Here is a 60,526-nt window from a genome sequence, read left to right as displayed (position 1 = left end):
GCTTCTGGCTTCGCTCTCCTGATAAGAGGGGCTTTCCAGAGCATTTTTGCCATGCAGGACTACCAGCAGCAAAGCTTTTGACTGCAAAGGGCACTGAGAAGTCACGAGGCACCCAGCACAGCAGCAGCCTCCCAGCTGGGGACACAAGAAGGAGTGGTGAATTTGAATCCTTCTTGTGTGCTCAAGATCTGGGCAAGAAGCCAAGCCCTGCATGTTGGCACTTCTGGACAGGCAGCTCAAGTTTTCTTGCCATTTTCTCCTTTATTCCATAAGGGGAAGCTCTTGGACCTGCAAATTCCCTGTGCTTCATTCACAAGTGACTCATAAGAACATAACAGCCCTGCTGGATCAGGCCATAGACTCATCTAGTTCAGCTTCCTGTGTCTCACAGTGGCCCAACAAATGCCCAAGGGAGCACACAAGACAGCAAGTGACCTGCATCCTGGTGCCCTCCCTTGCATCTGGCATTCTGATGTAGCCCATTTCTAAAATCCGGAGGTTGCACTTTCACATCATAGCTTGTAACCCATGATGGATTTTTCTTCCAGAAAGTTGTCCAATCCCCTCTTAAAGGCATCTAGGCCAGACACCATCACCACATGGTGTGGCACAGAGTTCCACAGACCAACTACACGCTCTGTAAATAAATATTTTCTTTTGTCTGTCCTAACTCTCCCAACACTCAGTTTTAGTGAATGTCCCTGGTTCTGGTGTTGTGTGTGAGCAGTGCTTTTTTTGTAAATAAAAAGGTGCAGGAACTCACAACTTGTTAATCTTTTATTTATTTATTAATTTATTTATTTATTTTAAAACCATTTTTTATTGGATAAATAAAATATTTTTTATGTGCTTCCCCCCTAAAGATGAACTTACTTCTGAGTAGACATGCATAGGATTGGGCTGTCAATCTCCACATCCCCTTCCCCCTCTTTTTTCTTTTTTCTACAAGGGGAAAAATACTGTACAGGTGCACTTGTAGTGTGTAGTATGTAGCGTGGCACTACTTCGAGGAGAGGAAACAGTGAATGGATTCTGAAAAATGGCTTACATGAGTTCCATGTAGTAAAATTACTCTAAGCAACTGTGGGAGTAAGAACAAAAAAGGAATTCTTACACAAGAGGGGTCCCTTAGGTGAACATAGAAACAACTACGTTTGCAAACAAGCGATTAAATATGGTTTAATTCAGGTATCAGAATACTCTGTGTCTTTGGGAAGGCACTTGGCATGCAATTGTATGTTCTCTGCTGCCCTGAGCAGCTGCTGTGCATTGCTGGAGAGGAGCTGCAAATGCTGGCTGGCGGAGGGCATGCTTGTGGGGGAAGGATGAGGAGGATCTCTGGCAAGGCTGGACAGCACGTTGTACACACGTAGAATCCCTTTTCACCTGCCCTTAGCATGTGAAAACGGGTGCAGATATATATCTCTGCCAGAATTAAGAGCCCAATCCTAGGTATGTCTACTCTGAAGTAAGTCTCGTTCTAGTCAATGGAGCTTACTCCCAGGAAGTGCCTAGGATTGCAGCCTAAGAGCCCAATCCTATGCATGTCTACTCAGAAGTCCACTTTAGTGAATGGGGCTTACTGTGGATAGGATGGCAGCCTCAGGGCCCAATCCTGTGCCTGTCTACTCAGAAGTCAGTCCCACTAGAGGCAGTGGGGCTTCCTCCCAGGAAAGTGTGGAGAGGACTGCAGCCACAGAGCCCCTCCTCTCCCTGTCTACTCAGGCTGCAAGGCTATGACACTTTCCCGGGAGTAAGCCCCATTGAACACAGTGGAACTTACTTCTGAATAGACATGCTTGGGCTCTCAGGCTGCAAGGCTATGCACCCTTTCCCAGGAGCAAGCCCCATTGAGCACAATGAGACATACTTCTGAGTAGACTTGCCTAGGCTCGTGCTGCAGATTGGCACGGGGCTGCACCAGCCAGTTTCCTTCCCCTCCTCCTCCGCCAAGCCAGTTCCTGGGCGTTCCGTGGGTGCTGCAGCCCGTCCCGTCCCCCCCCCCCGCGCCCTCCACCGGCTTGGAAGCTGCGCTGGGAAGCAGAGCGCGGGGGGAGGGGAGGTGGGCTGGGCTCAGGCGAGAGCTTGGAGATGGGGGCAGGAGGGGGTCGTTGTGCGGTCAGGCAGAGGCCACCCACCCTACACCCCCCAGCACCCACCCAGCAAATGCCTCTATTTTGCTCCCCCCTCCTGGAATGCCTCCAAAGGGGAGGGGCCCCTGCAAAAAGGTGCCGGAACTCCGTCCCCCCGCGTTCCATTAGAAAAAAAGCCCTGTGTGTGAGAGAAAAGAGCATCTCTCTATCCACTCTATCCTTCCCGTGCATAATTTTGTATGGCTTAATCATGTCTGTGTCCTGTCCCCCCCCCCCCCCCGCATTTCTTTTCTAGATTGAAGAGCCACAAATGCTGTGGCCTTTCCTCATAACGGAGGTGCCCCAGCCCGGCAATCATTTTAGTCGCTCTCTTCTGCACCTTTTCCATTTCCACTGTGTCTTTTTTGAGATGTGGCAACCAGAACTGGATGCAATACTCAGGTGTGGCCTTACCATCGATTCCTACAACGGCATTACAATATTAGCTATCTTATTCTCAATACCTTTCCTAATGATCCCAAGCATAGAATTGGCCTTCTTCACTGCCCTCGCACATTGGGTCAACACTCTCATCAGGTTGTTCACCACCACCCCAAGATCTCTCTCCTGTTCCGTCACAGACGGAACCATTACAATATGTGAGAAGTTTTAGTTTTTTGCCCAAATGTGCATTACTTTCCACTTACTTACATTGAAATGCATCTGCCAAGAAGAATCTCTTCTTTCCTGGCTCTTAACACAATCAAAGAAACCAACATGATCCTGCTTTATTTTTATCAGTTTTGTTTTGCACTTCTTGCCCCAGCCTCTTGCTTTCTGTAAAGGCTAGAGGTGTTTGAAAACAGTGTTCAAAGGTAACAGTGTTTACCTTATTCAGAAGCAAGCCCATTGTGTTCACTGTGTCTTGGGCTGTAATCTTACCTTACTCACTTGAAACAAACACTTCTAGTAATGGCCAACCAGGTGCCACAATGGAAACACACAAGCAGGGAACTGAGGGCCCAGGGCCCAATCCAATTTTCCAGTGCTGGTGCAGCTGTGCCAATGGGGCATGTGCTGCATCCTGTGGAGGGGAGGCAGTCACATTGTTGTTGGCATCCTTCAGTCTCGGAAGACCATAGTATCGCGCTCCGAATAGTGTTCTCGAACAGAGTGTCCTCTCCAGTGCGCGAAGCCTGGGGAAAGTAGGTATGGAGGACAGACTGTCACCCATGCAGCAAATCCCCCCTCTCCACGTCGCTGAAATGGTCCAATGGAAAGGCAGAGGCCAATACGGTTGGTTCCAGCGGCGTCGCAGGAGTTGCCAGAACATGACTGTGTTCAGTCATGAACTGCCTCAGGGACTCCGGCTCCGGATTTTGCCTCGAGGTTGTCTCCTAAAGCCTTTTCCACAACTGGATGTAGCCACGAGGCAGTGGAGGTTTGGGATCAGTTTTCCTTCTCTCAGATGAGCTGCCTTCCCAGGCTGACCAGTCCCATCTACCCAGTGGCTGTTTAGTCGCCTCTTACGACAAGTACAGCCAAACTGAGGGCCTATTCTTATCCCCAGCCCCCAGGCAGTCACAGAGGCCTCCTCAAGATAAGGGAGCATTTGTTCCCTTACCTTGGGGCTGCACTGTAGCTGCGTCAGCACTGGAAAGTTGGCCTGCCAAGATTTTGGACTGATGATCAGCCTGAAGAAAACACAGGTCATGGTTAAGGATGTGGACTCATCTCCCTGCATCACAATCTTTGCACATGAACTGGAGGTTGTCCATGACTTTGTGTACCTTTGCTCAACGATCTCCAACGCTCTTTCTCTCGATACTGAGCTAAACAAACGCATCGGTAAAGCAGCTACCACGCTTTCCAGACTCACAAAGAGAGTCTGGTCCAACAAGAAGCTGACGGAACATACCAAGATCCAGGTCTACAGAGCTTGCATCCTGAGTACACTTCTGTACTGCAGCGAGTCATGGATTCTTCGCTCACAACACGAGAGGAAATGGAACGCTTTCCACATGTGCTGCCTCCGACGCATTCTCGGCATCACCTGACAGGACAAAGTTCCAAACAACACAGTCCTGGAACGTGCTGGAATCCCTAGCATGTATGCACTGCTGAAACAGAGACGCCTGCGTTGGCTTGGTCATGTCGTGAGAATGGATGATGGCCGGATCCCAAAGGATCTCCTCTATGGAGAACTCGTGCAAGGAAAGCGTCCTACAGGTAGACCACAGCTGCGATACAAGGACATCTGCAAGAGGGATCTGAAGGCCTTAGGAGTGGACCTCAACATGTGGGAAACCCTGGCCTCTGAGCGGCCTGCTTGGAGGCAGGCTGTGCAGCATGGCCTTTCCCAGTTTGAAGAGACACTTTGCCAACAGTCTGAGGCAAAGAGGCAAAGAAGGAAGGCCCATAGCCAGGGAGACAGACCAGGGACAGACTGCACTTGCTCCCAGTGTGGAAGGGATTGTCACTCCCGAATTGGCCTTTTCAGTCACACTAGACTCTGTGCCAGAACCACCATTCAGAGCGCAATACCATAGTCTTTCGAGACTGAAGGTTGCCAACAATCAATCACATCACAGAGGACCTCTCATGGACTATTAACACCAGCACGTTGATAAAAAAGGCACAAAAGCGGTTATATTTTCTGAGGAAGCTTGGGAGGTCAAATTTGTCACAGCAGCTGCCTGTGTCTTACTATCGTTGCACCATTGAGAGTGTCCTAACCGACAATATCTTGGTGTGGTGCAGAAATTGCTCTGCAGGGGACAAAAAAGCTCTGCAGGGAATTCTTAAGATCGCGCAGCACATCATCAACCTTCATCTACCAGCTTTGGAGGACATCTATACATCTCGCTGTCTGCAGAAGTCACATCACATTCTGAGAGAGCCCTGCCATCCGGCTCATAAGTTCTCTGAACTGCTGCCTTCGGGTGGACGATACAGAACTATGAGAGCAGAAGCACAGGACTCCTGAACAGTTTCTATCCCACTGCCATAATTGCATTGAATAAGGCGATATAGCTGTTACCAGGCTCCTGGGCACTATGGTCTGTTATATGGTTTTATATTATGATGCATGTTGTATAGAATATGTGGGTAAGTGTGTAGAGTGTGATTGTTGGAATTGTAGTACATATTTATGCTTGCATCTCAAAGGTGCATAAATTTCGTTGTGCTCTGGCACAATGACAATAAAGTTACTACTACTACTACTAAAGTTACTACTAAACCACCACCAGAACCACCATCCAGAGCGCGATACCATAGTCTTCCGAGACTGAAGGTTGCCAACAACTACTACTACATGTGCCCGCCCAGTGACCAAGTTCCACAGCCCTGGTCGTGGCGTCCTGTGCCAGGAGCTGGCACTTCAGTGACGTCTCCATGGACAGAGGGGGGGCCATGCTGGACTGACTCCGATGGGCTCCCTGCGGCGCTGTTCTGTAGACAGCAGTGGCGTAGCTGCAGGGGGGCGGCGCTCTCAGTCTGGCGGGGAGCCTCCCTTCGGAGCCATTCCCGGCGGGGGGGGCAGCCTCAGCCTCCCGCTGAGGCTCTCCGCCAGACTGAGTGCTCCGCCCCCTGCAGCTACGCCCCCGGTAGACAGGAACAAGCTTGGCGAGGGCCCCGAGCGGGCCGACTCAGAAGGTCTCCGAGGCAGTCTCGCGTTCCCCCGGCGCCTGGATCGGGCCTGGGGCCGCGGGGCAGGCGAGGCCCGTTCGCTCCCCTGCGCTCTACCAGCCCCAGGGCGGAGGGCGCGCCAGAGGAGCCCCCTGCGCAGCCACTGGGGAGCGGCTCCCTGCGAAGCGAGCGCGCCGCCGGGCAGGCTGCAGCCTCCACGCTCTTCCCTCGTGCGCGGTCCCCGTAGCTCCGCCCAGCAGCGGTCGGCGGCGGAAGTGCGGGGCCGCTGCAGCTCCGCCCGCCGCGCTCCTCCCTCTGGCGGGCATGGAGGCCGAGGAGGCGCCGGGCGCGGGGCCCCCCGAGCTGCGGGCGCGGCTGCGGCGGCTGCGGGACGCGCTGCGCCTCCCCCTGGCCCGCCTGCGAGGTGCGCGCCTCCCCCCCCCGCGGGCCTGGCCGGGCTGGCCGGCGCGCTTTGCACGAGCTCAGAGGCACGCCTCTCTTTGCAGGCGGTGAGGGCGGCGAGGAAGGCGGCGGCGGAGTCGGAGGAAGCTTCGAGCGGGGTCGCTTCTGGGACGCCCTCGGTACGCGCCGGGCCAGGGGCGGGAGGCGGCGGCCCCGCTGGGATGGAGCCAGGGCCACTCAAGCCACCGCGGGGAAGCGCTTGCCGGAGCCGGGAGGGCAGGTCTCCGCCTCGAGGAGCTTCCACTCCGGGGCAGGGGCGCGGGCGTGTGTGCGGTGGCGGAGGGGGAGTCCTCACGGGCACGTCTGCCAAGGCAGGCTGGACCATGGAACTCCTTGCCACTGGAGGAGACGGCCATTCAGTCCAGCCGGTGGCCGAGTTGGGCAGGCTTGCTAGGCCGGCTCAGTGGTTTCTTCTGAGTCGCCAGGGAACGGCAGAGGGCGCCGGAGCTGGTCGTAGGCTTCCCGCAGGGGTGTCGGGCAGGGTGGTGGGCTGCAGAGCTTCTGAGAGGAATTTAATCGGGGTACAAAGTTTGTTTTGGGCTGCGTGCGTCCCAAAGGAGGAGCAGGCCGAAGGGGGGGCAAAATAGTTCAGGGGGAGGTCCTGGCAGCCACAATAGTCTTTGAAGCCCAGGTCTACCAGGCCTCTTGATGCAGAGCCCTACCTGCATCAGAGGTCTATCTTGACTGCAGCATTGGCAGCTAGAGAAACTCATATGGAAAACCAAACACACTCCCAAGTCTCTCTGAAATCTTTGGAATACAGAAATCCATTGCCAAAAATGAGCATCATCAGTTTAGACTCTCACTAGAATGGAGAGTGTCCTTTGTGCACCAAAATGAACTTCTGCAGCAGCTGTAGCTTCGCAGCTGGGTCCCTGTGCTGCTTCATGTTTATCCAATCCACAAGCCAAGGAGCTACTGTAGCGGGCCATTTTCCTCCCAGGTTTGACACTGTGTTAAGGAATGTCATGTACACTTTTCTCGGCCAGGTGTGCATGACTTGTGGCAGAAGCCACTACCGTGTCCACAGTAGTGCCCCCAGCATCCCATGTGGGCAGCGAGTTCAGGTGAAATAGGAAAACGTAAGATCCCAGGAACTTTCTGGGCCCCCTTTCTGACCCTGGGCCCAGGTGCAAATTGCCCCCATTACTCCCCTCTCCTAGGCCCTGTGGGTTGGATGGGCCCCTGCCCCGAAGGGTTTGCTGTTAGGGTTCAGACAGAGCACATGTCTGCAGGACAAGCAGAAGCTGTGCAGGAGGTGGCCCCTGGGAGAGGCACGCTGTGCTGTGCCAGCTTCCAAGAGGACAGACAAAGCCTGAGGAGCTTCTAGGCTGGTTTCTGCTGTTGGCATCTGGTGAGGGAGAAGCGAGTGCCCCTGTTGCTCTCCTATTGGGCTGGCTAGAAAGCTCCCAGCTGACCTGCATCCTGAACTGGGAGGTTTGCATATCCCCCCCTCCACACCCCAGAGAAAGGGTTGAGTTGCTGTGAATACTGGACAGGCAGCCTGGAGCAAAACACTCCCTCTTAACCTCAGTCTTCCCTGGCTGTAGTATGGGGATAACCCTACCTCGAAGGGTGCAGAAGAGAGCTACCAAAATGATTACTGAGCTGGGGCACTACCCTTATGATGAAAGTCTGCAATGTTTGGAAATCCAGGCAAACCCCTGCATGGAGCAGCCGGTGGGGGTCCCAAGATATCTCCCTCCCTGTGCATCCCCAATGCTCTCCTAAACGCACAAATGTCTGAACGCACAAACCCTAAACGCACAAATGTCTGCGAACAGAAGAATCCTACTCATGAGGCAGCATGGGGGAGGGGTCCCCTGCAGCCCCTCTGCTTGCTGTGTTCAGCACTTCTTCCCTAGTCAGAATGATGGGAATTTTGCCAGCCACCATGCTGCTTGCTTGGGTGCAGGAGGGGGTTGTGGGTCGTGTGACTGTTCTGGTGAGCGTATGCCCCTCCCTGGAGGATTCGCTGAAGAGGACTTCAGTGGGGCCCAGGGGGCTTTTGACCAGAGCTACTTTGGTCAGGCCCCTCCATCTGGACGACACCCATGGGAAGCCCTTTGCTTTTCCTACCTCTCCCTCAGCTGCACCCAGGGCTTCCCTGTGGCAGTGGTGGCTGCTGCCCCCCATAACCGCTCTGCTTTGCTTGGCCCCTAACAGAGCAGGCATTCAGAGCCACCTCCCAGGAAGCCACGAAGCTGAGCCTGGCCTTCTCCAGACCCCCCCTGCCTTCCATAGAGGTGAGTGAAGCCTGGCAGTGGGCGGGATGGTGGGCATTGCCACTCAGTAGGCCACTGGGCTCCTCCGTCTTCCCACAGAGGAGGGTTTGGTGTCCTTGAAGCCACCTGGGGCTGATTGTTGGCCAAGAGCCATGTGGCTCAGGGAGACGGTTTAAATTAACCTTATACTTCGGCTAAAGACGACTGCTTGGCTTAGATTACTGAAATTTTGGTTTAGGACTTTATTTAACCCTACCTCCTCTGGTCTAATGCTCCAATTATTGTCGGATTCAGTCCTGCCATTAGAGATCACTGATCTTCTAACCAAGCTCAAGTCAATAGGGCTGGACACTGCAGAGCTAGGCATGATTGGGTGTGATGCTGCTTACAGAATCGTCAAAGAAAGAATTCTTGACATCGAACAACAAGAGCTGTTTAGTGCCGCCAGAACCACATGCTCTCCACTCTATCTCCATGTTCCAATCAGTTTTGGGAAACTGGCCTCCTTCTTTTATCACCTGGAGTGCCCACAGGCTCGGAGAGCATTCACACTTGCAAGATGTAATGCTCTTCCATCAGCCGTGTTATCGGGCAGGTTCAGTGGTATTCCCTACTCGGAGAGGAAATGCAAGTGTGGTAGGGATTGTATTGAGACCATAACACATACCCTTTTCTACTGCCCACTTCATGACGTCTCACGCAAGAAATATCTAGGCCCTTTGCTAACTAGGATGCAGGGCTGGGAGGACTCAATCATGCTTCAGTCTCTCCTTTCCACATCTGACTCTGAGACCCTTGATAGGGTCGCTGCCTTTTTATCTGGGGTAATTGCCAGGCAGAACTCTGGAACTCTGGGCAGTATGTGAGGATAAGACTGATGTCTATGTTGTGGTGTCTTTGTATATTTTTGTTTTGTTTTGTTCTTTCTCTGTATTTTATGCCAATAAAGGTCTACTGAACTGAACTAACCTTATACTTAATCCAAGTTAAACCAAATGTAAGTTAGAACATAATCGAAAGGTTCAGTAAATTAAGACACAGGATATAGGTGAGAGCAATAGATGGATAAGAACATAAGAACATAAGAACAGCCCCACTGGATCAGGCCATAGGCCCATCTAGTCCAGCTTCCTGTATCTCACAGCGGCCCACCAAATGCCCCAGGGAGCACACCAGATAACAAGAGACCTCGTCCTGGTGCTCTCCCCTACATCTGGCATTCTGACTTAACCCATTCCTAAAATCAGGAGGTTGCGCATACACATCATGGCTTGTACCCCATAATGGATTTTTCCTCCAGAAACTCGTCCAATCCCCTTTTAAAGGCGTCTAGGCTAGACGCCAGCACCACATCCTGTGGCAAGGAGTTCCACAGACCGACCACGCGCTGAGTAAAGAAATATTTTCTTTTGTCTGTCCTAACCCGCCCAACACTCAATTTTAGTGGATGTCCCCTGGTTCTGGTATTATGTGAGAGTGTAAAGAGCATCTCCCTATCTACTCTGTCCATCCCCTGCATAATTTTGTATGTCTCAATCATGTCCCCCCTCAAGCGTCTCTTTTCTAGGCTGAAGAGGCCCAAACGCCGTAGCCTTTCCTCATAAGGAAGGTGCCCCAGCCCCGTAATCATCTTAGTCGCTCTCTTTTGCACCTTTTCCATTTCCACTATGTCTTTTTTGAGATGCGGCGACCAGAACTGGACACAATACTCCAGGTGTGGCCTTACCATCGATTTGTACAACGGCATTATAATATTAGCCGTTTTGTTCTCAATACCCTTCCTAATGATCCCATTAGGAATCATTCCTAATGATCCCATACCATTCCTAATACCATTCCTAATTCCTAATTCCTAATGATCCCATACCATTCCTAATGATCCCATTAGGATGGATGGGTGGGCGGGCACACTTAATAAAAGCAGGATTTTAGCAGGGCTAAACAGGATTTAAACCTTAGTGTGTCAGCTTGAGGTTAAAAAACAGTCCAGCAGAGAACTGAAGTAGGAGGCTAAGAACCTAGGAAGGGCCAGTTCTCACCCAGCCAGGGCAATTTAGCAGAGTCATTGTCCTTTAGGTCATAGCAATTGACCTTTAGGCGTTGATAAGAGCCCCATTAGGCAAATCCAAGCACCCCATTCAGGGAAATCTCACCTGGGAAGACCAGCCCCTTTTCAGTCAGCAGAGAGGGAGAGAGGAGGAGCCAGCAAGGAGTATAAAGCTAGGACCTGCCACTGTGTGAGCCTCTCAGGAAGAAGTGCGCATGGCCTCTGGGAAACCCAGTGCCTCCGGAACAAAGTGCCAGGTAGGGCACCGCGAGTTTAGCATCTGTGCAGTCAGTCAACAAAGAAGTGAACATCAGGTCTGGTTGTACTGGTTGGTTCACTGTCTGTCATGAAGTTTGCAAAGCTGCAGTGTGTTATCTGGAATAGGTGGGTCAGCAGCCCTTCAAGGTCAAGTCTAGTGTTCTGTGATTAACCCCACAGCTTGTGGGGTCACGCCGGTGGCTGCTGCCAGGCATACTATGGGCTTCCTCCTGGCCATGTGCAGAGTCCTGGGTCCTCTTTCCCTGTTGCACAGTTGCCTGTGGTGCAGGGAGCAAAGAGAAACACACTAATCATTGGGTTGCAGCCCTGTGGGCTGTGGAGATAAAAGGCACTGCTGTGGGTGTGTGTTTGGAGGGTGCGGTGGTGTGGCATCCTTTCGATGAGTTCATCTTAACTGCTGGTGGTTTTTCACAGGAGTGTGATGCGTTGAGCGATGGAGTACTCACCACTGCCCTTGCAGCCGCCTCTGTGTACTACTGGCTCCCCAAGGGCCAAGGTGAGGCTTTGGGGAGAGGGGATCACAGTGCTGCCAGGGTGGGGCTGCTGGGTAGCAGCACAGAGTGAGCATGTGAGGGCCTGCATGTGGCTGCTCATGTCAATAGGTTGCAGCCGAGAGGGGTGAGCCTGGCTGGCGCGTCCCAGAATGGGGGGGGCGGGGGAAGTGACAAAGTTCTTGCAAGGGTCACTGCCTGGTAAGGCGGGGTGTAGGCGAGCACCTCTTGGTGCAGGTGGTGCCAGCTGCAGCCTTAGCGAAGGCTCCAACTCTTCCCCAGGAACCACCCTGCGCAAAGCTGTGCGTGATGCCACCGTCGAGGTGGTGGAGGGGATGATTCAGCTGACAGACATGATCCTTCGGACCCCTCTGCACAGGTGAGGGTTTCCCACACCCTCTGATCTCCCAGAACGTGCCCAGAGGGGAGGTGGGCAGGGGTCTCCGTCCTGTGCTGCCCCCTTTCTGTAGCCCGCTTCCTGCCTGTTGGGCTGTTGCCTGCCCTCTGGCCGTGCCTGGAGACCTGGTCTTACAGGAAGTGGCCTTATCCCGAGCGAGCACGCATATATGGGTCACTCTCCCTTGGGGTGGCTTTCTCAGCCACACCTGGGGATGCTGCCAGGGATGGAACCTGCAACAGCGGCCTCTTTTGCAGCCTGTCTCCAGAGCAGCTTATCTCCACGGGTGGCGTGTGGGATGCGTGTGACCGGGTTTCCTGCCTGCCTCGAGGTGAGTTGTGGACTGTGGGCAGGGCTGCTAGAATCGGTCTGATCGCCCTTTGGGTGCTGGCCAGGGCGGGGTTCTGCTGGGTGGCAGCAGTCCTGTGGAGGGGGGAGGCTGGTGTCAGGCCTTCCTCTCCCTTTGCTCTCTCTGCACAGACAACCAGTCGGCCGTTGCGCTGGCCGTGGCCTCCTACCTGGGGGTGGTCAAAGATGCCCTGGAGGAGATGGAGCAGGTAACGGGGAGTCCGGCGTGTTATTTATTTGAAAGATTTTTATGCTGTTTTGCCATGGTTCAGAGCGGTGCGCAAAGTAATAAGACACAATTTAAAATAACTGCAGCAGTTAAAATGCAAGACAGTATAATAAGAGGAGCAAAATGCAGTACAATATAAGAGGAGCTGTATGCTGCAGGTGCGGGGAGCCTGTGTCTGCCTGGGATTTGAGGCCTCCAATTCTGCAGAGAGAGAGACTGGGCTGTTCTGATGGCTGCGTTAGTGCCTTTAATGTTTGCTCAGTGGGGTGGAGAGAAGTCTTTGGCTTGGACAAGAATTGGCAAGAGAGGGTAGGGGGGACCTTGTGGCGTTTTGGGTAAAGAGGCTGGCCAATAAGCCCTCCAGCCTGCTTGATATCGAACTAGTTGGGTCTCCTCAATGGCTACCAAGTGAGCAGGGCAGCAGGACTGGAGAAGGAAAAAGTCCGATCCTGGCTTGCCCCGTCAGTGTGGCCATGTCGCAGTTCATTGCTGTTGGGTGGGGTGGAGCGTGGTGGGCCTGGAGTCGCCTCCTGCAGAGCCCTGCTGCATAGCTGTGTCCCGGAGCGACCTGCCGGAACCTGCAGCCAGCAGGAACCCAGGGAACCACCTGCAGATGAAAGCAGTTTGCTTGCCCAGATGGAAAGTCCTGCTCGGCAGGAGGCCTCGCGCTCTTTCCTGGAATCAGAGCTGGGGCCCAGAGCTGGTCCTGGGGGTTCCACTCTACAGCTGTTTCCTCCTCAGGGATTCCCATTCTTCCATGAGGGTGTCTGGAGCCACCTGCCCAGTTTCCCCTCCATTCACCCGCCTGAGTGGCTGTCAGGCCCTTGGCTTGATGCCACTTTGGTGACTTGGCATCTGCACATGCGCTGTTCCTGCTACACTGTGCTCAGGTTCTCCTTCTCCTATCACATGGAGGCGTGACAGCTGCTGTGTCTGCCTTTCTGCACAGGCCCAGGTGGAAGGGGGAGACCCCTACGGTGACGTGCTGGAGGATGAGGACTTGGGCTCCCGGGGCAACAGAGATGTCTACTGGTCAGAAGCTGATCGGCAAGTGCTTGGCCCCTGCAGGGGGCTCGTGAAGGCTGCCAGAGCTTGCCTGAAGAAAGTGCTAGGGGCAGTGAAAGCCCACGGCAGCGCCGACACTGCCGAGCTGGCGGCCCAGCTGGATGACCTCGCGGATATTGCTGCCGATGTCAGTCCGAGGTGAGGCTACCAGCTCTTGGGCCCTTGGGTGGGAGATGTTCCATGAACTCCAGGGGAGCCTCATGTCCTTGCTTCACTGCTGCCAAGGGGTGGAGCATGATGTACTCTGGGCTGCTCCCCTTCCTCCGCCCACGCAAGGTGGTCCCGGGCTGTAGGGAAGTGACTTGACCAGTCAGATTTTGTAGCTGTACAGGGCTTGTGTGCGCCACTTCCCGGTGCCTGCACTGCCTCTGCTGGTCCACCCTGATTCCTGGCCTCTGGCAGTGGGGGGGCTGTCTGCTCTCCCTGACCTCGTCTCTCCCAACATTCTGTAGTGTGGACGAGTTGGTGCTGAGCACGTACCCCCCTGTGAACCAGCTGACTCTGCGGCTAAATGTGAGTAGTGAAGTGGGGGCAGAAGCCTTCAGGGAAGGGACTCCTTGAGGAGGTGGTGGGCCCAGGCTTCTCTGCTTCTCACTGGCACTCCGCTCCTTTCTGGGACCTTGGTCCGTTGGCTTCTTTTCCAAGGCTGAAAAGGAGCAAGGCAAGTTTGGCTCCTCCAGAGCACCCGTCTTCTCCTGAGACAGTTCCCAAGTTCTCTGCTGTGTTTTGTTTTTGAGAATAGTGATTCTGGGAGTCTTCATGCAAGAGAGAAATGTGAAGGGTTGTTAAGAATATAAGAAAAGCCATACTGGATCAGGCTTCTCTGACGGGAGGGCATCTAGTCCTGTGTCCCACGATGGCCCAGTGACTGACTCTGGGAATTCAAAAGCAGGAGAAAAAGGCATGCCCCTTTCGTGCCATTTCTGCTTTGCACTCAGGGGTAGACTGCATCTGAACCCGGTGGTAGTAGTACATAACCATAATGACTAGTAGCTAGCAATAGCTACTTCCTGAATTTGTGTAATGCCTTTTTAAGCCACCCAAGCTAGTGGCCATCTCCACACCTTGTGTCAAGGAATTCCACAGATTTATTTGAAAAATTTATGTTTCTCCTTCCCTATGTCAAAGCAAATACCCAAGGCAGCTTACAGAACTCCAGAATGAAATGTATAATGGCAATAAGTAAAATAACTAAAATAAATTAAAATGGAACATAAAAAGAAACACACACACACACACACCCAAAAACCCCATAGAACCATTAGAAGGGGATAATAATTTAGTCTAGAAGGAAGCAGTCACGCTACTGCACTGTTACAAAGATGGGGGGGCCCCGCAAACACCCACCCATCACCCAAATGCCAGATGAAACAAATGTTTTGAGCCCTCACCAAAAAGCCATGAGGGAGGGAGTAGTTCTTAATTCCCCTGGAAATTAATTCCATAATTGTGGCACTACTGCAGAGAAATCTCACCCCCCCCACCACTGTGCTTCTAACTCTGCCTTCTCACTTCTTCTGCCCATTTCAAAGCCCACCACAATATATCAAGCACCAGGCCTCCCATGCCTTCAGCTCTCTGGCTCAATCTAATGGATTAGCACAGGGGTCTCCAGACATTTTGGCCAGAGGACCGTGTCAAATATCTGGCGTGGTGAAGGCTGGAAAAATAATTTAAATATAAAATTTAAATAAATAAATTAGAGATGGAACTTGGATGAGTGAATAAATGAATGAATGGGTTCATTCATTCAACCTCTCTGGCCTTCAGAACACCCTGCAGTCACAATCAGAGCACAGTTCTGGTCATGTTCAGTTGAGTGGGCCAGAGGCTTTCAGGGGACAAGAGGTTGGCCACGGTCTGGAAAGAGGCTTGCTGCGGGCTGGGGTTTGGAGACCCCTGGAATAGCACATCTGATGGATGTGCTATGTGAAGTCCTTCATTTTGTCTGTCTTAAAATCTGCCACCAGTCTTTGGGTGACACAGTCTGGTTCTAGGATTGAGAAGGTGGAAAACTTCTCTCTCCGCACACCATGTCCGGTTTTGTAAGTCTCAGTCACATCCCCCGTAATTGCCTTTTTCGGAGCTAGTAGCCCCAAATGTCACGGTTTGGCCTAAGAAGGGTATTTCCATCCCCTGGCCGTGTTGATTTTGCCGTCCTGTGCACATCTTTTGATGTGGAGATGATGGCGCTACGCTTAGGGCCTCCTTTCTGCCACTGTCCTGGGAGAGGGCCACTGGTGCTGCACAGCTCCTAGTGCCTGCCAAGTGCTTCGTGTTGCGTGCTGGCCTTGGCTCCCCCACCAGATCGCCACTCCTCTTTTCAGGAACTGGGCTCAACTCCCCCGGACTCTCTTACTGGTACGAAAGGGAAGGCCCTAGAGGTAGTCTGCGTAGCATCAGCTGGGAGTGCATAGAGAGGTGCTGACAGGTGCCCTGGGTGTCTGTGACTCATGGTGTACTTGGGATACTCCAGGGGTTGCCTTGCTAGGAGGGAGTGAGTGGGAATCACTAGGGCTTTTCACAGAACTCTTGTTTTTCTCCAGGCTGCAAAACTGGCTTCTGTTTTGAAGAAATTGCTGGAAGTGGCCAGGTGAGTGAGGGCTGCAAAGCCCCCCTTCTGCCTCCCTGCGGATGCACCCCAGTAGAAACAGCAGCACTTCCAGGCTGCTTGGGAGCCTGACTGGACCTGGCCAGCCAAGGGCTGTCCCCAAGTTCTGTTTCTGGCAGGAAAATTATCTGCCTGATGGGCGCTGGCCATGAACCCTGCTTGCTGTGTGTATGTGGCTGGAGAGGCCCAGGTGTGTTTGTGGGGCATCTTCACTGAGGTGCCGCTTATTTCTCCACAGGGCCAGCCATGTCTGCCCCCCGTCAGAAGAGAGCTGGGTGCAGTTCCTGGCAGGAGCTGTTGATCACAACATGGACAAAATCAAGGGCTACACTCAGGGCCTTCTTTGATGTTTCTTAGAGGTGGGGCCTGGCTGCTTCCCTGCTCACCTGTGTGCAGAAAAGGAAGGGAAAGTTCAGAGCAGAATGGGACCAGGACTCCTGGAGGAAGCAGCCACGGGCTCTTGTTGGCGGAGGCCGCCCAAGCGGTCCCTGGACTTTTGCTGAGGCTGGGCGGCACTTTGAGCAATAAAGGATGGCTGAACCATCGCTGGTAGGCCTTATATTTGGGGGGGGCGGGGAAGCTGCTGGAGCTCCAGTCTGCTTTGAAAGAGGGCACTGCCACCCCTGCAATGGAGCTCTGGCTCCAGGGCTGTCAGGCCTCAGCTGCAAGAGAAGAGCTCCTTCCTGTTCACAGGAGCTGGGCAGAGCTTAGCAGAAAGCAGCAGGCCTGAGAGGGCTGCTGGGGCAGCCATTAGTCTGCAAGCCATCAGGCGCCCAAGCAACCCGCTCATCTCCCCAGGGCGCACTGCCCAGGTCAGCATGGAGGAGATGCTCAGCTGCAGGGTGTCGCCTGCTCCCATGAGTCCTGGCCTGAAAGTACCAGAGGGCTGGGGGGGGGGCCATCTGCATCAAGGAGAACCAGCTGGGATGGCACAGTGGATTTGCTGGGGCGGGGGGTGAGGAGAAGAGCAACTTGGACCAACAACTGGCTGGCAGAGGCTGAAAGCTGCCCCCTTTGTGTCCTGCAGGCTGCCCCCAGTGTTGACGGTTTGGGCTTGCTCTTTCTTGTCCCCCACCCTGTGGCTGGGTCTGCTGTCAGAGATGCTGCCTGTGTCTGTTCCCTTTTTTCCCTTGTAGCCGAAGCCAAGGGGAATATGGCACAGGCTTCAGGGGCCTCTAGCAGGGGATTGTACAGCCTGATTTTCACTTCTGTTGGATGGAGCCATCTTTTGTGCCTGTACCTGGTGCTCTCGAGTGGTTCAACATGAACCAAAAGGTGGTGGAGAGCCCCCTTCAGAATGAATGCAAGAGTGCCCTGTCTCCCTTGGGTCAGGCTCTAGACTGTGAGCTCCTTAGGCTGGAGCTCTTGATACTGCACTCCCCCCACCACCTTGTGCTTGGTTCAAGGAGAGGCTGGCAGAGGCTCAAGGCCTCCTCCCTTGATTAGAAGCACCCCTCATGTCCTCCCGGCTACCCCGAATGTCGATGGGTTGTGCTTCTCCTTCTTCAGAGCACCAGACCCACAGGTAGTGCAGGATTCATGAATAATGCTCGCAATGCAAAATAAACAGCAATTACGCAATTCCTTTTAAGTGGCTCATCACTAAACCAGTAAACAGGATTCCAGTTAAATGGCTGCATACCTGCAAGATGACCACCTGCTGGCAACTGGAGCAGGCAGCTGTAGAGTGCAGTGGGGGAGGAACTTTATCTGCCCCAATGCCTACCCTGCCCACCTGCAGCAGGGAGCCCCTGGTCAGCCCAGCCTTGCCTTCCACTCTCACCTGGGGACAATCCCTGCTGTGAGCTTCACAGGACTGTGTGCTTTGGGGAAGGGAGTCGGGGATCCTGGAACTCCTTGCCCATGGCTGCTTCGTTGGGGGGGGGTGGCTCAACCTGGGGACTTGAGGGAGGAAGAGTGCGGGCCAGTCACCAGATTTGAGCCTCCACAGTGTTGGAGATCCACATTAGTGATCCGCATCAGTGAACATCACACAAAGTGCTGTCCCCACCCTGCGCTGAAGAGAAGCCCTGTGGGGTCCCCAGGCTCCTTGGTGCTGTTTGGAAGTGGCTGCACAAGGCTGTGCTTCTCCCGGGCTGGGGTGTTGCTGATGGGGCGTGGAAGCAGCCGGCCGGCCCCTGCCTTCCCTGACCATGTGAAGCTGGTGCCAGGTCCTGGCTCCAGAGAGCAAGGGGGAAGCTGCCCACCGGCTGGCTTCCAGGGTCACGCTTGCAGGCCAGGCCGTTGCCACCTTGAAGGCCTTAGAGGGGCAGGCTCCCCCCGTACTCCCTCTAACCTGGGGGTCCTCTGTACAATGGGGCCAAATCTGTACCATGGGTTGTCTTGGATTCCCACCTGAGAGCCCCACCTCAGTGTCTGTTGAGGCCTCTCCCAATTGTGCCCAGGAAGGGAACTGTGAACCACAGACCTTCCCTGAGGCCTCTCCAGGCCCACCTTGGCCCATCCTGGCTTGCTGACCCTGGCTGGGCTCCTGTCCTTGCCTGGAGCAGGCTGGTGCAAACTGCCTTCAGTAGAACACCACAAGCCCCTGGAGACCTCCCATACCTGGCAGGCAGCTGCGCTGGAGCCCTGGTCTGGCTCTTCCTTGTGGGACTCATCTAGGCCGGTGGGGTCAGGCACGGCCCAGGCTGGGAGCTCACAGCTGCAGGGCAGTTTCTTGGTGGCATGGTGTGATGATGGAGGGATTGACACATGTATGGATGTGAATCCAGATTCCACCACTGGCTGCTGCCTATGTTTCAAGTCACCCTTCTGGACTGTAAGTGAGGTCAGGCTAGCCCCCCCCCCCCCCGGGCAGAAATAACCAGTGCTGCAGATGGGAGGGTGAGCACTGCAAAGTTTATTGTCAGGACAGAGGAAGGGGAGCCAAGTGGCCACCACAAGCCTGCTAGGCCATCCTCTGGGGACTGGGTTGTGCTCTGCTAGGCCAGTCTCCTCCACGTGTTGCCTCCTGAAGCAGGGACCACTTCCAGCTGTTTGTGCCCCTTGATGGTTGGGAACTGGCTGCTCTTGAGGCTGATATGAAGCTGTCTCTGGCCACTCTTGTAGGGTGTCAGCTGGAGCTTGAGGCTGTAGTGTTTCTGGGCATCCAGTGTCCCCAACCTGTGGGAGCCAAATGATGATGAACACAAGAGCATAAGGAAAAAACAGCTGCTGGATCAGACCCTAGGATGTCCACCGGGAAAAGCGTCCTGTTTCTCACGGTTGCCCATCGGCTACTTCTGGGAAGCACACATGCAGGAGACAAAGCTAATGCCTCTCTCCCACCATGCCTCCCTCAAACTGGCAATCATAGGCCCACTCGCTGAACCTGGAGAGGGTGCACAGCCATGATGACTCAGTCACTGATGGACACCTGGTCATTCCTGAATTTGTCCCATCCCCTTTTGAAACGCATCTGCCATTTCGCTGCCCATAAGAATAGGCCCTCAGTTTGGCTGTACTTGTCGTAAGAGGCGACTAAACAGCCACTGGGTAGACGGGACTCGTTAGCCTGGGAAGGCAGCTCATCTGAGAGAAGGAAAACTCTGATCCCAAATCTCCACTGCCTTGTGGCTACAGCCAGTTATGGAAAAGGCCTCAGGAGTCAACCTTGAGGCAAAATCTGGAGCTGGAGTCCCTGAAGCAGTTCATGGCTGAACACAGTCACGTTCTGGCAACTCCTGTGATGCCACTGGAACCAACCGTATTGGCTTCTGCCTTTCCACTGGACCATTTCAGTGACATGGAGAGGGGGGATTTGCTGCATGGGAAACAGTCTATCCTCCATATCTACTTTACCCAGGCTTTGCGCACTGGAGAGGACACTCTGTTCCAGAACCACCATTCAGAGTGCGATACCATAGTCTTCTGAGACTGAAGGATGCCAACATGATGGCTGCATTTGGAGAGATCCTTCTGGAGCTCCTCACAATCTATTCTGGTCTTCACTACTCGAAAAAGTTTGGTGTCATCCGCAAACTTGGTCCCCTCGCTGTCTCCAAGTCATTTATGAACATGTTGAAAAGCACTGGTCCCAGGACAGATCCTTGAGGCACACTGCTTTTAAACACTCTCCATTGTGAAAATTGCCCATTGACACCCACTCTTTGCTTCCTGACCCTCAGCCAATTCCCAGCCAGTTCATCTATGTTTTTTGTGATTTCATCTTTGATTAGGCATTCCACCATCTTACCTGGTGGGCCAGAAGCTGGACTAGATGGGCCTTTGGCCTGATCCAGCAGAGCACTTCTTATGTTCTTATGCTAAAAGGGTGGCCTGCATGATATGTGTGTTCTCCGAACACCGCCCTTTCAGCGTCACTACTTCCGCTGAGGTACTGGGAGGAAGACGGAAGGCGGCTTCAGAAGGCAAAGGATGGTATGAGGAAGAAGCAGACCAAGAGGGGTGAGCGGGGGAGGTGCTGCCAAGGCATCAGCTGCTGAGTGACACCTTGGCAGAAGCCGTGTTGCTGAAAGGGGGGCCCACGTGATAACTGGGCTCTCCCACATCTTGAAAATATGATCAGGATGTGTACATTTTCTCTTCTGCCATTTGCAGCTAATGTGTTCTTGAGAAGTGCTTATTTCTGGTCATCACCTGCTTCATGATGTCACTCCCAGCCCTCAGCAGGTGCCACAAATGCTATTCAGCCTGCTGGGTGAGATGAGCTGGACAGCCCTGACATAGAGAGCTGAGTAGATCCAGCCTACCTCCACTGTTGTGACTCCCATGGAGTCCTGCAGCTGCCCACTGTGAAAGAAGAGCCTGGCCCTCACCTTGCCCACCCCTCCTGTTGCAAGTGCCCCACATTACTCACATGATCTGGGCCTGCCCCTTCACCAGCCCGCTGCCTTCCACAGTCAAGACACAGCCACTCACGGGCTGGGAGAGGGGGTTGGCAAAGTCCACTTGAAGGGGGACGGCCTGGTTCACCACCACGGGTGCCAGTACCTGCAGGAAGGGATCAAGAGGTTAGGGGGTCAGGAATGGGCTCTTTCCCTACTTAGGCATTGGGTGAAGGAGTCCTGCCCCTCGTCCAGCCCCCATCTGCTGCCAGCATGCCAAGCTGCAGGGCCTGGGATGAAGAGCAGGTCTCCACTGCTGCTGCCCCCCCACCCTGCGCGAGTGGCGTACATTGATAGCAATGACTGGGCAGGCGATGGTGATTGTCTTCTCTGCCAGTGTCTTCTGCCAAGAGCTCCTCTGCTCCCCCATAGCCGTGACATGGACCTGCTTGTCCTCGCCTAGGTGCTTGCCGTACTGCTCGTAGGAGAGCTTCCAAGGGATGTGCTTCTCTGCAGAGGGAGATGCTCCGGTCAGCAGGACCAAGCCATGCCCAAGCCTGGTCCAGCTCCACTGCAGCAGCCCCCACCAGCCTCACCTTCATTGGGACTGAAAGAGAGGTACAGTGTGTCCTGCCAGAAGGACGGCAGAGGGGTGCCGTTGTGCAGCAGGGACTGGGCGCTCAGGCTCAGCTTCAGCTCCTTGTAGGCAGGCTCCAGGTTCTGCACAAGGAGCGTCAGGTGGACGTCCTGGCCGATTTTGGGACTCTCCACCAGCCGGAGCTGGAGAGTGGTGAGGGCACGGCGGGGGGCTTCCTCATCTCTGCTGCGGCCAGGAGCAGGCTGGCCTGACCGGGATCGGAGTGCTGCAGGCAGGGCCCCAGTGCTGGCCCTCAGGGTGGCGGGCAGTGGCTGCCTCTGGGTGAGGGCCTTCAGGAACACCTGGCGCTCCTCCAGGGAACCTGTGGAGAGAAGCAGCAGCACAAGGCCAGTCAAGCCCAGCAGCATGCAGGGAGTTGGTGTGTTCCTCTGCCAGCCTGCTATCTGAACGCAGAAAAACACCCACTTGCTGTCTAGCAAATGCAGGGACGAAGAACGTCTTGGGCACTGCAAAGGACAGTGGGCTGGGAACACGGGGATGGTGTCTCAGGAACCGATCTCTGCCATCTCTTTGCCATCCTGCTGCTTGCAAACTTCACCTGCGTGGGGGGTGGGGACCTGTGTGGGTCCCCAGCTCCATCTGCCAGGTGTGACTGGCTACTGCTTCCATTTGATGAAACCTTTCCTCTGTGCGCTCCAGTGAAGCTCAGGCAGTTTCCATCCACCTGCGTGCACTTTCAACTACCCCCCCCCATTGTTTAATTCCTTTTTTGTTTCGACTTCTAATAAACTAGTCCCATTTTGACCCTTTGTCTGGGCAGTGGCATGCTAACCACTAGGAGCTACTCCCCTTGCTCAGCCTACCTTCTCCCCAAGGGTCTCCATCACTGACAAGCTCAGGGAAACCAGCACAGGAGAAACAGCTGTCTGGCAGCTCCCACTCTGCCAAAAGCCCCTCTGGCTATTTAATACGGGGCTTGCCAGGTCTGGGGGGAGGGCTGGGGCAAAGGCCTACACTTGACTCCCCCAGGTGGCACATTTGGCACTCCCTCTGACACAGACACTAACTGCTCAGGACTCAGTTTGGCCAGATGGATCCTCTGCCAGTGCCCCAGCTGGCGCACCCCAGCGCCATGTCGAGTGTGTGCAGGCTGAGGCCAGATCAGCAGGTGTCTTGGAGTGGCCTTCCCCAGGGGATGCTGCCCTAAAGCCCTGCACCAGGCAGACGGAACATCCTGGGGCGCTTCTCAGGCCAGCTTCTCTATGAGGTGTGGTGAGGAACCAGCCCCATCTGCAGCAGCCTGGCTTCTGCTTTCCATCTTGGAGAGATGCAGCAAGGAAAGATAAAGGCACACCCAGGTGCGGGGAGGGGGGACAAAGAGCACTGCAGGACCAGGGTGCAAGAGCCTGAGGCTAACTGGAAGGCAAGAAGGTGCCCAGCAGGGCACTCAGCTGGCACTGGGACAGGAAGGCAAAGGCCCAAAGCCCAGCAGCTTGCAAGTTCCTGGCTCCTTCCCTGGCCACAGGCGTATCCTGGAGGGCATCCCTCAGATCTGCTGGCTGGCCATTCTGGCACATTAGGATGTGGATGCCTGGATGGTGCCACACCTTCTGTGTGCTTATAGGCACTGGTGATGTCCTCTCGCTCATTGCTGCCGACGCACTTGGTGCTGATGTGGTTCCCGACAGCACTTGCTTCCCAGTGCAGCTTCTCCTTCCTCGTGCCATACAGCAGCCAGGCCACGCGGTCAGCATTCACCATGGAGAACACGAAAGGAGCATCGTAGAGGAGGCGGACCTCTCCTTCTCGGATTGCTCTGACAGGGGCCGGGCCGCAGCAGTACAGCCCTGCCAGAGGGGAGAGAGATGTGCAAGTGCCCTCGCCAGGCCCAGCAGCCACCCGGGGGGCAGAGCCCAGCACTTACCGCCACTGCGCTCCTGGGGTGTCGCGTCCAGGACCTGCCAGCCGTCATAGCCTGGAGGGAGGTCTTGCCGTGCCATCCAGCACTCATTCCATACGTGGAAGTTCCTGCACCAGGAACAAACCGGGGGGGGGAGGGGAGGGAGAGAAACTGTCTCCTTAGCAAAAGACTAGCCCCCCCCCCCCCGGGAAGGAACAGAGAGCCCTGGCTTGGAGCTGCAGGTCCTCGGCCACAACTGGGAGGGGGAAGAGTCACAGACTGGGGGGGGGGAAACAATTTCAGCACCTCCCATGCATGCCGTAGGTCCGACAGAAGGGTACAGAGGGGCTGGGCATGGAAGAGTTGCTGCCAGGGTGGCCTGGCTGGGCCTGCAGCGAGGAGCAAGATCCTTGGTGGCTCCCTGTGGGGAGGAGTCCCCCTTACCAGATGCTGTCCCTGCTCTCCGTGGGCAGGAGCTGCCCTGTCTGGTCATAGAAGACGTCGATGATCAGGTTTCCGTCTTTCTCGTGCCCAGAGTCAAAGTTTGTCACTACACGGGAGGGGATCCCAAGACACCGCATCACTGGCAAGGGGACAGGGTGAGGGTGTCAGGCTGGGGGCAGGAACCAACCCTGCAGGCAAGGAAGCAGGCACTGCCACTTGCGGGAGGCTCCGTTGCAGCTTCTGTGCCAGGCTTCAGCACCCGCCCCCACCCCACCCGCCTCTGATCACGTTATGATGAGAGAGAAGCTGGAGCTGGAGCGGTGGAACTGAGGCTCTCTCACTGGGCAAAAGTCACTGAAGAGACCTGCCTTCATTCCGGCATGCCCTTGCAGGACGCCAGAGCACAAGCGCAGGCTCCCTGCTGGGTCAACGGACAAGCAAGAGAAGGGGGCTTTCACAGAGCTGCCCACCCTGCCGGGCCCGCAAGCTGCACTTCCTTGGCTGATCTCTGACTGTTGGGCGCCCTCCGTTGTGCTGGGATCTCTGCACAAACACTGACTATACCATGGAATTCCACCGCCAGAAGGGTTCCCGGGGCCATCAAGACCAACCCCACCCCCGTCCCAGGCTCCCTGCCAGTTTGAAGCCTCCTGTAAGTGCTAAGCAGAGCAAGGCCTTCTCTGCTCCACTGCTCAGCTTCCCCTTTTGTCTCTGTCACTTTTCTCTTCAAATCACTCAAAGCTCCCCTCAGTCTGACTGACATGCTTGGGAAGGTGCCAAGTGAGTCAGCAGTGAGACTCCGGCCCTGCCTCACCTCACCCTGCACCAGCGCTGCTTGCAGAGGCAGCCCAAAGAGGCGGGCGGGAGTGCAGAGCCCCACTCTGTCTGGGACTGCCCCACCCTCACCTGTGCACAGCACACCAGCAAAGACCCAGCACTGCCCGTAGCGGACTGGGCGGCCTCCAGAGTGGTCCCACTGCCTCAGGATGGCCACGCTGCTGTTCCACTCAGTCGGCCGCACACCTCCAGAGTAGTCCTCACTCCAGTTTCCCAGGAGGACTCCATCATCATCGTTGCTGTTGATCTGGAGGGAACCAGAGGGGAGACCACTGGCTGCACCCACTCAGCAAAGCAGGAGGCCCAGATACCCCCCAACTGGCACTCGAAGAGGCTGAGGTGCCCAGAGGGCCCCATCTCACAGCTGCCAGGCCTGGCTCCCCAGCCCCTTTGGAGCTCACTGGGCTTCTTCTGCAGGCTCGCCAGGCTCCAGGTCTCAGCAGTGAGCACTCACCATGGCGCTCAGCACCCGGCTGACATAGACGGCACTGCCGCGCAGGGAGGCGTCCCTGGCTGGGTCTTCCAGGAAATTCAGGCTTCTGTCCAGAAGCTTCAAGCAAATGTCCACCATCTCCTCCTCAAACTGCAGAGACAAGGGGGAGAAGCCACTCGGCTGCTGCCAGGCCACCTCTGCCTGCGCAGAACTGGGGGCTTGCCTGTGCCCAACCTCTGTCCAGGCAGGAGCTGGTCCCCCACAGCCGCCCCAGATGGACAGACACTGGAAGGCGAGACTGGAGGAAAGCTACAGGAGCACGGGGAAGCGGCATCTTGGGGCAGCCGCAGGCTGGAGAGAGAGGGGGGCAGGCCAGGGTCACACACGCCTCTGCCAGCTCTGCAGTGCCCAACAGCCAGGAGGACTGAACAGAACCCCATGCGGCAGGTGCCTTGGCTTGTGGGCATCCTTTTGCAGCACTCCCTAGTTGGCCACAGCTGGACCCAGGGCACTGCCTTCAGTCTGGAGCCGGTGGCATGTTGGGGGAGGGGAAAACACTGCTGCCCCCTCAGGGCACAGAAACGGCAGACCTGCTCAGTCCTGGGCAGCTGCATCCCTGCAGAAACAGCCATCTCCCAGTAGTGTGCCAGGGCTCTGGAAAACCTACCTGTCCATAGTTCCAGGGGGACGGATGGATCCAGTTCTTGTTCCCCTGGTAGATAAGGCCCTCTTCATTCAGGACGTATTCCTGCCTCTCTGCCTCAGACTCCAGGTAGACATCGTCATCTGAGGGAGGAGAGAGAGGGTTGCCCACCTGCCTGCCCAGAGCAGCCGCACCCTCTCCAGGCCCCCCCTTTCAGAGAAGCCAAGGCTGTCTGGCTGTTGGAGCTCCACTGCATCTGGCCACTTCTGGGGACTTGCAGGCCTCACTCCACATCATGAACAACCAAGTGGCTGTTGGAATGCACACCCTGGCACTGTGTAGGGTAGCCACCAGGTGTGTGGACCTTCCTCACACACCCCATGCCCTATAAGTGCTGCTGCTGCTCTGGCCTTGTCTGAGGGGCAAGACTTAACTCCCCCCTTTGGCTTCGTGAACAACTGAAGGACCCATAGGGCTGCAGTGGCTTACCTGGAGGTAAGGGGAAGAGTTTCCCCTTACCTTTGGCTGAGCCACTGTGGAGCCCTATCTCATGGTGGATACAGTGCAAGTGTCCTGGCTTGCCTGTGCTAGTGCAAGATAGGATTGCACCCTTAATGTAGTAAGTATTTCAATACGGTTATAGAAATAATTGATTTTTATCCTGCTCCAAGAAGATCAAGATAGTGAATTAGCTTCTCCAATAATATTTATTTATTTATTTATTTATTCATTCATTCATTCATTTATTCATTTATTTGAAAATTATAACCTGCCTTTCCCTTGCCGAGGCAAATGCCCAAGTCAGCCTTTAGGTTAGGGGTGTCAAACATAAGGCCCAGGGGCTGGATGCGGCCCACATAAGCTTTTTATCCGGCCCTCAGGCCTCAGCTGCTGAGCAGTGCTGAGGTGTTACTGCTGTAAGGACAGCCCACATGAAAATTGGACTCTCCCATATCTTGAAATTTGATCAAGATTTGTGTATTTTCTCTTCTGCAGCTAAAGTGTTCCTAAGTGAAAAGTGCTTATTTTTGGTTATAACCTGTCTAATGACATCATTTCCTGCCTAATGACATCACTCCCAGCCCTCAGCAGGCACCATGAATGCTGTTCAGCCCTTGGTTTGAAATGAGTTTGACACCCCTGCTTTAGGTAAAAGAACACTAATTTTGTTGATGAAGGAAGTCATGTAAAAATGGGCAAGATAATATACTTCCCTACTAACTTGACCTAGCAGGTGCACATGGGATCTAAAAATATTTTTGTTTCCAAGCTAACTTGGGTTTTAGCTTTTCTGATCTATGGAAATCGCTGTTGGGTTCTGACCTGTCTGTACTGGATCACAAGAGATCTTGGGGTATTGGTTGCCAGCTTAATGAAAGTCTCGACTTAATGAAAGTCTCGAACCTGTGCCCAGCGCTGATTCTTAGGAATCTGCAGCAAAACCGAGCAAGACCAAGTGCAGGGGCTCGTGGGGGGAGGTCCCCTGCATGAAGCCACTGGGCCATTTCAGCAAAATACAAGTGGACTAGGGAGAGGCAACATCAGGGACCCTCAGTGATGCCTGGAGGGGCCCAGATAAGGCAAAGCTCTTCTCTGACCATTATTCTCCCTACATTGTGCATGGTGGGGCAGAGAGGGGGTGGCATGGAAACACGGAGGCTGGAAGTCCTGGAGCTTTTCCAGGGTCTCCTCCAGGCAGTCCACAGCAGAGGGGAGCTCTGAAGGGGCCATGCCCAGGCCATGTCTCCCCAACTGCAATCACCACAACAGCCCTGGTCCACCCCAGGAGGGGCGCCTCCTGCATCTGCTATCAGGGGCTATCAGTCTCCATGGCTGGGTGCAGACAGACAGACAGACAGACAGACAGGGCTTGTACCTGGGCACCAGGGGTTGAAGAGCAGGATGAACTCGCCCAAGTGGTAGAAGGAGGTCTCGCCGCAGCCAGAATCAAGACGGATCTTCAGCTGGTACTGCCCAATGGGGGCCGTGGCCGGGACTAGCACGGCCAGGTCCACCGACTGGGCTCCCCTGGAGATGTAGGCAGCTCTCCAGACGTGCCGTGAGCTGGGCTGGCCCAGACCCACCAGGAACACGGCCCGTGTGCCAGACTGCAGCTCCGGGACTGGTCCTGGGAAGGACATTGGGGGTGTGGGCGTGTGGACCAGGAGGTGTGCCAAAGGCAGGGTCACGGAGGAGCTGGGGAGGGTGCCCATCAGTATGCCCAGGGAGCTGCCCCTCTGTCGTGGCAGCAGCGGCTCTCTGAATCAGAGGAGGGCATTTCCCCAGCCCACCCCACCCAAGAGTGCTGCAGCAGCCATCCAAGCACTCCCCAAGATTCCCCAGGGAAAGTCTTTTCCAGCAGGCTGCTAGGGACTGAATCCAGCCCTGAGGGACCTGCACGAGGGACCCTGAAGGCGCTGGGGCAAGGGTGGTCCTCCACGTGTGAGGCCAGGGAGGCTGGCACTGGTGGGGGCACACTGTTCACTCCACCCCCACCGCTGCTCTCCTCACCAGTCTCCGCAATCAGCTGCAGGGTGTCTACCCCGGGCTGGCAGCCCCTGGAGCGGAAGTGCAGGCTGATGGCAAAGGGCTGCCCCCGGCGCACCATCAGTCGCTGGCTGCCCATCTCCGCTGTCCGGTGCTGCAGGTTGTTTTTGAAGCTCTGCCAGTCAATGGACTCCAGCTGCAGTCCTGGGGGGGGGGAGGCACGGGAGGGGAAGGTGAGGGTGGCCTTCCTTGGCTGCCCTCACCTCGACCCTGAGCCCAGTGCTCCCTCTGCCCTGGGGCAGAACCCGGGCCCTCGCTCCCCACCAGAGCGCCCTCCTGGGCTGTCCTCCTGCCCACCCAGACAGCAACCAGGGCCAAGACCCACCTCTGGCCATGGTCCTCCGGCTTCAGCCTCCTCTCGGGAATGTCTCCCTGCAGGCTGTGCCTCATCCCTCTCCAGGGGCAGGAGCCGGAGAGGCGGAGGTGTGGCAGCTGCAGAAGCACCGGCGGCGGCATGACCGATTCACCTTCCTGCTCAGTCACCAACTTTCCTAGCAGGGCAACTGGCTCCTGGGAGGGGCTGCAGCAGCCCCAGGAGGGTGTTGGGCATGGGCGGGACTGGCACTTGCTGACAGCCAGAGGTGCAGAACTTGTCCTGCAGGCAGCCTGTCCAACAGTGGGGCAGGCCAGGCAGCAGGGAGCTGGGCGAGGCTCAGGGGTGCCAGGGGGCAGGGCTAGATGAAGTATGTCCACTTCCTGAAAAGAAAATATTTCTTTGCACAGACCTGCTATGACTTGTAACCCACAATGAACTTTTCCTCCAGAAATTTGTCCAATCCCCTCTTAAAGCTATCTAGGCAAGATGCCATCACCACTTCCTGTGGCAAGGAGTTCCACAGACTAACTACACGCTGGGTAAAGAAATATTTTCTTCTGTCTATCCTAACGACAGCCATGAGGGTACGCACCTGCTCCTGCATGGGCTGATCAGGTGTGACTCCCCTGGCTTTGACCTCAGACCCCCCCCCCCCCGAGGGCATTGCTGCCCCTGAGTTGCACTCAGAACTCACTCCTGCAGAACAGGCCTAGCATTCTCTTCCCTCCCTCCTTCTGCTTCTTCACTGTACCTGGCAAGAAGGCAAGGAAGTGCAGGCCAGGGAGCCCCAGCAGCCCCTTCCCATGACCCAGCCTGAGTACAGATGCCCCCAAGGAGCAGGCTGGCTCCCCGCCACAGGAAGAGGAAGTGGCTGCCCAGAAGCCCCAGAGCCATGTTGAACAACCTGCCAAGCCTCCTGCCCCTCCCCCCCATGAGCACCCTCTGCCTCCTTTCCTCTCCTCCTGACCCCCAGCTAGGCTGCTGCTGCCCTCCTCTGGCTTGGAGCACGTGGGAGAAGCAGCTGCACAGAAGAGGCTGGAGATGACAAGCCGCTCCCACCTGCATGCCAGCTCAGCACCCCGGTGTGGCTGAACACAAGTCTCCTGTGGCTCCTGGCTCCCCTCTTGCCAGCCCAGACTGCCTGAGTTGGGGATTAGGAGCCCCTCCTTTCTGCAGGGGGAGTGGGCGCTCCTTATCTCCTGGGGGCCATGCGATGTCCTGCCCTCCCCAAGGCCCTGCTGGGCCTCCAACAATTGCCTGCAGGAGTGCCCCTTGCAGGGGGGGGGGCAATTGCCCCTTGAGGCCCAGCAAGTCCCTCTTGCCAACCAGCCACTCTTCCTGACCAAGGTCCTGCCTCTCCGTCTTGCAGAACTGTGCAGTGAGGCCCTTGGAGGTTTCCTGGGCGAATTTGCTGGTCCTACCAGGCAATTCCTCCTGTCAACCCTTTGAGAGTGACATGGCTGCTTGCTCGGACTTCCTCTTGTCTTATTTATATTTATAGCTTCCTTTTATGCAGGAATGCTCAAGGCAGCTTGCAAAGACATAATTTACAATCACCTCATTAGTGCATTCATGACAGCAAACATTTAGCGAACACATAAGTTGCAGCAGATGCAAAGTGAATAACTTTGGTCATCTAAATCAGTTCAACACCTTTGCTGGAACAGCCACCAAGGAGACCACAGAAGGGCATTGAGGGAGCCTGGCTGATGGATCGGCCCAGCGAACTGCTTGGCCCAGCCTCCTGCTTCCCACAGCGGTCCAGCAGCAGCCCCAATGCGAAGCCCACCCGCTGCAGAACGGCAGGCTCCAGCCAGTGGGACTTGGGCAGAACGGGCCCTGAATGCGGAGGTAGCACAGAGCCACTCAGTGGGCACAGATGGACGTGTCCTCCCCAGGCCTGTCCATTCCCCTCCATAAGCATCACGTCGGCTGTGATCACCACATGCCGGGACAGCCAATTCCATGCACGAACAAGGCACTGTGAGTAACCCTATCCTCTGCCGCAAATCTCCCGCCACTTGACTCTAGTGTTGGGAGAGACCAGTTTCTCTCCCTTGTTGGGTGTTCCACAACCAGCAGGCAAGTCAGCCCTGGTGCCACCCACCATCCTTCATGCGATGGGAGGGGGACAGTCAGCAAGGCCCCAAGCAGTTCATGTGGCAGCAGCCCTGGAGCAGTCCCGGCCTATGGCTGTTGAGAGCCCCTGAGGGGAGGCACCCCTCTGACCTGGGCCGAGGAGCAAACTGGCAAGCAGGTCTCAGGCAAACTCTGGGGCGACATGCCCGGAATGCCTCTCCTCAGGCAGCGTTGCTGGCCTGCAGAATTCAGAGTTGATGGAAACTCAGGCCCCCTTCAATGGCAGCCTCAAGGGCAGCAGGGCATTGCCAACCACTCTCAGGCAGACACAAGGAGTGCGTGGGTGACTATGGGAACCAGTAGCATAGCTAAGGGGGTGCACGGAGCAGCAGTTGTACTGGGCATCAAGCTTTAGGAGGGCAACAAGCTGAGCTTGACACCAGTGACCAAAATTGTGAAAATCTTGATATGCATCAATAATACCATCATGTTATATATCATTGGAAAGGTAATTTAATGCAGAATGCAATGAAACAAACCTCTTTGGAATATCTGTATTCTATCAAAAGTTTAACCAGAAAATGAAAACACAACAGCCTTATGGAATAAAAAGTGGATTTTCTTAAAACAGGGGGAGAATAACCATCCCTCTTCCTCCCAGCACAGTGTCTCAAACCAATTGGGACACACTTTTTATTTATTTACTTACTTAAATTTGATTTTGTCTTGGAGTGGGGGGCTACAAATCTTCTTTGACCCCAGGTACCAGATAGATGCCTTAGCTATGCCACTGGCTGGGAGAGCAACTGGGTGGTGAGCTGCTGGGGGGAGGCAGGTTTCTCTCCAATTTTCACTTTTTAAAAAGCCTGGTGTGAACCAAGGAAGAACTCAGCTGGTGCAGCCTCCAGCCAAGGGCTGAAAACCTCTCTAGGCCACCTGTGGGCATCTAAGACCAGTGTCAGGTCAAACCAGTGTGCCCCAAGGAGTAGTCCTGGGATGAGAGCTTTTCAGATTGTTCATCAATGACCTGGAATTGGGGGTAAACAGCGAGGTGGCCAAATTTATGGATGACACTTTTCTGAAGACCAGAAGGGATTGTGAAGGATCTCTCCAAACTGGGAGAATGGGCAGCAAAATGGCAGATGCGTTTCAATGTAGGCACGTGTAAAGTGAAGCTCATTGGGGCAAAGAATCAAAGCTTCACATATACAGGCTGAGACTCTGTATCCAGGAGGGTTCCCTTTCCAGTACCCAAGTGGATACCAAAAACTGAGTTAAAGGAAATCCATTTTAAAAACAATGTCCCTTTGCTCATTTAAAAACAGCTCCCTGATTTAAAAACAGCCTTGCTGACCATTGTAATGCATGACAGAAGCATCAGGCAGACCCTCAGGCAGAATCAGTCATTCTTTCACATGCTCAGGGGAAAGGGAGGGATCACTTGCCTGGGAGTGAAGCTGTACTAAGTGCCTGGAGCTTAGAATGATTGATGGATTGTCTCTCAGCTGCCCTCTCCCACACTAAGGAGGATATTGTTAAATGACCTTTTCCCTTTAATTTAAAGGCCCTTCTTATCATGTTGAGATAAAATGCAGGTGAAAAATCTGTGGATAATTTGGTTATACCTGTATGCTGATGGGTTTGGAGCCGTCTGTGATGGATCTAGAGAGAGAGAGAGAGAGAGATCTGAGGGTATTGGCGGACAGTTCAATGAAAGTGTCACACCCTGTGTGCAGTGCGGTGAAGAAGGCCAATTCCATGCTCAGGATAACTAAGACTGGGAATGAGAATAAGGCAGCCAATATAATAATGCTGTTGTACAAATCAATGGTGAGGCCACAACTGCATTAAGTTCTGGTCACCACTTCTCAGAAAGGACCCAGTGGAACTGGAAAGGTGCAGAAAAGAGTGGGAGGCTGTTTCAGGCTCACACAGGGCTGCTTTGGGAAAAGAAGCAGAACTCTCCGTTTTTTAGAATGAAATTGTCTAGAACTGGGGCAAGGCTGCTGGGCCAGCTGGAAACCCTAAGAGTTCCTTCCAAGGCAGAGATCAGGAAAAACTGAGCCAGAAGGTGCAATGCGAGTTTCCAAAAGAAGGCGAGTGCCAACTGCTGTCAGAAAGGAGGCCAAGTCAGTCGGCACCAACTCCTGCTCCCCGCCCTCCCTCGCTGGCTGCTGCAGCTCTCTGTTGCGCTGGAAAGCTGGCGGTTTTGTATCTGCTTTGCTTTTACTTGGCTGACCTTGGATGGCAGGTTTGGGGTCTGTGGCTGTTTGGATTACTGCAATGTGCCCCCCAAGGAGACCAGCCCAAAACCTCGGTGCCTGCCATGGGGCTGGGGTGGTCTGGGCTGAACCACCACCCAGTGGACCGTCAGCAGCATGCGGGGCCCCCTCTCCCGAGGCCAGCGCCGCTGCCACCTCCCTCCAAGGAGCGGCCGGACTGGAGCCGGGCTTTCGCAGAGGGGCGCTCTCCCCGCCCGCTGAAGCTGCCTGCGGCCAGGCCCCAGGCCCGCGAACAACCGGAGGCGCTGCTGGGCGAGCCGCGGCCGGGGCCGCTCCCCAGGCAGGAGCGCGGCTGCAGCCCCGGCCGGCGGGCCTCGCAGGGCGCAGGGACAGCAGGCAGCTCGCTCCGGCCGCCGGAGCGCGCCTCGTGCCTGCCGCGCCGCCTGGAGGCGGGATTGGGGGCCGACGCCGAGCGGCGCGAGGAGCTCCTTGTGGCGCCCGCACCGGCGAGCCAGGCCCGGCCCAGCCTGCCTGCCTGCGACGTGCTGCTCCCTCCTGCCCAGGAGAGGAGGGACATCTTCACCCGGCAGCCCCGCCTGAGCTGGTGGGACGCGGAGCAGCTGGAGCAGCAGGGCCCAGCCAGCCTGCTTTCCGCGGGCTCACAGCGAGTGATGGCTCCACCCGACTGCCCCTCCAGCGTGAGCCAGAGGAGCCCCCGGTTGCTTTTGCTGGCTGAGTCTGCAGCAGGCGGAGGAGGAAACGCACTGCTGGGGAGAGATGAGCGAAGGAGACCCCCAGCTCCAGAGGGAGTCTTTCACCTCTGACTCTCCTGCTGCTTCCCCATCAGGCAAGCAGGTCTTCAACCAAAACATGCCTGGGCTGGAGGGCTCTGTTGTCACGTGCGCTGCATGGGCCAGCGCAACACGCACATCCTGGCACACCAGTCAGTTCTGTGGTGGCTTTTAGGCCTCCCCCAAGGAGCTGCTAAACAAGCCCGCCCACAAAGACAGCCCACCCGTGCTGTGCCCCTCGCTTCCTCTCTTGCCGCCATTTCCTCTCCTTGTCCCCACGTAACCCCCACCTCCTTCAATCAGCACAGGTCTCCTGGCCATTGTGATGCTTCAGGACCCAGGAATGCGGCTCTCAGTCCCAGCCTGCCTTTAGGCCCAGCAGTGTTGACTGATGACTCCTGTGGTTCAGTCCTGGGAGCAGCTCCCCCCCCCCGTCAGGCTGGCCTGGCCTTTCCTGTCCAGCCACAGGCCCTCTTGCTCAGTGGAGCACCAACGCTCTGGTGGCTCTCCGGCCAGAGGACAGCCGGCTGCCCATCTGGCGCACTGTTGGGGGCAGCGTCTTGCTCGCTCGCCAGCAGCCACGTGTGTGGAGGGGCTCCCCCTTCTGCATCTCCCCCAGGAGCAGCTGCAGGCCCCTTGAATCGCTCAAGCCCTATTTGCCTGCTGACTGCAGTGATGTCTGGGCAGGGCCCTCCAATTCCCCTTGGCATTCTGGAGAAAGGGGAAGTCTCTCCCCTGGCAGTGCCTTGGAAGCAGCAGCCACTGCCAAGCAGTGGAGCTGAGGGCCCCCTGAGTGTGCCTGGTCACCCGCCAGCTGCCCACCCCTCCCTACCCTTGGCTGGGGGGGACTTCCATAGGAAAAGCTTCTTCTGCTGAGAGCTCTGCTTCCTAGAAACCCCAGAGCCCCTTTTCCAACAGCCAACAGTCAAGAATACTGAAAAACAGTGTTGGTAACGAGGAAGGAAGCAGCCTCTGATCAGCACCAACAACTCCACTGCGGCCAGCCTGAGCTCCGTAACATAAAGAAGCAGCAGGAAGGAGCAGTTGGGTTTTCAGTTGCTGCTGGAACCCTGAGGGAGGCCTGTCTTGCTTTGAGGGGGAGGGAATCCATTGTGGAGAAAGGCCGCTCCCAAACAGAGAGGTGAGAGATTCAGGGCAGACAGAAGCTCAGGATTTGTCTGTGGAATTCATTGCCATAAGATGGGTGACGGCTGTCAGCTTGAATGGCTTTAAGGAGGGACTGGACTGATTCCTGGAGATCTGTCCCTGGGTCCATCACCAATCAGGACGGCTCTGTGCCGCGTCCAGGTTCCTCCAAGAAGTGTGTTGCATGTGGTTCCGGTGCAGCAGTCGGGGGGGGGCAACTGGTGGGGGGAGTGGCATTCTGCGGTCCTGGCCCTGGGCGGCATGAGCCAGGATTGCCAGTGCAGTGGGGCGCCTTTTCCCTTAGCAGTTGCAGGGAAGCCGTGGTGGGACAGAGGGGGGCCATCCTCTCCTGCTTGTGGGTTTCCAGCAGCAGCTGGTGGACCACTGTGGGAGATGGGATGTTGAAGCGAATGGCCCCCTCCCCAGCCTGGTCTATCAGGGCTTTCGTCTGTTCTCATGCAGGATCCAGAAGCTTCTTGAGGTGGCAAAATGACAAACTGGGAAAGGGGGAGGCTTCCTGGGAAGCCGGGTGCACTGAGAAGCTCCTGCGAGAAACCTTTGGAAAGAGGCTGAACGCTGGTTCAGCGAGGAGGGGATTTGGGCCTCGCAGAATGTGTGCCCTCCTGCCTGAAGGGATGCTGCCCACTCGAGGCTCTTGGCCTATCAGTGCTTGCTTCCTGCTAACGTGTCTCTTGCCTTCATGTGCTCCAGAGCAGGATTCTGGCACCTGCTGGGGTCCTCCTCGGCAGGTGATCCTCAGAGTCATGGCCAGCCCGGCCGGGAAGTGACAGGAAGGTGGGAGAAGCAGCAGACTCAGAGCAACCCTCCCTCACCTTCCTCCAGCTGACTGTGGAGACGGGGACTTGGATCCGCTCACACTTGCTAAGCACACACGGGAAGTGGACCCCCCCACCCTGCACTAAAGCTTCAAACGACAGCAGCGCTTGCCACCCTGTCCCCTCACTCCATATTATGTGGCCAGCGTTTAAAGGGACACATCTGCTTTCCACTGCATGAGACACTGAGCGTGGCAGGGGGTGAAGTGTGGCTTTTAATGTGGTCATGTTCAGCGTCCTCCTGCTCCCACCTTCTCAGGGCCTGTCTGCAGCACACTGTGCTTTCCCTCTTGCCATGGTCAATTCCTGGGACGACAGACTGGCACAAGCTGGAGCAGTTCTGATCACCCCAAGCCACTGCTGCTGCGTGAGTGCATGTGAGTGCTGTTCCACCCCTCCTGTAGTGTGAGCCTTTCTTTCAGTGGCTGCAGAGGCCTTCTTGCCTGGGCACCGCTGATGGCTGGAAACATGCTGTGGGGGAGTGGCTCTGCCAGGCAGCTCACAGCTGGTCGGGCTGGTGCCAGAAGTGACCAAGGGGGGCACAGCTCCTGAACCCTCAGTAGCAGAGGCCGGTCCCAATACTCCATCAGTCGAGTTTCCAGCAGGGGGCTGTGCAGGGCCTCCAGCACCTCACTTCTGGGCTTGTCTGGGGAAGCAGCCCAGCCGACACCGGAGGAACCACGGATGCACCTCCCTCCCAGCCACACAGCCGGCCCCTGTCAGGAGACTGAGCTGCACCTCGACCCCCTTGCTTCCACACCGCTGTGCCAGCAGATCCCACAACGCTCTGACTTGGAAAGTTGGATTTAATGACTCTGCCATAGCCCCATCCCTGCAGGATCACGCAGTGCCAGCTGGTGCCACGTTCATGAGGACAAAGCCCTTGACGTGGTGGAACTTGTTGCAGGAGAAGTCCACGTGCAGTTGCATCGCTCCTGGGCTGTGCGGAGTGAACTCGAAGTAGATCTTGGAATTTTCTCCAGGTGCCAGGCCTGCCACGCTGCAAGGAAGGCGAGAGCTGGTGGGTCCCGGGGCGAGTGGCCTGGCAGGCATCCACGTGGGTGGGTGGGGGACTTGGATGATCTGCTGCTCGCGTGACTGCCAGGGGAAATGCTGGACTCCTCCCCCCATGCGAGGGCCGGCATGGCTGCAAGGGCTACTTTCCCACGGCTGCCATGTGGAGGTGGGCAAGTGCTGGCAGCTCGACTCAGGTGGGTGAAGAAGACAGCCGCCCAGCCCCTCCCCAACCAAGCTGCACAAGGCTCAGGGACTGTCTTTGCATTCCCCCCCCCTCACCCCTGGAGGCTTAGAAGTGGCCATTCCTGCCTCTTCCAGAAAAACTCCACCACCCTCTAGAAGTGCCATGGGGAGGAGAGAACGATTGTGCAGCTGCCCGTAGTGAGCGGGTCCAGTGCCTGCAGCCACAGGATGGGGAAATTGCCCCAGGCATTGCGCCTCCGCCACGGAGGGCCTCCTGGGAGCGAGATCCCTTTCCACCCCCACCCCACTTACTTGATCTTAACCGCCTGGCCCATGAGCGTCACCAGCAGAATGCAGTTGTCCACAGGCTCTGGGAGTGGGTTGGCGTAGGCAATCTCCACGGTGGCCGGCTTGTTTGCGACCACGTTCGGGGGGGCCTGCAGGCAGGAAAGACCCTTTCAGCGATCCGTCACCTGCTTGCTCTCTCAGCAGGAGGGCAGTTGGTGGGCTGGAGGCCTTCCTTCCTCCAGGAGAGTGAATGCAGAGCAGGCCAGTGGAAGCAGAAGCACCAGAGACGGGGCTGGGGCGGGGACTTCCTGCAAGAAGGTCTTGCTCACCCGCCACTGGCAGTGGCTTCTCACACTGTCCCCTCATCAGACTGCAAGCTGCGTCTGCTGGGGGGACCCCCTGGAGAGGAAGGCTTGGCTCTCTCCAGGAGTCTCCCCTGTGCACAGGCCTGCTGTTGCATGCTGAGATTGGTTCCTGTGATGCAGTAGTGGGACAGAGGCCCACCTTGCCTTCTTTCAGGAGACATTGACTGAAGGACCCTCTGGAGCATAAACAACTGATACAGCTGTTATTGAATCCCCTTCCCGCCTCCCTATGGATGCCTGACTGGCTTATCCTTCCCTGCAGAAAGTGGGGCTAGTCCAGACCACGAGGCCTTTTCCGTTCTTCCTGGAAGCCTGAGCAGCTGGGGAAGAGCCTTGCACAGGATCCGGGCTCAGTCCCGCTCAGTGGGCTTCTTGACTAGTGGGAGGGCTCTGCGATTGTCTACAGAGGACCAACAGTGCTCTGGCTGGTGGCTGGTGGGCGCACTGAGCAGTGCCGGGCAGTGTGGGATTCTGACCTGCCCTTGGCTCTCTCCAGGGAGGGTGGAGGACGGAAGCCCTGCCCAGCGATTCAGGAGAGGCCTGCGCCTTGTGCCATGAGAGCCCTGAAGCTGACCACAGGGGAGAGGGGAGCAGGCCCTGCAGCGACAGAAGCGAGCACCAGTGCTCCAGAAAGAGAAAGCAAGGATGGGGGCAGGGATGGGTCCTGGTCTCCAGGCAGGCAGCAGCAGGCAATGGCCCCCGAGCAGCACACCCCACAGCAGTGCTTGGAGGGGCTGTGCAGCAGAGACCCTCACCATGATGGAGATGTTGGTGCTCTCCAGGGTGATGGCTTTCTCCACCAGCAGCTTCACGCCCTGTGCGACATCGCACAAGGCCGTCACCAGGATCTTCTTGTCATCTGTCAGGGATGCTCCGTAGTGAGCATAGGTGATGCGCAGTGGGAGGTGTTTCTCTGAAAGTCAAGGAGGAGGCGTAAGGCACCTCCCTGGGGCTGAGCGCCATTCATTTGTTGCACATCAGGGAGAAGGGCCTGCTCAGCCCCACTGCCCCCACCAGCACCCTCTCCACCTCCAGGGCACCCTCAGCTGGGAGGCCTCCAGCGGGACCCCTGCGGTGCTGCTCTCTCCAGCAGCTCCAGAGCCTTTCAGGTGATGCTGCAGCAACTGTTACCCTGCACGTGCCTGATCTCAGAAGCTAAGCAGGGTCAGGCCTGGTTAGTACTTGGATGGGAGACCGCCTGGGAATACCGGGTGCTGTAGGCTTATACCAGAGTCTTTCGAGACTGAAGGTTGCCAACCAGGCCTGCCCAGAGAAGCCGTGTCCATCCAGAGCAGGAGGAAGCTACTCTTCCTGGGGGGGATGGGAGACGAGGGACTGGCCTCCCACTTGGCTCTTCTCTTGACCCACCTTAACCCTCTCAAGGGGGGCTTGCTGCACAACTGGGGCAACCTGGCAGTGTGTGTGGGGGTGTCTCCCTCTTCCTGGTGCTGTCCCCTCTCTGGGTGCCACCTGCAGCTGCTCTGATTCATGAGCTTTGCCTGCTCCTTTGAAGTCTTGCTGGGGGCCTGGACCTCTTTGGCACTTGCAGCTTTTTGGGGGGGGGGGGAGGGATCTGTGGAGAAAGCTCCACACTCAGCAGAACCCTCTCGCAGACCATATTTTCCTGTAGTCACTGAAGGCTGTGCAAGGGGAGGCTGGCAAGAGCCTCTGAGCCCAGAAGCCCCAAGAAAAGCAAGAGGGGGGATTGAGGGGGTGGTGTGAGTGCAGCGGGTGGGGGGTGCTGTGGCCCAGCACACACTCCTGCCCTGGGCATCCTTCCTGAGTGCCAGTTACCTTCCTTGGAGCCAAGGCTGACGGTGGTGGCTTCCTTCAGGATCTCCTTGACAGCCGCCCGGGTGTAGAGGACAGTGGAGACACTCAGGTTCACAGTGACCGTCTTGGGTACCGTGGACAGATTGGCGAGCGTGAGGAGCAGGTCAATGTCCCTGCCAAGCACGGGAGGCTGAACCAGCTTGAATTTCCCAAAGAGCTCGGGGTGCGTGATCAGTTCGGAGGCGGCTTCATCGGAGACACTCGCACGCCTTGCTGAGGGTCTGGCCCCCGTCAGCTCGGCAAGGGCCTTCTTGTACACACTTCTTTCCTCTGCAGAGCCTGTGTGGAAGGAACACAGGCCTGTTGGTAACCAGCTCCGGGTCCCACCTGCCGAGTGCAGACTGCAGGTTCTTCTGAGCCGACAGAGCCGCACATCTGTGTGCTCTGCAGGTAACAGGGCAGCAAACAGAGCAATTGCTGCTTCTGTGTGCTGGGAACATGACAGGGAGGGGCCATAGCACAGTGCATGTGCTATGCATGTATGTCTGCGTGAAGTAGAACCAGGGGCAGCAGGTTCACAGGAGACAGTCCTGCTGGGCTCAGATGACTTCCACCACTGTGGCCACAGCTGGTACTCTTAAGAACCTGCTGTCTGCCTGGCGAAGCCTGCAGTTGAACTCTCAGGGGGGTGGGTCCTGGGGGAGGGTAGCTGCGTTTGCTCTGTCTAGCAAATGATTGTGGCTGGCCCATCCATGATGCAAGTCATGACAATTGCATTGGGTGATAAGAACATAAAAAGAGCCTGGGTGCTGGATCAGGCCAAAGGCTCATCTAGTCCAGCTTCCTGCATCTCACAGCGGCCCACCAAATGCCCCAGGAGCACACCAGATAACGAGACCTCATCCTAGTGCCCTCCCTTGCATCTGACAAAGCCCATTTCTAAAATCGGGAGGTTGCACATACGCATCATGGCTTGTAACCCGTAATGGATTTTTCCTCCAGAAACATGTCCAATCCCCTTTTCAAGGCATCCAGGCCAGATGCCATCACCACTTCCTGTGGCAAGGAGTTCCACAGACCAACCACATGCTGAGTGCACACACTTGTGTGCTCTGGGAGCACACAAGGCCACAAGAGACCTGCATCATGTTGTCACTCCATTGCACCTGGCATTCTGAGATAGGCTACTGAAGGTAAGTCGGGGGAGTAGGAGTAGGTGAAGGGTGCTTTGCTCCCCACTTCTGCCCACCAGCTTCCTCCAGTCCACTGATGGAGCTGCTCTGAGAACCAAGACCTCTGTGCCCTTTCCATGCTCCTCCCCAGGCTCTTTAAGCCAAGGCGGAAGTGCAGAACATGCCAGAAGGGCTCACAGCCTGCTCCACACCTCCTGCCTTTTAAAGGGCCTGTGTGGATGCAGGAGAGAGCTAAGGGGTGTGTGGTGGTGGTGGGGGCACATTGGTAGTGGCAGTGTACAGCCTCGGTCAATCCTGTGTGACCATGTTTTAGGGGGTGGGATTTTCACACTGCTTTGGGGAGAGGGCTTGGACTGAACCTGCAGCTGATCCCCCCCCCCCCGATCTTTACTGATCTTGCAAACCTGAAGGGGCTGTGGAGGTCTAAACCTGGGGCTTTCTGCAGGAAGTGGGGACTCCTTCTCCTTGACATCCACACGTTGTGGGAGACGGGAGCAGGCAGGACAAAGGAAGGCAAGTTGGAAGGTGTAGAACCCACGTGGTGGGCCCTCTCCCCTGACAGTGGCCTGAGGGAGGGGCTGGCCTATGCAGCACCTCAGGGCCTTGAAGTGCTTTGGTGCCGGGCACAGTTTGGCTGTTCTTTCTGGGCCTGTTGAGCTGCTGGTTTTAACTGCTGTGATTATTCTGTGTTTTTAATTGAAAGTCGCCTTTAACCTTCTTTAGAAGATGGTGTGCTAGAAGATGGTGGTTTCCACAGGCCCACCGAGTTCCGCCTGCCAGTTTTCTCTCCCTGATTTGTGCATTGGCACCAGGCTCTCCTGCTCATCAACTGTGCAGCTCATGGTGGCATACATGGCCCCTCCCACCCCTTGATCCTTGTAGGACTATTGGGAAAGCACAGCTGGCTAAGGATGCCCAGCCAGCACCCTGGCCCTGAGCCTGCTCCCAGTCCAGTCCCCGAGACACGCCAGACCACACCGGTTCTCTCCCAGCCCATGAGAGCAGCACACTTGGAAGAGCCTCAGGACAAAGCTGCCTGCTTGCCCAGAAGCCTGGGCTCTGGAGCCCCACAACACTGGCCTGTGTCAGATGGAGGTGGGGTGAGGGAGCTCCAGGGAGGCCCAAGAATGGTCTGCACGTGCAGCTGGGCAGCAGCCAATGCCGTGTGTGTCTCTGCTAGTTGATAACAGGTCCTGGCAACACTGACCACTGCAAGCTGATCACTGCACGCATATGTAGGGATGTGCTGGATGTGCCTCAGCGCACAGTTACCCCCCTGCTTATGAAGCAGGAGCTGGTATCCCTTTAGCCCAGCAGGGACCAGTCTGGCTTGCTCTCTCAGGCCACAGGCAGAGAGAGGCCCTTGCTCTCTCTTTGGCAGGTCTCTGAGCTGGATCGCCAAGGCCGAGGCTGGTATCCCACTTCCTGCTCCTGTCCGCCATGCCAGGGTGCAGCAGATGCTGTTGTCAGCAGCCCATCAGCCATGCAGGCCAGGAGGACTTTCCTCTTCTCAAATTGTCAAGGGAAGGGGGAACACATGATGGCTGCAGTGTGAGCCGTGGAAGGAGCTTTGTGCACAAGGCCAAAGGCAAACAGGTGCACAGGTGTGTCACAAACCTGTGCTGGAATGAGGACAGGTGGAGCAGGCAGTGAGAGCCAAGTGGCCAGTGAGCAAGGCTGCCAGCATTCCTTGGGCAACGGTGGCCACCCAGAGCCCCAGGAAGCTCACAAGAAGGGACAAGGAAGTTAACCATGCCCTGTTGCTGCTGCTGCTGCTGCCATCCCCAGCAGCTGGCATTCAGGGGTATATAGCCACTGCAGATGGAGGATCTCCTTAACGGCCACTGAGAGGTCTCTCCTGCTTCACAAGCGTGTCCAGTCCTTCTGCAAAGCCAAAGCAGCTCACCATCACACCTGCATGTGGCAATGAGTTCCCTCTTTCACGGGTTCCACTAGTATGGAGAGACAGACCTATGCATGGCTCTATGCTCAGCTCCTTCTTCAGAGGGAAAATCCTTTCCCCCACTCCCCCCCCCCCACTCTTTAAGGTCCTCAGAAGGACTGACTGGCCCCTTTCCCAGCTGCAGGGTCTCTTGGAAATGATGTATATAATGAGAGCAACTTGTTCTTGGGGGGTTGGTCCCCCTTTTCAGGGAGATTTTCCATAGCAGTGGTTCTCACACTTTTCAAACCGAGACCCACTTTTTAGAAACAGAATCTGTCAGGACCCACTAGAAATGATGTCATAACTGGAAGTGACATCATCGAGCAAGAACATTTTTAACAATCCTCTGCTGCAATCCTAACCACACATACACAGGAGGAATCCTCATTGACTATCACTGTTAAAGGCATATCCCTAGTAGCCTGTTCAAAGTACAGATCTGTCACATTTCCCCAAATGCAGTCACATCCCAGGGGAGCATCAAGTCTAATACATTAAAAATAAAATATTGAAATAAATGGGGATCCACCTGAAGTTGGCTTGCGACCTACCTAGTGGTCCTGACCCACAGTTTGAGAACCACTGTTCCATAGTAACCCCTGGATCTCTCTTCTGCCTGGTCACAGTCGGCTGAGTCCCAGTGGCTTGTCTGAATTGGGAGTGTCTTTTTGTATCTCCTTCTGCATTCCTTGGCACTTGGTGGCAGGAGATGTTCTGTGTACCCATGTTCTACATGCCCTGCCCGCCCGCCCGCTTCTTTTTGCTGCTGAACCCTTGCCGCAGTCTGAAAGACGCAAACCCCAGAACCGGTCTTGGGGTCCAGTCTCCCTCTTCCCACCTTCTCCGAGATCACTGCCTTTGAGCCCTTGAGCAGCCCATAAGAGGAACCCTCCTCCTGCCACACGGCTGCCTGCTAATGTTTCTGGAGGAGGCAAGAACCACGTCACGCTCTTTCTCTGGCAGTCGAGCAGGCAGTGCATGCCTGCCTCTCTGGCACCTGCAGCCTGCCTTCAAAGAGGCACTGGGTGGGTGGAGCTGCTCAGCAGGTCTGATTCCTCTGTGTGCTTTGTGTGTTTCATCATCAGGCAGGCTCCCCACCAATTAGTCAGGACAGGTGTCAGGCCGAGAGGGCTGTGATTTCCTGGCTCTGCCCAGTTCCGCCATTTAACATTAAAGCCGGCGTGACCATGGCTGCTTTCCAGTCCTCTGGCAAGGAGGCGGCCTTGATGAGCACTTCCGCATGTTAATGAAAGAAGTGGTGGGCCCCTTTCTTCTCCTGCACTGTGTTGGGGTGTGCAAGTGTCTGGCCTGAGTTCCCCTCCCAAGGTTGTTTTCTCTGGTCAGCCTGTTTATGCTGTGTTTATATTGCTTGCTGACGAACAGTGCTGCTTTTAATGACCAGAAAAGCCACCTTGGGTACCTCCTATAGGGAGGGGGAAGCTGGGATGAAAAGAGGGGGAAGAGAGAATGGAAGAGCTGCCATTGCACTCCTGAGTGCCCCTGAGCCTGTTGACTGACTGACTGACTGACTGACTGACTGACTGACTGGCAGGGTGCAGAGAACAGGAGTGGGCACTTTGTGGCCAGGATTGGGACATTGGCCAGGGGCCCCTGACTTAGAGGTCCCTTGGGGGCCCAGCCTGTGGAGGCTTCTGCATCAACATACCTTTCTCTCACCTGCCTTTGAACATCTCCCAAGGCATCCTACAGCCCAGAAATACAGTCAATGGGGTAGCCATGCTGTACTGGGGGGGGGAGGCAGCGCCTGCTTACCTTCTGGGTACTTGTAGTTGCAGGTGATGTCCACACGCTGGTTGCTGCCCACAGCCTTGGTGCTGATGGCTGTGCCAATGGAGGTGGTGTCGCAATACACTTTCACTTTGCTCCCATTTGGGTAGACCACCCATCGGTTGATGTCGGCATTCACCTCACTGTACACGAAAGCCACGTCGTAGTTCAGCAGAACGTCGCCTTGCTTGACGGCCATGACTGAGGCTGGACCACACTGGTAGATGCCTGGAGAACAGTGGGGGGGGGGGGATGATGCCACATTTGCTCTGGGAAACGTGCGTCCATCTCTCTCAGTAGAGGGGCAGGAACCAAGGCCTTACCTTGACTTTTCTCTTGTGGCGTGGAGTCCACCACCTGCCACCCGCTGAATCCTGTGCCCAGATCCCGTCGCACAAACCAGCACTCGTTCCAGACGTGGTAATCCCTGAAGGAGAGAAGGCACAGAGGCCAGTCAGCCAGCCCTGCCTGGCTCTGGGGTTTCATCTTCAGAAAAGGGGCTGCATGTGGCCACTGGCTGGCTGTGCATGTGAGCTTGGGTGGCTGCAGGCTATGCGGGTTGGCTACGCTCACAAGGGGCTGGGTTACAGGAGATGGAGGTGCTAGAAGGATCCTGGCCAGGCTGGTTGACTCAGGGACACTGGCTGGAATCTTTTCTTTCTGGTGGGGCAAAAAACCTCACCAGGCCGGGTTGCTGATCCCACAGGCAAGCAAGGGGGAGATGGGAGGCCCCAGTTTTGAACAAACTCCATGATTCGCCTTGGAGGCTTTTGCCAATCCATTCGATTGTGTCATGTGTGGGTGTGCAAGGAGCCTGTTGCATGACACCCTTGGGAGGCAACTGCTGGCCTTTATTGCTCAATGCTTGTGGCTACTTTTTGCTGCACCCCCAGCCACCTGGTGTGCCTATGTGTCACCCAGCTACAGCTGTCGGTCCGCCTTCCTTGCCCCCCACAAACAGGAGGAGGAACTGTCCTGACAAGCCTCTGCATTTGTGTCGCACTTTCCAAGGGTGCTGTGCATGTGCTGCTCTGTTCAGTTCTTCCAAGGACTGCTACCTGCCCACTTGCCTGCTGTTGCTGCTGGGGAAGGCTGCGGCAGAGAGGGAGCCTGAGGCTGCCTAAGTGCGTTCCTAGCAGAGGTGAGACCTGAGCTGCAGAAGTCCTGGCTTGTAGCTCAGTCTCTTTGCCACTCAAGCTCTGCAGCCCCTCCTTGAACCCATCCAGTTCAACTGCAGTTCAAAGTGGGGGCGGGGGGGGTGTCACCTGTGCCTGGCTCCCTCAGGAGGGGCCTCCTTGGAAGCAGAGCCTCCTCGGGAGCAAGAAGCAAGTCCCGCCTGGACCAGGCCCCTATGCTGATGGCCTCCTTGGGTGTAGGGCCCACGGTCAAGCCAGTCACATGGCCAGAAGAGGTGGGCAGGCAGCCAGCAGGAGAGGTCATGCCTCTCCTTATGTCTGCAGTACAGGGAGGGGGACTGTACGAGGTGGATACCTCACCCTTCCCTCGCCTGTACCAGCCCTGAAAGGGGTCCTTGAAGCCCTGGCCCCGGGCAGCAGGAACTGGACCAGGGAGCTCCTGGGGACAGACCCCTTCGGGGTTCAAAAAGGGCAAGAACCAAACCGACAGGGGAAGAAGACCCACCCGCCTGAAACCAGCTTGAACGCCCAGTGGGCGCCAAGTGCCAGCACCCAGGCATCAGGAGGGTGCCCTGGATCAGGCCACCGGCACATCACCCAGGGTCACGAGGTCTGATCCGTGAACTACTGCGGATCCTGTCAGACTGACCGGAATCTGGTCCGGGCCTGGACTCTTGGTGGCGGGTGGCAGCAACCAGCCCTCCTGTGAGGAGGAACAGGCGGTGCTCGTGTGACGTAACAGGGGCCCATGAGTGTAAAGGCTTTTACGCGAGTAAACCGATCTGGTAAAGCTGTCCGTCCTCAGTCTCTTCTGTCCCTCCAGAGCCCCCGACCATCTGATGCCAACAGCCCTGCCACTTCTTAGACACCCTGACTCCGAAGCATTTGTTTGGTCTGCTGCTTGCAGGTCTTCCTCAGCAGCCTGCCTGACAGCTGGGCAGGAGAACTTGCCCCGGCTTCGCTTCTGCCTGCTGTTTCCCACAGGAGATGGGCCACTGGAGATCTGGCAGTTCCACTAGCCAGTTGCAAGCCAAGCGTGGAAGGAAGGGGAGGGGAGCACCAGGGGCAGCCCTCGCAGTGCAAGCCTCTGAACGCAGCAGCCTTACTGCATTCTGCTCAGGCTGACTTTTTCCTTTCCAGGAATGAGATGGTGGGGAGGGGGAGAGAGGGGAGAGGGGCAGAAAAGTGGCTGCTTGATTGGTGGCACCTTTCCATTTGGCCAATAATGCCCATTCCCTGAAGTAGGTGGTCAGTGTTCCGCCCCCCCCCCCCACAGAACATTAAAGGAGGAACACAGAAGCAAATTCATGTGCAGGCAGAGCACCTGAAGGTGGGTATCATCTTGCCTGGTGTGCGGGGGGGTCAGGCAAGGCTGATGGCTGGCCCAGTGTCCGGCCTGACAGAACGCATATTTGTGGGGCAAATGGCTATGTTGGGCCCATACCGGGTCTCCTTTCTCACCATTTGTGCAAGCTAAAGAGCCTTCCAGCAGCAGGACTCTGGACACGAGAGGCCTCCTGGCTGTCGAGTGCTCCCCGCTCCTGCCACCCCAGCAGCAGCACACATTCTAGCAAGGTCCCTTCTCTGGTCAGCCCCCTCTGCTCCTGGAGTGTCAAGCGCATCATTTGGGCATCCTGGATCTGGAAGGATCTGGTCAGAGCTTCGGGCCTGTGGTTTCAGCTGCCTGGGAGCGTGCAAGGGGCAAGATTCAACCTTTGGGGCTGGGAAAGTAAGTCTTCCAAGTAGGACACCTATCATAGTAATGGGACATCCCCTGACAGCGTAGTGGCTGATTGGAGCTTTGTTGGTAAGAGTCAGGTGCCCTTTCAATCTAATGCTATTTGTTTGGGATTCAACTGTTGTTAGCCACCTTGAGGATCTGCCTGGACTGAAAGGCGTGAGATACAAGAAGCTGGACTAGATGGGCTGTGGCCTGATTCAGCGGGGCTCTTCTGATGTTCTCAATATTGGAACAATTAAAGAAAAATGGATATTGTGGGTCTGATAATGAGCTGGAAGAGGCTGCGTCATTCAAGCAATTCCCTTGCTGACCTTGGATCAAGCTGGTTAGTGAAATACAGTAGAGCCACCCTTGGCCCTGGGCAACAGAGTATTTTTCTCTTGGCTGCTGCTAGTCTTGGCCACTTGTACATGGTTAACATGAAAGGAACCTGGCATCGTGGGCAGTTAAAAGGTGAGGCGTTTCCCTTTTTGAGGCAGAAAGAGGGGTTCCCTCTGGCCTGAGCTCTGAAGCAAAAGGCTGCTCAGAGAAAATGTTGCTGGTTCATCCATGCCTTGGTAGCTCCTCCTCATTGTGGAGCTTGGAGTGCTCCCAAAGTGCAAAGGGGTGTGCCTGAAGCCTTCTGCTCTCTGGCCATCTGATGCACAGGAAGAGATGGACCTTCAGGGGAGGTCTGTGGGTTGCTGTTGCTGGAGATGATCCGTGGAGGACCCCCACCCACCCTCAGCAGCTGAGGCCGCCCACATGCTACAAACTTACCAGGTGGAGTCTTGGCCAATATTGAGGCTCTTCCCTGAGGGGTTGTAGTACTTGTCAATGCTGAGAGTCCTGTCTACATCATGGGCAGAGTTGAAGTTCGTGACCAAGCGGGTTGGTATTCCCAGGCATCTCAGGACTGAGAGACAGAGAGAGGGTCAGACTCGGGCACTAAGGAGTGTCCACCTTTGAACACTTGGTGCTGGCGGCAGTGGTGGTGGTGCCCACTGTGCCATTGGGGGCCTGGTCACCCCTTTGCCCAGGGCCCTCAGCACTGTGGCATTGGCACAGCACCCTGCTCTTGCCGAGCACCCTCAGGGCGCCCTCTGGCCACTGCGTACCTGTGCCTGCCACTCCTGCAAAGACCCAGCACTGCCCGTATTTGACCTGGGAGTATCTGTTCTGGGCCCACTGCCTGAAGATGGCGACGCTCCCGTCCCACCGGGAGGGGTTCTCGTGGTTGGCAAACTCCACGTTCCACTTGCCCTCCAGCACCCCGTTGTCGTTGTCGTTGGCGTTGATCTACACAAGTGTGGGGAAAGCAGCACATGAGCTGGGAGACGCCCCCAGGAGCAGGCCCAGGGGGCCGCTGGCTGGGCTTGTTGGCCAAGCTGATGGGGGCCTCACTGGAGCCTTGGCCAGAGCACAGGGAGCAAAGTGCAAGGCCTCACCATAGAGCTGACCACTCGGCCCACATAGCGAGGGTCACTTCGACGAGATGCGTCCCCAGCCGGGTCCTGTCGGTGGTAGAGGCTCAGGTCCAGGAGCAGAAGAGAGAGGTCCAGGATGTTCTCTTGGAACTGCAACCAGAAGAGGCAGCTCTCAGAAGGCAGCCAGGCTCTGAGCCCCTACCCGCCCTCTGCAGGCCCAGTGAAGAGAAGAGAGAGAGTCACCTAGGGCTGCACCCATGCCCAGCCAGGGGTGGAAGGGCAAGGCCTGCTCTTAGGGCCAACCGTGTCCTGGTGCAAGCAGCTCCAGCCCTGCCCTTTGCCTGCCCTACACCTTTCCAGGGCTGCCTTGGGGAGAAAGACCTGTGTGGCTGCAGTCCGGAGTGGCCTGTTTGGTGCAGTTCTGCTGCCCAGTGGACATGCACGGGCGAGTTCAAGCTTCCCTCCTGCTCCATCAGTGGAGCCATCTGTACGTCCAGGGATGGGCCAAGACCCCTGACACGGGAGGCAACTTGCCCAATGCTGCCCCCTTCCCAAAGATGTCTGCCTTTGCCGCTCCCCAAAGCTCTCCTCCCCTCCATATTTCCTTTTCCTCTCTGCCCCCCTTCCGTTTCCAATCCAGGCGGTGGACATGAGACGGATCCCCCCCCCCATGTGCTGATTGAGGCAACTGGCCCTGTGTCTGTCCAGTCGCCTGCGCAGGTCTGTCTGGTGCACACGGCTCTTGCCTTGTGAGCAGCCCCTTCCCCATTCTCCAGCAGAATCTCCCCAGTTCATTCCGCCATTTCTGCCCCACCCCCATTTCTGATCACTTCTGACCTGGTCGGCACGACTGCAGCACCTCCAAAACACACCTCCCTCTTGCTTGGTCCCACAACCAGGGCTGCAACCTGCACGCGGAGGGGGATTGGCACAGCCCTGCGAAGCTCCCTTTCTCAGGAAGGCCTGGCACTCCTCACCTGGCCAAAGTACCAGCCCCGCGCCTCCATGTACTGGGCGTTCCCCACAAAGATGATGCCGTTTTCATTCAGGACATACTCGTATCTCTCTGCCTCGTTGGCAACGTGGACGAGGTCAGCTGTGGGGTACAGAGCTGGAGTTAGCATCAGGCACAGCGTGCCGCGAGGGGCCTTGGGAGGCTGTGTAGGAATGGACGGGAGATGCCACCTCAGAGGGGCGTGTGCGGGGGGGGGGGATACTTCAGTCCTGACTGCTCTCTATGACTGGCAGGGCAGTCCCCAGCTGAGCCCAGCGAGCAAAGGATGGCAGCAACCAGCCTCTTCCTGGCTGAAGACCTGTGTCAGGAACTGGGCTGGCAAGTGCTAACTTTGGATGCCATTGACTAGTGCATCTTTCAGGCTGGGCTGAGACTCGAGGGCACAGTTTTGCAGGAACCCTGGAGGGCAGATGCCAGGAGGGGGTACTGAGGGATTCCTGCTAGATGGTTTAGCATCTTGTAGGCCTTAACCTTGTCCCACATGTCATTCAGCACCTATGCAAAACTGCTGGGGGAGATAAGGGGAATTGGATTTATTATTATTATTATTATTATTATTATTATTATTATTATTATTATTATTATTACTATTATTACTACTACTACTACTACTACTACTACTACTACTACTACTACTACATTTCATCATCACAGTCTATGCTGGGCTGGCTATAGTTTGCAGTTCAGGATCTAGCCAAGATCCTGGGAATCGCAGAGATATCATTGAATGGTTTTTACCGTTATCATCATCACCATCATCATGTTATTATGTTTATTGTAACTATAAAAAGAGGAAAAATTGCTGACTGACGAAGGAATAAGGCTTCAGCAAGCTACAGTGAAAAATAAGATCAGCACCAAACAAGGACAGAAAATACCAAAAGGTGGTGGGAACACAATCACAGCCAAAAACACCTGGGCTCTCCCAGTGCAGGAATTACTGACTGAACTCAAGCAGAATTAGGCGTATTCTTGTAGGACAAGAAAGCTTATGAATAGAGGTGTTTGTTTCTGGTGAGTAAGGTAGGTTTACACCCTAAGTCTTACTGAACCCAATGAGTTTACTTTTGAGTACAGTAAATAACACCATTTTCAATTATCTCTGTTTATGATAGCCAACCACACCCTTCATCCTGTCAGCATCATCAACTGACTGCACCTACTGAGGAACATAAGAACAGCCCCACTGGATCAGGCCATAGGCTCATTTAGTCCAGCTTCCTGTATCTCACAGCGGCCCACCAAATGCCCCAGGGAGCACACCAGGTAACAAGAGACCTCATCCTGGTGCCCTCCCTAACATTGGTGGCCCTAACATTGGTGGCCAAGGATGATTACAAGTAAAACAGACTGTGGAAGAAGAAAGGCAGCTGGACTTACGGACTGCATGAAGAACAGTGAAGAAAAAATGTGGGTATTCTTTTATTACAACAACAGCAACAAGCCCTATTGCCATTGGTGCACTAGGCAGAATCCCCAAGGCCCTTAAAAAATATCAGGCCAGCAGAGGTATAGACAACAGCTGAACTGCAACAAGCCACATTACTTGGAACATTGAACATAATACGGGAATATCTCACCAGTTCTTAAGCGCTTGTGTAGGGTTCATACTAGTGAGAACCCCAAACCCCAGTTGAAACTTGTGGTGGGCTGATGATGATGCTCAGTATTATGACCTGACTTTCTTACAAAGGCAATCGATATAATTCAAGAAAGATAAATCAAAGAGCAGCAAAAGGCAACACAACAAAACATCAACAAAAAGAGCCAGAGAGGGTGCCAGAGATCTGCAGCCAGGGAGAGTCTGCTGAAACAGCCATCACTTTCCAGCAGCGAGGGGAAGAGAGGTACATTTGGTGGCAGGGATTTCCACAGGGTGGGGGCCACCACAGAGAAGGTTTTTTTTATGTGTCACCAGCAGCTTAGCCTCAAAGGGCAGAGGACATACAAGGCAGCCCCCCTCTCAGATTTTAAGGGGCAAAGAGATTATTATTGTGTGGAACTGATGAGCATGGGAACCTAGAGCCAGGACCTGACACAACACAGGCCACTCAAACCTACCTAACTCCCTCTGGGCTGCTGCTAACAGGGTGTGTGCTGCATCCCATGGGGACGTTTCGGGCCCCAAAGGTCTCCACCGGGTAAGGGAATGCTTCTTTGCTTGCCCTTGAGTAAGCCCTTACTGCCCCACTGGGTCTACTCTGACCTGCGCTAGCTACTTTGCTGGCACAAGTCTGAGTTGACCTGGATAGGTGGATCAAGAATGGATCAAGATCCAAGTGCATTTTGCACCAGCAGAAGGGCAGCCTCACGTCCAGCCTGTTGCAGTCGTCCAACAGAGACCTGACCAGGCCAGAAATGGGTGCAGCTGGTACGGTAGCCACTGGGCAAAGGCACCCTGGGTCACAGCAGTCACCCGAGCATGCAGGAGCAAGGCTGGGTCAAGCTGAACTTCCAAGCTGTGAGGCTGTCCTGCAAGGGGAGTGCGAGCCCATCCAGAGCAGGCTGGCCATTCAGCCTGTTCACCCCCTTCAAGCCCTTCAGGGGCTCCAGACACCAGCTCAGAACACTGCAGGGACTCAACTCCAGAGCAGCCAGCTCCAGCGGGGGAACTCCTGCCAGGCAGACAGAGGTTCCAGGTGGCTCCGGCTCCACTATGGTGGTCCTTCTGAGTTTGCAGTTGAATGTGGTATGCTGACGTTTTAGGGAGTGTTAAATGGCCTGGCTGTTCCCTGTCCAGAGGAGGAAGCACAAGGTGCAAATCTTTGCCAAACAAATGAGTGGAAAGGATCAGGGGCAGGTGGTGGGAAGGAGCGTGCCCTGCAGAAGACCCTCCTGCCAGTCAGTAGGGCTGAGGCCGAGCCATCATTCGGGGCCGCCTCTCTCAGATGTGCCTTGAACTGAGCAGCCTTCTCAGCCTCTTGCTACTGGGCAGAGAAGCAGGCAGGGAACCCCAGAGCAGCAAAGGCGGAAGCGCTGCTGCTCCTTCCCAATTCCACAGATGCCTTCAGGGGAGGGTGTTGAGGGAACACCACATTTCTGTCCTGGAACGTGAAGGCCGGCCCCCTGCAAGCTCCACCCACTTCCCACTTTGGGACTCCGTGTTGCTCAGCTAGTGCCTTCCAGGGACTTTCCAGAAAATGATGGGGTGCCTCCTGCAGGCCTGGGGCACAGGATGCCCTTGGTCACCAGAAGGACTCCTTGGGTCCCTGCAGGGTGCTGGCCCCTGACAGGCTGTAGAAGAAGCTGCCAGATGTCCTCCTTCCGGCCCTGGGAGATGGCAAACAGCAGCCTCCTCCCTCCTTCCCCTTCGTGGGGGAGGTGAAGGAGAAGGGCAAGTGGGGCTCTTCCGTCCAACTTTGGAGTTCCGGGGGCTACATGCATGAAGGCTGCACCCCTTTGAAGGTCAAGGAGTGGGCAGGTGTAACTTTGCCAGGCCTGGAGCCAGCCGTGCTGTATCATACTGGCTTCAAGGAGGCACAAGCCAGGCCAGGTGGCAGTGGGGGTAGCAGCAGCCTCTGCTGGGCTGAAAGAGAGAGGGAAGCAGCAGTGGCCTCTTGGCTTCCTTCCTGCCCCCGGCCTTTCAGCCAGTCCTGAGCAGTGGGGTGCTGCCACCACCAGGTCTTCTGGCTGAGCATCTGCTGGAGCCACCCGCCTGCTCGCTCACCCGCCAGCCTCCCGCTACAGCCCAAGCCAAAAGAAGATGCTCTTAAGACACACCTTCTTCCTCCTCTTCTTCTCAAGGAACTGCCCCATGAGCAGGTGCCTGCAGCTCTTGGGGGGGGGCATCTCTGTTCATCAGTACCTCTCTGGCAGGACAGGCTGCCCAGCTGCTGCTTGGAGGGCACAGGTGAAGCTGGAGCTCTGCCCTGTGTTGGGGTCAGTGGGCTCCGGCTGCCCTCCTCTCCCGTTTCTTCAGTGCCTTACCCACCTGGTGGGGTGCTGGTGCTGCCTGGTGTACCCCCCCCCCCCACTGCAAGGACCAGAATGCTCCTCTCCCCAGATGTGGGCAGGGAGGGAGGCAGAGTGCTGTGCTGGCCACTCGGTGGGGCTGTCCTCTCCACCCACCGGCTCCCCCAGGTGGGGCTGGTGGGGCTGGAGGAGATGACACCATTCAGGTGGTTGTCTCCAGGTGGTCTGTCCTTGTGGAGGACTTCCCTGCCAGTTTGCTGGACAGACTGGGGAGCGGTCCCAGGAGAGGCCCCTCCTCATCTTCCCCCTCCTCTTGCCAGACCAAGGGGCCAGTGGGAGAAGAGGACCTGTCTGCCAGAAGCTGACCCCTCAGCAGGCTCACAGCCTGGCCACTGAGGCAGAGGCAAGGCCCCCTCTCGGCAGCAGTCACAGACCTCTCCTGCCCAAAGCGCTGGTCTTACCTGAGCACCAGGGGTTGAAGAGCAGGACAAACTGCCCCAGGAACCTGCTGTAGGTCTGGCTGCCGCTGGTCACCTGCAGGCTCAACTTGTAGCGCCCGATGGCAGCGGTGGGAGGGCTGGTAAAGGAGAAGTTCATGGTGTTGGCATCACTGGACTCCTTGGCAGCGCTCCAGGCGCCTGCGGTCAATGCGTTGGAGATGGCAAAGGCGGCCCTGGTGTGGTAAGACTCTGAAGGGGCCTTTCCTGCCAGGGACAAAAGCAGCACTGTTGACAACCCTGACTGCTGTAGCGAGAGCAGCACTAGCAGAGCCTCTCCGCGGGATGCCCCCACCTGCTGCAGGCCTGCTGCAAGGCTGAAGCCCATGCATGGTGTTGGCCGCTTGCTACCAGGGGTGGGGGCCGCCCAACTGCTTGCCTCCGTTTAAGAGTCTGTAGCTGGGCCCAGCGGTTGGACCGAGCAGCCCGTGCCTGCTTTCCAGGCTCTGGCCAACCCCTTTGCCACATTAGGGGGAGTGGCTTGTCTGTGCTGCCGCCTCCATGGCCGGGCACCCCCCGCCTGCAAGTGGCAGCAGGCCCTGCCCAAGCTGGAGCTGGGCCTGGCCTGGTGCTGGGAGCACTGTCACCCCTGTGTGACCTGAGCCTGCTGGAGATCCCTGCTGCATTTGCCTCCCTGCTGGTTGTGTGCAAAGTGTACCATCGTGAGCCAACCTGGACTCTCCTGTTCCCCTCCCCACAATACCATGGCTAAGGACCAGTGATCTCCAGCCTTTTTCCTCTCATGGCACACTGGCAAGGCACCAATATGGTCAAGGCACACCATCGGTTTTTTGACAATTGACAAGGCACACTGTGCAGCTAGTGGGGGGCTCACATCCCCATTGGCCCTACGAATAAATGACTCTCCCAAATTTCCGCAGCACACCTGGGGACCATTCGTGGCACAGCAGTGTGCCACGGCACAGTGGTTGAAAATGGCTGCTGTACACACACACACACACACACACACACACACACACACACACACACACACACAGAGGAGGAGAACAGTGTCAGCAGCGGGGCCCGTGAAATCCCATGAAATCAGAGCAAGAAGGCTGACCTGTTCTGTTTCCATGCAGCACTCAAAACATATTTGTGAGAAGCTTCCAGCGGGGAGGGCGTCTCAGAGGAAGAGTCCTCCCCCTGGCAGTCCAGGGTCACGCTGAGAAGCAACGAGGACTCTTTGCACCATCCCTGTGACATGGGAAGAGGCCATGGGAGGGGAAAAGGGGACAGAGGTCACCATCACCTGTCTCCACAATGAAGGCTAAGCTCTCCTGCGGCTGAGGACTCCTGTTGAAGTACAGCGTGATGTTGACGCTCTGTCCGCGGCGCACGACCAGCTCTGAGCAGGTAAACCGATTGGTGTTATGTGCCTCCTCGTTGTTTGGGATCTGCCAGCTGATGTATGACGGCGTCAGAGCTGTGAAAGAAGAAGACCGAGTGACCGGGGGGCACCTGTGAAAGTGGCTCTGGCTCCCCTCCAGACCGCCACAGTTCCCCCACCAGCCCTCGGACATCCAAGCAGCTCTCCCAGTCTCTCTCTGAGGGTCAGGTGCAACATCTGCATGGACCCAGCACTGAACAACATCTGACGTGCAAGGGGCTGCACACTGCATCCTTTTCCGGCTGATGGGTGGTACCCGAGAAAGGCTGTCTCTCTCCCCCACAAGTGCACTAAAGGGAAAAGCCTCGACTGAGCATAGGCACCAGCCCTGCGACACTCTCCCCCTATGCTCACGTAACTGAGCTGAGGCACTGGCACTTGGAACCACCTAGGGGAAGCCACAGTCCAGCATGTGGCTCAGCTGGCGCTACCATTCGGGGAGAGGCTTCTCAAGGTTCTTCTGCCCTGGGGACCCTCCTACGCTCCTAGAGAATTCCCAGCTGCTCTCTGCCCTCCCGGGGGGGCTGCAGCTGCCAGGGATGCAGACCCTGGGTGTACTTGTGGTGGCTGCAGCATCATGCCAGGAGGCACGGGGGGGAAACCTGTGCAGCTTCATGCCACAGCCAGGGGGAAACCCCTCCGGTTCTCTTTGGTCCAGCTGATGCTGCAGAGGAAAAGGGCCATTGCTGGCAGCCTCTTCCTGGATTTGTGCTCTCAAGACAAAATGTGACCATTCTGAACAAGGATGGCAAGAGTGAGAGATCCGAGGCCAAATGGGTCCCCGTTCTGGTGCCTGAGGAAGGGCAGGAAGCGGTCCAATGTCATAAAAGAGCCTTAGGCAAGGAGGACCAGAGGAAAAGTGAGCGGCAATGGCGCCCCCCCCAAAGTAGGCATCCCATGTGGGTGCCACTGTGCTTTCATGGGGACGAGTCAGGTCTGGGGGCCCAGTTGAAGGGACTGATAAAGAAGTTGGCAGCCGGATTATCTAGAGCCCTAGGTCTAGTGGCCGCTACTGCTGAACTGGGTGTGTGCTCTGGAGGAATAGAAAACCAGGGAGAAGATCTGGGAAGACAGGCTGGTCCAGGCACCCCCAAGACTTTGGGACTGAGCCGCACCCCCCTGCCTCCCACCTCCCACCCCCCTGCCTCCTGCCGCACCCCTCCTGCCTCCCAGAAACCCCTCCTGTTCTGTCCCTTGGTGCACGCAGGAGACTGAAGGCTTCAACTGGGCCCCAGAAGCACACCCCACAGGGAGAGCTGATGAGTGGGGTGTTGTTGGGTGGGGAGCACAGTTTCTGCCTCCCCCAGAAGGCCATTGCTCCTTCCCTGAAGGGCCACAGAGTGGGTAGCGGGCCTGGCTGGACTCCTTGGTGGGGGCAGGGGCAATGGTGCAACTGTGGCTTTGGGGCATCGGCACCTGTGCGGGCTTTCTGAGGCTGGTCCACCTCCATGATGGTTGGCAACCTTCAGTCTCGAAAGACTCTGGTATAAGCCTACAGCACCCGGTATTCCCAGGCAGTCTCCCATCCAAGTACTAACCTGGCCTGACCCTGCTTAGCTTCTGAGATCATGGTCTAAGCCTATAGCGCCCGGTATTCCCAGGCGCTCTCCCATCCAAGTACTAACCAGGCCTGACTCTGCTTAGCTTCCGAGATCAGACAAGATCGGGCATGTGCATAGACTGAAGGTTGCCAACACAACCTCCTCCATGATTGGTTGGGCAGCAGCCCACATGCAGAGCAGCCTCCCGCTTCCTCCCTTCCCCCGCTGCCCAGCGTGGGTACCTGTTTCCAGCCAGCACTCACCTTCCATCTCTGTCTCCTCTCAAGCACTGTCAGGGCCTCTATTGCATGCTCCTCGCAGCTCTCTGGATGAGGAGTGATGTGTGTGAGGAGGCACTGCAGAGACCTATAAAACTACCCCGGTGCAATTAGCCAGTTCCTATAATCTGTGGCTGCGCAAGGCCAATTTTCCTGTTTGCTGGGAGGGGCAGCCGTGGGAGGAGAAGGCATCCTTGTTTACTCAGAGGAAGTGCATTCCCTTGCATTGGGATGACATGCAGGACTTCCTCTGTGCAATCCGAGGCAACCAGGTCCTCCCAGAGATGAGGAAATGGGTGGGGAGGAGGGAAAAGCTGCAGGAAAAAGGACTGCTTGTCCCCACCCCACCCTGTCTGATGCAGGGACCTGTCCTGCTGGCTGCACAGTCCCAGCCAAATTGCACTTGCAAACGGGCAGGCCTCTGCCGTGGGGTGTGGGCACCTCACCTGGTGCCCTGCCCTCCCTCCCAGGAGTTCAGAGCGTGTCTTGCTCAGGCCTCCCCAGTGTCCTGAGGGGTGGAGAAGCCCCCTCCCTGCAGACCTGGCAGCACCTGCCCCTGGCCCCCACCCCTGGACCTGGTCCTAGTTCTGAGAGCGCTCCAGTCTCCACCTCCTTTTCAAGCAAGTTTCACTGACGTGGCTGGACAGGGGACATGGGGCTCTGCTGTTCTCCCACTTTGCTCTCGCTCCCCTCCAAGCTCCTCTGCCTCTGGCTTCTGACAGCCTGAAGCCTCTGGTGGTGGCAGTCCTCCCTCTGTGACACCCCCCTTCAGGCAAGTGGCACTCTCTCCGCCAAGGCCAGCCTGGCACCCTCTTGGGAGAGAGCTGCACCAGCCCAAGCGCAGCTGCTAGGAATCGCCAGTTCCTGACACCCTCCCCTGGAACTCTTAGGTGTGGCCTCTGAATTAGCTCCCCCACCTCCCTCACCAGATGATGGGGGGGGGCTGATACCTGCACTTCTCCAGCTTTGGGGCTTCTCCAGGCCACCAGTTCTGCCTGCTTCAGTCCCCCCCTTCCACAGACACACACACATGCATCTGGGATGCTGGCAGCTGTGCTGGGCCCGGCCCATGCAGATTTTTCTGGGCAGATGGTATCTGCCTGGGTTGCCTTTCCAGTTTGCAGATCCAACCGCTAAGCTGCAACGCTGTCCTTGTTTATTTCCGTGCCCTTCCCAGGGAGTCAGCACTGCTCTGCCACCTCCTCCCCGGCACCCTTTCATGGTGGATCCTGGAAGTCCTGCCCCAGGGCTGGCGTTGAGCAATGTTGTTCCCCATTCCCCACCCACTTTAATGGTCCTGCTCCTGCTACTTACTGTCTGCTCAAGAGGAAGTAGCCTGCTCCTCCGAGGACTGTTCTGAGTCACCGCATGCCTGGGAGTTTCTGAAGGCTGCTCGTGCCATTGCTGCCAGCCCTGGTGCTCCCCAACGCCCTCCCTGCCCTCTGTCCCCCACATCATTGCCAGCACCCCGCTCTGCTCCTCAACCACCCCACTCCCATCGGAACACTTCAGCAGTCCTCAGTTGGCAACCAGAAACTGGTGACAAGGATGATCTATCCACCCTCCTTCTCTCACTTCTCTTGCAGGGGGGCCCAAACCACCCCAGGCTCCTGCAGGACCCTTGAGAAGAGGGTGCAGGAACTAAACTGCACCTGGGCCCAGAGTCTAAAGGGCAGCCAAAGGAGGGGCCCAAGAAATTTCCTGGTACCTCAGCTGGCCTTATGGAGAGTGAAAGATGTAGGTCGGTGTCATGAATATGTAGCATTGCAAGGCCTGAACCAAGCTAAAACAGGAACACAGAAGTGGCTTGCATTTCCTAGCTGCCAGGATTTACAACTCAATGGAAGGTGATTATGTAGCACCTAGGCAGCCAGAAAGACGCCCATCAAGGATGGAATGCAGCTGCAGATCTCCAGGGGAGAGGGAAGAGCTGAGAGGGCGAGCTTCCAGCCCCACTTCCAGAGGACAGGGTCTTTGTTCCTGGTCTCTGAGTGAGAGAGGTGGTGGGTGCACATCCTGCCCCACCAGGACCATGTGGCCTCTTAGGTAACTGAGGATCTACAAAAGAAGCTGACCCAGGTGAGAGTCAGGGATTAATAGAATTAGCCAGTTAGCTTTGTTGTTTTATGCTGATACGCTTCCTAGAAGTTTTTGTGCCTCTAGCATTTGCTGCCTTTGTAACCTTTTTGTAACCCTATGTATTTAATAAAGTAGAAAATCTTTTTACCATGTTGGTTCATTGTCTGTTGGGGACAAAGGTTCAGAATCCCGCCTAGCCGTTCAGCAAGCTACCAAAAATCCTCATTGTGGACTAGAAACTTGAGGACTGAGACTTTAAGTAAAGAAAGTGCTCAGTGCCTACAAGGGATATAGTTAAGCCTAGAGGGTCTCGGTTCCCTGGACTGAGGCACTGGCTCTTACAGGGTGGTGGCAGTACTACCGCACAGGGATCTTTGAGGGCTCTAGGGTTCAGAACCAACAACTCTGAGCACCCCAAAACCCTGGGAGTGTGAGACCAAGTGTACGACAGGAGGGCCAACGGGGAGGCCTTATCTACCAGGTGGATCAATCTGGGCTTCACAGTGGGAAGCGCAGCAGAGCTGGGCTCCAAAGATCTTTCCAGCTGTTGCCATTCTCCTCTTGCCCTGTTTTGCCCCTTCCCACCCATTCCACCAGCCCCAGCTGCTGCCCTTCCCCACTTTTGCCCCACCCCCTTTGGAATAGGGCCCAAAAGAAACGTTGTACCCCCCCCATAACATTCCTCACAGAGGCCATGAGCTCCAGCTCTTTGGTGAGCCTAGTTTCCTTCTTTGCACTGGGCGGGCAGGGCAGCCAAGGGAAGCAGCAGCACGGTGTCAGGAGCAGCCCTCCAGCCTGGACCCTTCCCCTCACCCCAATCCCAACCAGCACATCTCTGCATGGACTGAGAGGTCCACACTGCCCCCCCCCCCCCCGAGCATTGGCTGATGGCTCTCTTTCAGCCCAGGCCAAAACCGGTTGCAGTCAGCAGCTGGGTAGGGGTGACTCCCTGTCCAGCATTGTCCAAAGGTCTCCAGAGAAAAGGGGCTACAGGAACACCACACAGACCCCCACCTCTCCTGCAGTCCACATCTTCCCTGAAAGCCTCCATGGAAGAAAGCAGCACCCAAGAGGCCTGAGAATGGAGTCTCTGCTTCCTGTCCTCATGGGTTTATTTATTTCACATATGGCAATAATACATGGACTTATAGTACAATTAAACTAGATCAAATATTAATGTCCGGTTCGTCCAGCCATTCAAGGACAGAGTTGGCTTTGTTGAAAAAGTCAGACCATGGGCCAGTATACGCCCTCTGTTTGCAGCCAGACACAATGTGGTATATGGTTTGGAAGGGAAACTGCAATCACACTGTAGGGTAGATAGTAGCCCCCGTTTAAACACTGACTCCTGACAAACACCATGAAAGGTACGAATCCTGTTCAAAGTTTTCCAGTGCAGGCGAGGGAAGTGGAAACCTGGCACCTTAAGTGTAGGATCGTCTATATATTGACCTGTTTTTGGGCGTCCGACTGCCCATTTAACTTTCTATTGGGCATTGATGTTGAAATTTTTATGCAGATGTTGTGCGAGTGCCAGAGAAGTC

At 56.0% G+C, this 60,526-nt stretch overlaps 3 protein-coding genes across 3 annotated transcripts; 1 reads left to right on the top strand and 2 right to left on the bottom strand.

The window, feature by feature from the left end:
* The first annotated feature begins 5,503 nt into the window (after positions 1–5,503).
* CCNDBP1 (cyclin D1 binding protein 1) lies at positions 5,504–16,401 on the top strand. Its single transcript, XM_066624759.1, has 12 exons — positions 5,504–5,789; positions 5,950–6,126; positions 6,209–6,283; positions 8,331–8,410; positions 11,130–11,211; positions 11,489–11,585; positions 11,861–11,934; positions 12,084–12,160; positions 13,130–13,383; positions 13,698–13,758; positions 15,792–15,838; positions 16,095–16,401. The coding sequence occupies exons 1-12, from the start codon at positions 5,504–5,506 to the stop codon at positions 16,201–16,203; spliced, it is 1,419 nt and encodes a 472-aa protein (XP_066480856.1). The 3' UTR covers positions 16,204–16,401.
* A 2,397-nt stretch (positions 16,402–18,798) lies between these two features.
* On the bottom strand, positions 18,799–28,501 carry TGM5 (transglutaminase 5). Its single transcript, XM_066624758.1, has 13 exons — positions 28,249–28,501; positions 28,010–28,189; positions 27,375–27,626; positions 25,523–25,641; positions 24,877–25,005; positions 24,492–24,669; positions 23,586–23,724; positions 23,166–23,269; positions 22,849–23,088; positions 21,240–21,602; positions 20,993–21,153; positions 20,676–20,809; positions 18,799–18,979 (listed from the first exon to the last, which is right to left on the bottom strand). Exons 1-13 carry the CDS (start codon positions 28,499–28,501, stop codon positions 18,799–18,801), a joined length of 2,433 nt encoding a protein of 810 aa, XP_066480855.1.
* Positions 28,502–36,275: 7,774 nt separating this feature from the next.
* On the bottom strand, positions 36,276–56,895 carry LOC136648634 (protein-glutamine gamma-glutamyltransferase 6-like). The gene is made up of 13 exons (XM_066624757.1): positions 56,889–56,895; positions 54,947–55,120; positions 53,659–53,901; positions 49,248–49,366; positions 48,292–48,420; positions 47,962–48,142; positions 47,624–47,759; positions 44,311–44,414; positions 43,973–44,215; positions 39,083–39,400; positions 38,044–38,201; positions 36,948–37,072; positions 36,276–36,435 (listed from the first exon to the last, which is right to left on the bottom strand). Exons 1-13 carry the CDS (start codon positions 56,893–56,895, stop codon positions 36,276–36,278), a joined length of 2,097 nt encoding a protein of 698 aa, XP_066480854.1.
* Between the last annotated feature and the right edge of the window lie 3,631 nt (positions 56,896–60,526).

This window comes from Tiliqua scincoides, chromosome 4 (assembly GCF_035046505.1).
Source record: "Tiliqua scincoides isolate rTilSci1 chromosome 4, rTilSci1.hap2, whole genome shotgun sequence".
Classification (NCBI taxonomy): domain Eukaryota; kingdom Metazoa; phylum Chordata; class Lepidosauria; order Squamata; family Scincidae; genus Tiliqua; species Tiliqua scincoides.
The sequence above is the reverse complement of the archived record's forward strand: the minus strand, read 5'-3'. Positions and strand labels throughout refer to the sequence as shown.

Bases quoted from the DNA above. Each gene is read 5' to 3' on its own strand.
- LOC136648634 (XM_066624757.1), bottom strand. The intron at 48,421-49,247 runs GTGAGGAGTGCC...TTCTGGTTGCAG, and splicing joins GGGGCTGGTACTTTGGCCAG to TTCCAAGAGAACATCCTGGA. The intron at 38,202-39,082 runs GTAACTGGCACT...CTTGACTTTCAG, and splicing joins CAGCCTTGGCTCCAAGGAAG to AGAAACACCTCCCACTGCGC.
- CCNDBP1 (XM_066624759.1), top strand. From the start codon at position 5,504: ATGGGCTCCCTGCGGCGCTGTTCTGTAGACAGCAGTGGCGTAGCTGCA. The intron at 11,586-11,860 runs GTGAGGGTTTCC...CCTCTTTTGCAG, and splicing joins CTTCGGACCCCTCTGCACAG to CCTGTCTCCAGAGCAGCTTA. The intron at 13,384-13,697 runs GTGAGGCTACCA...AACATTCTGTAG, and splicing joins GCTGCCGATGTCAGTCCGAG to TGTGGACGAGTTGGTGCTGA.
- TGM5 (XM_066624758.1), bottom strand. From the start codon at position 28,501: ATGCCGCCGCCGGTGCTTCTGCAGCTGCCACACCTCCGCCTCTCCGGC. The intron at 27,627-28,009 runs GTGAGGAGAGCA...TGTCCTTCCCAG, and splicing joins GCAGCTGATTGCGGAGACTG to GACCAGTCCCGGAGCTGCAG. The intron at 23,270-23,585 runs GTAAGGGGGACT...TTCCTGGTGCAG, and splicing joins GAGAGCAGGGACAGCATCTG to GAACTTCCACGTATGGAATG.